At 36.1% G+C, this 60,586-nt stretch overlaps 4 protein-coding genes across 5 annotated transcripts; 3 read left to right on the plus strand and 1 right to left on the minus strand.

The window, feature by feature from the left end:
- The first annotated feature begins 21,083 nt into the window (after positions 1-21,083).
- Positions 21,084-25,197, plus strand: LOC105222202 (hypoxia up-regulated protein 1). Its single transcript, XM_049456154.1, has 3 exons — positions 21,084-21,241; positions 21,371-21,840; positions 21,945-25,197. The coding sequence occupies exons 2-3, from the start codon at positions 21,449-21,451 to the stop codon at positions 24,424-24,426; spliced, it is 2,874 nt and encodes a 957-aa protein (XP_049312111.1). The 5' UTR covers positions 21,084-21,241; positions 21,371-21,448; the 3' UTR covers positions 24,427-25,197.
- An 805-nt stretch (positions 25,198-26,002) lies between these two features.
- LOC105222201 (ubiquitin-conjugating enzyme E2 Q2) lies at positions 26,003-55,118 on the plus strand. 2 transcript variants are annotated; one of them, XM_011199426.4, is made up of 8 exons: positions 26,003-27,456; positions 47,857-47,973; positions 48,298-48,561; positions 48,628-48,702; positions 52,166-52,457; positions 52,528-52,676; positions 52,764-52,830; positions 52,898-55,118. In XM_011199426.4, the coding sequence occupies exons 1-8, from the start codon at positions 27,295-27,297 to the stop codon at positions 52,927-52,929; spliced, it is 1,158 nt and encodes a 385-aa protein (XP_011197728.1). In that variant the 5' UTR covers positions 26,003-27,294; the 3' UTR covers positions 52,930-55,118. The 2 variants fall into 2 exon arrangements, with proteins under 2 accessions (XP_011197728.1, XP_011197727.1); XM_011199425.4 differs by having other exon boundaries at positions 26,004-27,456; positions 52,752-52,830.
- A 354-nt stretch (positions 55,119-55,472) lies between these two features.
- LOC105222200 (U3 small nucleolar RNA-associated protein 15 homolog) lies at positions 55,473-57,338 on the minus strand. Its single transcript, XM_011199424.4, has 2 exons — positions 57,138-57,338; positions 55,473-57,073 (listed from the first exon to the last, which is right to left on the minus strand). The coding sequence occupies exons 1-2, from the start codon at positions 57,225-57,227 to the stop codon at positions 55,592-55,594; spliced, it is 1,572 nt and encodes a 523-aa protein (XP_011197726.1). The 5' UTR covers positions 57,228-57,338; the 3' UTR covers positions 55,473-55,591.
- Positions 57,339-57,566: 228 nt separating this feature from the next.
- On the plus strand, positions 57,567-58,140 carry LOC105222199 (protein kish-A). Its single transcript, XM_011199423.4, has 3 exons — positions 57,567-57,729; positions 57,791-57,900; positions 57,963-58,140. The coding sequence occupies exons 1-3, from the start codon at positions 57,727-57,729 to the stop codon at positions 58,066-58,068; spliced, it is 219 nt and encodes a 72-aa protein (XP_011197725.1). The 5' UTR covers positions 57,567-57,726; the 3' UTR covers positions 58,069-58,140.
- Positions 58,141-60,586: the final 2,446 nt, after the last annotated feature.

Below are 60,586 nucleotides of genomic sequence, written 5' to 3' on the forward strand. Positions count from 1 at the left end.
AAATCATCTTGGCAATGTCGTCTCTAGGAAGAAGAGAACAGTAGACCCTTACCAATGGCCCTCCGTTTCTGAGCGCTTATTATCATCCTCTTGCCATGCGCTGATGACAGCAAGGCTAACATGGACCTTTTTGCTGTCATCTCCGCTATAATATGGAGTGGAGTGATGTCAAGAATTACCTCAAGCGCAGAGGTTGGACGAATGTACATAGCATCCATGATACAATGCACGCCAACTTCTGCATATTTTGTTGTGTTCCTATGTTTGATGCTGCCTGAACCTATCAACGATTCTTGTTTTGAGAACCGCATCTACACATCTTATGATGGATGAATTTACTTGTCTCCTTTCCAGTAATCGGAAAATACTTGAGTGGGAGGAGTTGTCAAAAGATCTTTCTATGTCTAGAAAAGCGCATAGTGTCACTTCCCCGTTCATAAAAGCATCCTATGCATACATATGTATATCGTTAACCGGACTGTACAGATGAGTGCCCGTAGATCTACCTGCATTGTATGCGTGCTGGTTTGGGTGCTGTGGACTTCGTTTCAAGGCTATTTGTCTGATATGGTGGTCCACTTGTCTTAGTAGGAAAGAAGTAAAACTAATCGACCTACGTCATTTAGCCAGAGAGTAGTTCTTTCTCTCTACTTTTAGTATAAAGATCAATAGTGCATTTCTCCACTTTTTGTGATAAAAGTACTCCCAAAGCTGTCCCTGAGCGGTTTACTAGGTGAGCCGGAATGTGCTCCTCTCTCTTCTGTAGTAAGCTGGAAAAATACTGTCCGCACCTGGCGCTTTAAACTTGGTAATGTATTGATAGCCATCATACCGAGTTGTTGGTGAAAATGCCTTTACTCTAACGGGCCTGGTCTATAATCAGTTGTTGGAATTACTTCATTTACGGAGACCTTTCAGGGATGTGTTTACAGAGTTTTCACCCTGTCTTTCAGCTGGCTGTGTATGTGTTATCTGGTTGATTAATATTCAGCTTTGTCTCTACAGCTCCTTTGGCGAGGGACTTAGGATGCTGATGCTTTCCACACGTCTAGCTTTGGAGCAGTCTTCCCTAGTCTCCTCGCTGTAGTCTATTAACAATAGACGTGATCTGTAAAACACACCCGAGGAAGACAGAACATGCTCCAAGCCTTTGAGGTCAACATCTCGGCTTTCATGGCCCTAGCTAGAAAGTTTTTGGACAATACCACCTCTCTGATGCTTTTAAGGGCAGCAGAGTAACTGCCTATGCTACCAACCATCGCTTGCGCTGGCTCTTCCCTTGTTACGAGTACAGCCGTTTGTGGATGAAAGTACTCTTTGTCAGGTGCAGTTGTCGTAATTTGCCCTCCTCGTTGCTTTTCAGCGGCCGCGGGTTTTTATCCTAGACAATTTAATGGTTGCTTTACACGTTTGATTTTTTGTATAGGAGAGTTTTGTGCTGAATTTTGGAAACTGTCAGAATTAGATGTGTTATTAATTTGTTGCCGGGAAAGTGCATCAGCAATAACGTTCTGATGTCCAGGTTTGTAACTGATTTTAGCGCCGTATTCTTCGATGAAATTTTACCATCTCTTAAATTTTGTATTGGGTTTTTTTAATGAAATGGTGAAAATTAAGTTTCCGTAAGGCCCATACAATTGCGAGTAACTCTTTCTCATTTGTAAAGTAATTCTGTTCGATTTGGCTGAGTGTTCGTGAAATAAATGATATTGGCCTGCTATTGCAGGTTCATCTAATGTGATTTTCATTTTTGCGCTTTGATTCTTTAAAATGCCACCGTTGTCTCCTCTGAGAAACGTGGTAAGTGGTTTAACAATAGCTGTAAAATTTCTTATGAATATTCGATAATAACTTGCGAGACCTAGAAAAGATCTGAGCTCCTTCAGTGATGGTGAGAACATCGTTTATAGAGACATACGCAAATTTGCCAAAATATGTTCTCAAGATCATCTATACATCTTTGAAAAATTGACGAAGCATTTTTCAGTCCGAAAGTCATGCGAAGAATTTCATACTTGGCTCCATTTACGAAAAATGCGGACGTTTACTCGGTTGGATTATTTCCTTTTCTAAAAGTTTATTTATTTAGTGTACGGATATTGTTTTGTCCAGATAGGATCTTCAGATTTCATCCAAATGTGGCTTGTACAGTGATAGTAAATGGTAATATTGAGTTAGTACCATTTTGTTGCATTAATCCTTCAATTTCGGATCTATATTTTTCCTTGCTTACTTATTATAAATTTTTGCAAAATTTCCCTTTCTTTCCTGACCCTATATTTATAACTGCGCTTATACTTAAAAAGGTTAATTTCTGCTTTGACTGTTCTGAGTCCTGGTTCGCCAAGAGGCATATTAAATTCCTCTAATGCATCAGTTTCAAAAAATGTAAGGAGATTATCTACTACAGGTACTATTTTTTGGATTTTGCTATTGAGAAACCATGAAGAGGTTTTACTTTAATAAGTTTAATTGGAATAGACTCGCCAATACTGCATTTAGTGCTTTATAAGTAGTTATTTGTTGCTCCAGTGTCGATGAGGATATTAACTGCTTTGCGGGTATTCCTGCAGTGGCGTTGAAGACACGACAATTCATTCACTCGCTTGAGATAAACAAAGCCTATCTTATATTAGGTTGTCAAAAAAGTCTTGCGGTATTTTTATTGAATTTTCAATTGTTCATAAAATTGGTTACAATAATGCGATTCAAGTCAAATATGCGCCGTTTTGTTCGATGACGCGTTCCCAACGAGATGCCAACTTCATAATGCCCCTCTCATAGAAGCTCGCTTCCCTACTGGCAAAAAACTCGGAGAGCCAATTTTCACAGGACTCTCTTGTGGCCAACTTCAGACTACCAAGCGCGTTCGCCATGGACAGAAACAGGTGGTAATCACTTGGTGTGAGATCCGGACTATATGGTGGATGCAAAAGAACCTCCCATCCGAGCTCCCGGAGCTTCTGGCGCGTCACTAAAGATGTGTGTGGCCTGGCGTTGTCCTGATGGAAGACAATTCGGCCTCTGTTGATCAAAGATGGCCTCTTCTGCATGAGTGCTGCCTTCAAGCGGTCCAGTTGTTGGCAGTACAGGTCCGAATTGTGCGTTTGGCCATAGGGGAGCAGCTCATAGTGGATTATTAACTGCCAATCCCACCAAACACACAGAAGAACCTTCCTGGCCGTCAATCCAGGCTTGGCCACCGACCTTTTCGACCACGACCGTTTGCGCCTTACATTATCGTAAGTGACCCATTTTCATCGCCAGTCACCATACGCTTCAAAAACGGGTCGATTTTGTTGCGATTCAAAGCGATTCGCATCCGTCGATACGGTCAAAGATGTTTTTTTGAGTCAATTCGTGTGGCACTCATACATCGAGCTTCTTAGTGACTCCAAGCTTCTTCAAATGGTTTATAATGATTTGATGACTCATGCCCAGCTCTTGACCGATGCTACGGCTGCTACTATGCCGGTCTCTTTCGACCAATTCAGCGATTTTATCGCAATTTTCGACGACAGGCCTTCCGGAGCGTGGCGCATCTTCGACCACCTCTACACCAGAACGAAAACGTCCATAAACTGCACAAATTTTATTGGCGGCTTGAGATGCATTTTTGCCTTTATCGTAGTAGTACTGTAAAATGTGCCGTATTTTCTCTTTATTTTGCTCCATGTTTGCGACGCTATAACTCACGAACGACTTAAAAGAAACGACAATCAATCAAACACGTGTTAGCGCGTGAAATGAGCTTTCCAAAAAGGTATAGCATGACCCGATGCGACGAATAAAACTAGAACTACGCGCTTTCAGCGCCAACTAGCGATACCGCAAGACTTTTTTGACAACCCATTATTTTAAGTCCTTCGGATTGTGGCTATAGAGAGTGCCGCTGGTATATTTGCCGAGAACTAATGTTCTTACAGCTTCCCGGTTCGCGTATTTTTTCATAGCTGATGGATTTCCTGAGTTATCTATCTCCACTTTAGTAAGTGCAAAATTAACTGTGCAATGGCACTCCGCCAGAGTCCTTCTTCCTTGTTTTATTCTTTTCATTTCTTCGAGCAACACATACAGAGGTCTTTGATCCACATAAGTGTAATCGAGACGGTTAATTACGGAATATAAGTTGAATTTGGTGTTGTGGTTTATTAAAATATCGGCCGCCTCTCGATGAATTTTGGAACGTAAAATCGAGAGTGCCGTGTAGTATGTGGGTGTAGTAGCGTAATTCTAGATGTTCTCCATGTGTGCCCAAGACTGGTATGGTTTTGAATATTGCCAGGTTTATTTGTAAATCGTCTATGATGTTTGGTGTACAGTCCTGGTCTTAGTTGGTGACTGTGAAGTTAGGTTTTGCATAGGTTTCGAACGAATTCAATCTCTGTTGTGTTTCAGTGAGTGTTGTGGTCAGAGCAGCGATTTGTGATCTCAAGCTTGCGATTTCTTGCGTTATCATTTCGTAGTTCATATCCAATGATAAACGTGATAAATTAAATATTTCTTGTCGCCTTCTCCGTGAATACAGCTTGTTGTGATGGCCGATGGTATAACGTAGCTTATACATCAAGACCCATCAATTATTTTTTTTCAGATTTTTCAGGAAAAAATTTTTTCTTCGTTGTATTTTAAGCTCCTTTTTCAAAGATCTAGTGCTGGAAGTCTTTCTTCCCGTGGAATTTTTCCTATCCTTTTCTTCAGTGGATAGTGATGACTTAAAGACCGGTTTGAGCCCCCAGTTAACAAACGGTTAGTTTTTTGTGAGTAAAAGACTATAATATATAAATATAATTTTTTTGGGCAGTGCACTTAGTTTCGTGTTGCCTGTTTTATTAATACGTAGGCTGCTATATATATTTCTTGACTAGGCAACGCTAAGTGTTGCCAGGTGCATTCTGACATTTCCAGTGGAAAGTTTGACATTTTTTAGCATAACATCACTCAGAACGTTTTGTCATTTAATCGTGAATTGTTTTATTTACAGGGAATTAAAAAATTCATGTCGGCCAAAAAACGGAATTAACTCGTGAACATTTTCACAACTTTCGACGTGGATTATCACGACAAGAGTGCATCGATGAACTAAAATCTTTGTATGGCTATGAAGCACCATCCTATAGCACTGTGAAAAACTGGTACAACGAATTCAATCGTGGCCGACGCTCGCTCAAAGACGAATTCCGTGGAGGTCGTCCAAAAACAGCCGTTGTGCCAGAAAACATCGATGCCGTACGTGAACTGATAATGCAAGACCGTCATGTAACATACCTTCAGATAGAGGCATGCCTATGCATTTCTCCCACCAGCATACATCCGATATTGCATGAACACGTGGCCGTAAAAAAGGTTTTGACAATCGCTCAAAAAAAGGCTCGTGTGGATTGGTGTAAAGAAATGCTAGAAAAATACGATCGCGGTGCTTCAAAAGACGTTTATAAGATCGTCACAGGTGTCGAATCATGGATCTATGCGTATGAGCCCGAAACAAAACAGCAACCGACCGTGTGCGTCTTCCAAGACGAGCCAAATAAAACGAAAAAAAAACATTTTCGTTGATAAATATGCCTATTTTCATTATTAGACCAGAAATATGTATATGTATATAGCAGCCCTCGTATGTATGTATATCTTTACTGACTACCTTTTACAATCTTACAGCTATTCATACTTATGAGGATGCGCTAAGCGGCGAGAACTTTGAATCGATTTTCCCAAATATGTCATTTTTAAAGTCGGTGACCAGCCTACAGAAAAAACTACTGCATCGATCGTTTTGAAATTTTGTACAAATCTACATACAAATGTACATATAGCTCTCGAATGACGTCGAGTTTTTCCAAAAATTTAATTACTAACAATTTTACAATAACAAATACGTCGGTTTTTTCCTCTAAAATCGTCATTTTGGCTTGAAAATGGTACCAAAAATTGAAAAATTAAAAAAAACAACTCGAATTGAAAGATAAACTAATAAACTAAAGAAAGCATTTTGAATTTTTGGTTTCAGATGATCCAGTGATGCTGTAGGCTGGTCACCGCACAAAAACTTCTTCTCGAAGTGCCTGCAGAGATCGACGATAAATCCGTTATTCCTCACTATTTTTCGGTAAAACTTTTTTAAGTATCCTTCAAATGCTGTACTTTCATATAATAATAAGTAAAATAAACCTACAGCAATAATTTTTTCTAAAAAAATTCACGAAAAAAGGTCGGACATTAAGTTTCCACTAAAGAAATAAAGAAAAAAGACAACAACAATAATACAAGAAGAAAGACAAACGAGAAGCGTCCATACTGGACAAACTAAGGAATCTGCCATCACTCCACCAACAAAAGGGCCTCGGAACGAAGAAAGGAATATACTCCTTCTCTCACCGAGCTGACTTGGGAGAGAAGCAATAAAAACAAAGCAAACAAGTTGGAAATAAAAGTTTTAACGCACGAGAAACTAATAGAAATTCGGGACTTAGACGATGTTACTACAAAGGACGATGTAGTTCAAGCAATTCGGTCGCAGCTAAAAGAACTCAATGTAGAGAAGAGTTCTATTAGAAATATTAGAAAAGCGTACGAAGGAACACAAACAGCATTTTTAAGCCTTCCAGAACGCAGGAAAAATCAAGATTGGCTGGGTTGTGTGCAGAATACGGGAAACTGCGAACCTTAAAAAATGCTATAGATGCCTCGAATATGTCCACATAGCAGGCGAGTGCACAAACCCGAAAGATCGAAACAAATGCTCCATGAAGTGTGGAGAAAAGGGAAAAGGACATTTTGCTAAAGCATGTGTGAAGGAACCATTTTGTGTATCCTGCAAAATCAATTTAAGGTCGAAACCATCAAATCGGCAGTAAAAGATGCTCAGTTTACCTAGCAGCAAGCAGCAATAGGAAATGAAAATCCTCCAAGTTAATTTAAACCACTGCGAAGCAGCGCAAGAACTGCTAAAACAAACAGTGTATGAAGATGTTGCAATAATCTGCGAGCAATACAAAAGTCTAAAGGCAGGAACATGGGTCTCAGATAGCACAGGTAAAGTGGCAATATGGGTCTGCGGCGGTAAAGCGGTGCAAGATAGAACACTGACTGGCCGACCGTTCTATGCCAAAGCAAAAGTTTGTGGTACTCACATCTATAGTTGCTACTTGTCACTAAGTTAATCGCTAGAAGCGTACGAAAAAATTCTTGACGAACTTGTTAGAGATGCCCAAACAACAACTCCGAAACGAATTGCAGGAGATTTCAACGCCTGGGCCTTGGGGCTTATTTAAAATAATGATGGACGAGAAATTAAGCGAATAAACAAGCAAAATTATTGATTAAGGAAAAAATACAACCACCGCCGAAAGCCAGTATATTGGTGGAATGGCGAAATTGCTGTTTTAAAAAGTAACTGCAACAAAATCCGGCGGAAATACCAAAGAAGTAGAGGAACCTTGGAATTTGAGCGACTACGCGAAACGTTTAAAACAAGAAGGAAAGAACTTAGACAGCAATCAAGAAAAGCAAAGCTGTGTGCTTTAAAGAACTCTGCGATAAAGCGGCAGAAAATCCATGGGATGGAGCGTATAAAACGGTAATGAAAAAGGACAAATGTCGACCTGCCCTATACTACTTAAGGAGGTAGCAGAGACTCTGTTTCCAAAGCAACAAATGCAAACAGTGGGAGCACTACCCCCAAATAGCTTAGAGCCTTCAGTTTTTTTGCCAGTGGATGACATTAAAGTCATGAAAGCATCGGAATATTTGGTAACGCAAAACCACCTGGTTTGGATTGCATTCCAAATGGGGCTTTAAAAACTGCCATCAAATTCAAACCCAAATATTTTACGGACTTCTTCAATAAGTGCCTGAGGGATGGAGTTTTCCCGAATAAATGGAAAATACAGCATTTGGTTCTGCTACCCAAACCAAACAAGCCGCCAGGAGACCTAAGTTCATGCAGGCCCCTCTGCATGATCGATACTATAGGAAAAAACCCCCCATGGATAATAAGTGATCGGCTAGAAAAACACCTTGAAGAAGTAAAGGGCTTTTCTGACAAGCAGTTCGGCTTTCGCAGAAGACGTTCGACAATTGACGCTATCAAAAAAGTTACTGAAATTGCAGACAAAGGTGGATGTACGGCTCCAAAAAAGATTGTGCCGTTGTCACACTGGATATTAAAAATGCATTCAACTCCACTAGTTGGGCTCACATAATGAAAGCACTAGAAGCCCTTAAAACGCCAACGTATCATAAGTAGCTATCTCTCGATCCGAGTACTGCTGTATGACACGGATGAAGGGGTAAAGCGGTATGAGGTTACTGGTGGAATACCACAGGGATCGGTGCTAGGCCCACTCCTGTGGAACATCCTTTATGATGGAATCGATCGACTTCAAACACTGAAGGAAATGAAAATAATAGGGTATGCGAATGATATAGCGGTGACAATCGTGGCAAAAGTATTGCACAAAAAAGAAAGAGATGGCTAACAACAGCGAAGCTTCAACTGGCAGGACAAAAAAACTGAAGCAGTGCTCATACGAGTATATAGCAGGAAGAAAGTGGAAGTCGTCACCTTGGATATGGACGGACATAAAATAACGTTACAGTCTTTCCTAAAATACTTAGGCGTAATAATTGATGCGAGGATGAACTACAAGACAAACATAGAGAAAGCTTGCGAAAAGGCGGCGCGAGTTAACACGGCTTTAAGTCGAATAATGGCTAATACAGGCGGACCAAGTCAGAGCCGAAAACTATTATTGACAAAAGTGACTCAGTCAATAGTCATGTATGCAGCACCAGTGTGGGCTATTGCGCTAAAGCAAAAACCGTATGCGAAACCATCCTTATTTTGGTTAAGTGCACTTACAGTTGCCAGCGCCTTCCGTACAGTGTCTCACGAAGCCGCAGGAGTGATTTCAGGCATAGAGTTAAAGAGAGTGTACAGTAAAAGCAAAAATAACGGCAAGCCTCTAACAGCTAGAGAGCGCGAGGAAGAAAGACAGCAGAGTCTAAAATAATGGCAATTTATGGGATTCAACGCCCAAATTGAAAATGTGGAAACCTGGGTTAGTAAAAAGCATGGCGACGTTGATTTTTACTTGACGGAGTTATTAAGTGGTCATGGCTGTTTTAGGGAATACATCCACAAATATGGCCATGATGAGGTAGAAATATGCTCATCTTGTGGTTATGGAAAAGAGAATGCCGATCATATCTTTTTCTATTGCCCAAAATATGAGGAAGAAAGGAGAAACGGAAATTTCCGAAAGAATAAAGCCAGATAAAATAGTGCCACACATGCTGCTAAGGTTATTCAAGAGCAGCGAAGACTAACAGCTAAAACCAGTTCGAAAATCCCTGAGACGTTTTAGTCAATAGGCTTAGCTTGCTCTGCGATGTAATACTTAATCGGTACTTCCACAGGGCAATTCATCAAAGCTATGAGTCGTTTACTGATATGTTTTCTTAGTGGGTTAAAGTCCCACACTACTGTTGTAAGTAAGCATCAGTGCCTTTTGATGATTTTTTACATCTCGCCATAAAAAAAAATACAAATGTAGGTTTGTGTATGCATTATTTGTGGGGCAATGTCATACGCACATATTTATGTACATTTGAGCAGCGCGTAGAGCACGTATGTAAATTATAGAGAAGGTCCAACTACGGACAAGCGTGTGAACTGTCAATAACTAACAAAATGCGATGAGCGTGTTTCACCACAGCTAGCTCAGAAGGAGAAATTTTAACAGTAGCTTGTGAAAAGAACTGAGCATTCAATGAAAATTATGCTAAAAAAAATGTATTGCTATTACAGACGTATGTTGGCCTTTTACTTACATACACTGGTCGGCATATATATTTTGACATGGCGATGCCTCAGTTTCGGTTTGAAATTTTATTTATTTTAAAGAGAAAAATATTTATGGATTGTACATAGTTCATTTAGTTACAATATATTAAATTATAAATATAACAATTTTTCATGTTTAACATTGATTTAGATTTTTTATTTAATTAAAACTAAAAACAAAGTACTTTCATGGGTGGCATAAGTATTTTGACAAACATTTTTTTTTATCTTAATTCACTATTTTGTTTTATAAATCTATTTTAAACTGGAAATTAATAAAAAATATAACCTCCTTTGGTGTCTATGACCTTTTGGAGGCGATTCTGGACGGAATCGACCAAGGTTTGGAGGTATTTCAAAGGAATCTCTTTCCAATTCATTGCGACCTCAGTGATGGTTTCTGGTTTTGTCCTAGTCAGATCAGTGCTTCTATTTCGCTTTATTAGTGACCACACATTTTCAATAATGTTTAAGTCAGGACTTTGTGGTGGCCAATCGAGGGTTTCCACCCCAACATCTCTTAAAAACCTAGTAATTAATCTCGCCTTATGGCATGGAGCATTGTCCTGTTGGAGAATAAATTCTTTTCCTATTAATCTGTCGCCGGAAGGAAGTGCATAATTGTTTAAGGTTTCTAAATATCGGTTCTGGTTCATGGATCCGTCTATGGGAACCAAGTCTCCCACACCATTGTATGAAACTGCGCCCCATGGCTTACTCTTTGACACACAGGAGCAATTTTTTTACGATAATTCTTGTTAATTCTTACAAAAACTTTCTTTTGAGATGCGTGGAATTCAAAACTACTCTCATCCGTCCACAGAATTTTACGCCAAAATGAAGGGGACTTGGTGATGTACCTTTTCGCGAACTCCAAACGCTTTAGTCTATTTTTTGGGGTGATAAAAGGTATTGGCTTTGCAATATATGTTTTCATATCTGCTTCAATCAAACGCCTGCGTATTGTTCTCTCACTTATGGAAGTGGATGCAGTCTCATTCCATTCCAAGGACACAGCCTTTGGTGTTTTTAGAGAGTCCTTCTTAAAAGCACGGACGATAAGACGGTCGGCATCAGCTCCTGTCTTTCGATTTCTGCCTTTACGCCGAACATTGATGACATCGTTACATTTTTTATATTTATTGATTTGATAGTAAATGGTCTGACGAGACAAATTATATTCCCTAGCGATGTTTATTACGGAAAAACCCAAGTTGTATTTGATCACAATTTCTGATCTTACTTTGGTGCTCAGCTCAGATGTTTTAACCATTTTAAATATTAAAAGATCAACTTTATGCAATGTTAATGAAAACTTGTAATAATATTCTTGAACCACACTTTCAGCTTGCCTAGAAACAACTAAATCACGCAATGACAAAATATATATGCCGCTGCAAAAATCGTTGCTTGCCGGCATTCTTATCAGCAGAACGAAAAAACAAAAGACAATTGACGAAATATTTCGCATATTTACAGTTATTAATTTGCACTTCTCTTTCATCATCATTTTCGGTTCTAATAATGCACCGGTACTTAGTTCAAGAGTCTAAAGGTCAAATGAATGCTATGACAAAATATATATGCCGACCAGTGTATGTATGGAAGTACAATTCATATCAAGATATTATCGTTTATCAGTAATATAATGTGCGGGTACTGCTCTATATGTGCATAAGTGTGTATGATATTGCACACATATGCGTACACATGTAAATATGTCACCCTAGAAAACTACTTCTACAAAGACAACAATCATCTCAAATAGCATCAGCAGTGTCATAAGTCAATATTACAGCAAATAGTCGATGCCCAAATTTGTAGAAAAACACACAACAATATTTTCATTCACGAACTCAAGCGCACTTCCAACAGACAAACTCGCTTCATTCATAAAGACAGCCACCGTCACATCTTCCCGAGCCTAGTTACAAAGTTTCATCTTACATTCTAAGAAGTGCAAAGCTTAGGTGTTAGATGATGTGCTGTCTAATTCTACCTAAAGCGTGCCATAAGTTATAGTTGATGCCCGCTTCCTAATTGACGATGTGTCAATAACATGTTTGACACATTCGTTTAATAATGAAATTATATACTTATTGTTTACTTTAAACAAAAGTGCTGTTAGCTATTGGTGACGTTAACTTATCTTTCGCGACGATGGCAAACGCTAAAAATCATAAATTGAACCATTTCTGATGTTTCTTTTAGAAGGGAAAAGTGCCAACCGCAAACCCGCAAAGCATAGAATAAAGTGACAAAAGTGGCAACATAGCTCTTGTCATCAACATATATTCGTTGGCGAAGCTGTTACAGCGGCAAGGGAAGCGGTGACAATCAGCGTTCGTTTGTTTGTGTTTTCGGCACAGCTCGGGTTTTCTACCAACAACACAATGCTTTGTCGTCGCGTCAGTCCTTCGACACATTGACTCTTTGGCAAAACATGAGCTTCGGCCATTGGTTGTCCGTGAAATGTACATACATATTTACATACAAAGTTGTGTGTGGACAAATTTACTGAAAGAACTCAAATCTGCTATTTTCGTGCCTCTGATGTTAAGTGTGGTGAAATACGCTGTTAATTTTCTGTGGTGAAACACGCTCATCCAAAACCGCAAATGAAATATTGTAAATGAAATATCGAAAAAAGGACCGCACCGTGAACCTTCTCTATGATATATGTTCTCTGGTTCTAACTTCAGAAGCTTCCGTGAAAATATATCATCGATACCAGAAGCATCTAGAAGACCCTGGCTTTAAAGCCAGGAGACAACAAATACACAACGAATGAAAAAGAACAAGCGATTATTGTGCTCAAGATACACTTTCAGAGATCCGCAACAAGTATCTCAAAAAGACAAAGGGAAGGTCAAATCCCAACAACCGATACATGGACGTTAGATAAAAAGATAATCAGCTACAGATCGGTACGTTGGGCAATAAACTCCTTTAAGAAATACAATTCGGGCGGGATAGATGAGATATGGCCAGCAATCCAATACATTATTGGAATTCGATGCAGTGACTGGCTAACTCGGACAAGATAAAGGAGTTTCACCACTGCCGTTAAATTGGAGTTAAGTTGAGACAATCTTTTCTTTGCTCTGGTCAGCTCAGAACGCCTCATAGGGCGTGCGTCAACCCTCGCCTTGGCCTCGTTACTGAGACTACCTTAGGACCATTAAAGGCGACTACCTTTCCGGGAGACGGATAGCAGCTCTGAGTGGGGACCCTATTTGCATGGACACCGAAAAAACAACGAACACTGACGGAAAGGTGAAGAGGGGAAGTAAAGGGACGTCGAAACCGACACCCCGATCTGTCACGGGTGGGAGTGCTGCTCCTGAGGCGACGATACAGCTTTCTGATGTTGCTTCTAGAATGGAAAACTGAAAACCCCGCAAACTCTTCTGTCACAGAAGAGAGTGACAAAAGCGGGAACGTATCCGACTTATAATATTTGTCAATTCTAAAATATTTTGCCGTGCCGGGCGAAGCTGTTCGAGCGGCAAGGGAAGCGGTGATAATCGGCGATTGTTAGTTTCTTTCGGCACTGCTCGGATTTTCTACCAACAACACAATGTTGTGATACTTTGTGGTCGCGTCAGTGCGTCGACATATTGACTTTTTGACAAACATGACCACAAGCGCACTTTTAACAGGCTCGCTTCATTCATAAAAGCAAACACCATTACATCTCCCAGAGCATACCTTTGCTTACATGCGTCCTTTCGCGACGATGGCAAGAGCAAAAAATCATAAATTGAATAATTTCTGATGTTCTTCTAAAAGGGAAAAGTGTCAATCCCGCAAAACCATAAAGCACAGATTAAAAGGGCAAAAGTGGCAACTTAGCTCTTGTTAGGATTACCATATCTGTCTCAGTCAAAATTACTCCCGTTTCGTTTTAATACCGACTCTACTTGATAACTATTACTAAGCGGCTACAATCATCATTCATTAACATCTTTTTTCACATATTCACGGACTCTCTAATTTTTTTTAATAAAAGTAAATTTTAACAATATTCTTAACGGTCTCAACTGAGAGGCGGCTACATAGTGCGTAACTGCTGCAGTTTGACAGACAGATCTTCTCAATTCACTCGTTGTGGAACCGCGGGACATTTGATGAAGAAGATGATGAAGTCTCTAAGTAAATGAGGATACCACAGCTAAACGTTAACCATTGCGGAGCAGCTCAGGATTTGTTAAAACAGACAATCATAGAAGAGAACATTGATGTCACCGTACTAATACTCCCAGCGTCCGGAAAGCACATGGAATGCAGACAAATCTAGCAAAGCACCATGGTCTTGCAAGGGAAAACCCTTTAAGACCTGCTCCAGAGAAGCTCATAACTGCTTCACATGGACGAATATACAGGGGATATATTTTGTAAGTTGCTATCCTCGTCCCAGCGCAGCAATCACCGAATTCGAAGTTTTCGTTTTAAGACCGATTATAATAGCGTGTGATTTTAATGCTTGGTCAAGTGCATGGGGCAGCAGATGTACAAACCATTGAGGGGGAGAGCCTTTTGAAGCCTTTATAGCAGAGGAGCCTTAAGGGGGCGGTGTCAAACATATACATAAACCGCGATCATATGACAATTATAGCACAAATCTCGTATTCTCGAGAGCTCGAACTTCTTAGCAGAAATACTTCCCAAAAGCGAAGGTGGAAGCAACAGGAGTTCGACTCAGACTTGTTTGAGCTAGTCTGGAGTACATCACTACGAAAGAATCTGGTCGCAGCATGTGATGCAACAATGTGTAGAACATCACATTACAACAAGCGGCGGCCTGTATACTGGTGGAATGAGGAAATTTCCACGCTGAAAAAGCTTTGTCACTCAACTAGACGGCGTCTACAGCGTAACCGGAGAGATAAGAGCGAAAATCGCCTTAGAGAAAAATATATAAGTCACAAGAAGCTCCTAAAGTCGGCAATTACCCGGAGTGTAACAAAACGGCGATTATTTGTAACGAATTTATAGTTAATAGTTTTAATAGTTTAAGGATCACTGTGAATTATTAGTTTAAGCACATTATTGTGAAATATCGCAGTGTCCTTTCCTCCCGACGTTCGTTTTCGGTGTCCATACTGTTGGAACTCCGATTATAAATCACTCAATTTCCGAACGCCGAAGAGATAGGCTGAGACACTGCGGTAAGTTGATCTTGCTGATCATTGCATATTTGTAATAACCCTTTCTTTATAGAAATAAATTGCTGTTGTTGTTATTGCTCTTGCATTTGTTACCGTATGCACGTGTACGAAATGTATGTGCGCATATATGGGCATTCAATGACACAATTAAATTCGCCAGCCAACGGAATTGAGACACGGAGCAAAAAGTCATGTTTTGAGAAGCTCTGTGGGGAAACAAACATTGACCTTTGGGGATCAAAATCTGTATGTCGAGATTTAAAAATATGCAGCAGCTAAAGCGTGTTCCCGAGACACGACCGGATTTTCTATGCTAAGTGACGAAACGAAGCTGCAGTTTCACCCCCGTTAGTCACGGAAGAAGAGCTATTGGCCAAAGCAAAAAAACTCAAAAACACTAAAGCGCCTGGATGGGATGGCATACCAAACAGAGCCCTGAAGGAAGCTATAATCTCAAAACTTAACTATTCGCTAAAATGTACAACGCGTGCATAAAGGAGGAGGTGTTCCATGTCGCGTGAAAAGTACAGCGGTTGGTGCTACTCCCAAAACCAAAGAAACCACCTGAAGGACCTTAATCGTACCGACCGCTGTGTATGCTCGATATAATGGGTAAAGTGTACGAAAATATAATAAGAAACCGCTTGGAGTTAGCAATCCGGAAAGCCGGCGGATTATCAGAGAGGCAATACGATTTTACAAAAAAGAGATTCACTATTGACGCACTACGAGAAGTACCGACTTATACCGGATATCCACTCGTGGATAGACAGACGACAAGGGGACTTGGCCTTTCAACTGACCCAAATACTTAGTGGACATGGGTGCTTTAGAAGCTAGCTTTTCAGATCCCACAATGACATTAGCATATAGAAAACTCTGAACATGTATTATTTTATTGCCCTCGATTTTCTAATACAAGGGAAAAACTAAAAACCATACTTGGTAGTAGTTTTACGGTCGATAATTTAACGACACTCATGTGTCAGTCGACGGATAATTGGAAAGCTGTCAGCGAAGGCATAGACACCGCTTACGCGGTTGTAGCCGAGTTAACAACAGCGCGCCACTAGTATCTGCTTTTTGTTATGTGGCTCCAATTGGAGATTCCAAGCGAAGCAAGGTCCTTCTAATTCCAACGGAGTGGAGGTCCTCCTCTTCCTCTGCCTTTCTCTGCGGGTACTGCGTCGAAAACTTTCAGAGCAGGAGTGTTTTCGTCCATAAGTCCGACATGACCTAGCCAGCGCAGCCGCTCTCTCTTAATTCGCTGAGTTATGTCAATGTCGTCATATATCTCAAACAACTCATCGTTCCATCGAATGCGATATTCGCCGTCGCCAACTCGCAAAGGACCGTAAACCTTTCGCAGAACTTTCCTCTCGAAAACTTGCAACGTCAACTCATCAGTTGTTGTCATCGTCCATGTATCTGCACCACATAGCAAGACGGCAATAATGAATGACTTGTAGAGTTTGGTTTTTGTTCGTCGAGAGAAGACTTTACTTCTCAATTGGCTGCTCAGTCCAAAGTAGCACCTGATGGCAAGAGTTATCCTGCGTTGAATTACCTGGCTGACATTGTTGGTGGTGTTAATGCTGCTTTCAAGATAGATGAAATTATCCACAACTTCGAAATTATGACTGTCAACAGTGACGCGCGAGTTTAGTTCCGAGTGCGACGACTATTTGTTTGATGACAGGAGATATTTCGTCTTGCCCTCTTTCACTGTCAGACCCATCTGTTTTGCATCTTTGTTCAGTCTGGAGAAAGCAGAACTAACGGCGGCGGGTGTTAAGGCCGATGATATCAATATATCAATTTTCGTGCTGACGAAAGCAGTTTTTATATCGACGAAGAGGTGGTGTGTGCCGATTCTCCTTTCTCGGGTATTTTTCCAAGATTTGGCGCATGGTGAATATCTGGTCGGTTGACGATATGCCAGGTCTAAAGCCACACTGATAAGGTGCAAACAGTTTGTTGCCGGTGGGTTTAATCTTTTACACAATACGCTCTATAGAATCGCATATGTGATATTGAGGAGGCTTAACCCACGGTATTTGGCGCATATTGTGGGGTCCTTCTTTTTTGTGGATTGGGCAGAGCACACTTAAATTCCAATCGTTAGGCATGCTTTCGTCCGACCATATTTTACAAAGAAGCTGATGCATGTTTCTCATCAGTTCTTCGCCGACGTGTTTGAAAAGCTCGGCCGGCAATCCATCGTCCCCCGCCGCTTTGTTGTTCTTCAGGCGGGTAATTGCTATTCGAACTTCTTCATGGTCGGGCAATGAAACGTCTGCTCCATCGTCTTCGTCTTCTTTTGGCGTTGTACGTTCACTGCCATTCAGGAGGCTGGAAAAGTGTTCCCTCCATAATTTAAGTATTCTCTGAGCATCGGTGACTAGATCACCTTTGGGGGTTCTACAGGAGTATGCTCCGGTCTTGAAACCTTCTGTAAGCCGCCGCATTTGTTCGTAGAATTTTCGAGCATTACCCCTTTCGGCCAGCTTGTCAAGCTCTTTGTACACACGAATTTCGGCTCCGTCTCTCTTTTTTTGTTTGCAAATGCGTCTCGCTTCTCTCTTCAACTGTCGGTATCTATCACATGCCTCACGTGTTGTAGTCCATCGTACCGTTGCGAGGTAGGCAGCCTATTTAAAAAAAGAACGCAAATAGCTTGTGGAATTGTGGTAATTTTTGAACTTTGAAGTCGAAGATCTCATAAACTAAGCGTATATTTTTTAATCAGGAGGACTTCCTCTTTCCAACGGTACCTTCTGTTTGCGGCGCCATAGAAATCGGAATTTTGCCCTCAGCCTGTATACAAGGTTTGACAATTAAGTAATGAGACTGATTTTATTTCCGCGCTTGTGGTAAACCTGCGACCTTTAAATTCCCTTTCTCTTCTTCCGGCATCTCTCCCCTCTCCATTGATATATGTACCATCGCTCTAGCTTGTTTAGTTCGCCTGCTGTGTCAAGTTGAGTAGACGAGTGTTTGTAGTGCTCGTCACCAAAATGGAAAAACGAAATCAAGAGCAACGCGTCGAGATAAAATTTTGCGCCAGATTGGGCGAAACAGCTTCGGAAACGTATGCTAAAATTGTACGGTGATAGTGATCTTAGAACCGGAAACCAAACGCCAAAGCTCACAGTGGTTGTCTCAGCGCGCCCTCCGATGAAAACGATGATTATTGCCTTTTTTGATAGCCGTCCACGAAAAATTCGTTCCACCGGGGAAAACTATGAATCAAGTCTATTATTGCCAAGTACTCGAAAGATTGCGAAAACGAGTCAACAGGGTGCGCCCAGACATCGCTCGTAACTGGTTCCTTCATCACGACAACGCGCCGTGCCACACCACCCTCAGCGGCCTCGGGATCGCCGTGTTGCAACAGCCGCCTTATTCGCCCGATATGTCAGCCTGTGACATTTGCACAATAACAAAAGTGCTCCGTGTTGAGAGATAATAATAAGTGTTGCCATAATTACACATTTATCAAACGAATAAAAATGAATAAAAAATAGGTTTATACCCCAAATACATATATCATTACCCCTTTTCTTGACATATCATCATTTTTGATCGGCAAGGGCTATTTTTTTGAAGCTCGGCCGAATGCCGCCATCGCAAGAAGGAGTTTTACTCAAAAAAGACCTGTTGGATCGGCCAGAGCTATTTTTTTTAAGCGCGGCCTAAGACTGCCAATGCAGAAAGAAGTCGGACGCAAATGGACTAATGTTTAAGTTAATATTAGTTTTAAATTGATAAAAATATTACTTAAGGTATTAAAATACATTGTATCGAACCGTCAACCAGCCGAGGTGTGATAAGGCGAACAAATGAGCTTAAAGCCAACGACGCTATCATTAAATAACAATGGCACAGTTGGGGTCTTCCGATGCCGGAAAGGTGGTTGTCGGAACCGAAATGCGTTGGCAAGGTCAAGCGATACCTGGTTCGACAACGTAAAAATACCACTTCCTCAAGTGTTTTATTTAATGTATGCGTATGCATCCCATTGGTCGCATGTGTAAGTGAGGAAGAAAAGTTTTATCAGTGAACCAGTTTTATCTTGCGCTACTATATGTGACTGGTATAATTACTGCCGCGAAGCCGTACTACTTTGCCGTAGAGCTGGTAAAGCTGTTCAAATAGATGAGAGCAAATTTTGAAAGTGGAAATTCAGCAAAGGTAATAACAAAAACATTATTATGGGATGGTTGAGGATGGTAGTGACGACTTTAGGCTGGAGGTAAGTCCCGGCAGAGTGAGGTGCTCATACCTTTGATAGAGAAGCGCGTGGCAAAAAGTAGTGTTATAAGTACCGCTTGTTGGAAGGCGTACAACTGTCTGTCCAATCACGGGTATGAGCACCGACGGGTTAATCACAGCGACTCGGATAATCCGCTCATCGCAGAAAACGGAACCCACACTCAAAGCAACGAGTTCTAGAGGCGCGTAATGAAACGTTTTTTTTTTACAAAAACAATTACAATAATTGTGAAGATTTTTCTAATTTAATATATGAGTATGATTAGAGAAAGAATATAGCGAATAATCATTATGATCCCTTTGTGAAATTATTAGATGCAATAAAACATACTTAGTTATAAGCCCTAAACCTTTTTTTTTATTACAATGGAAAATTTCTTTCAGATGGTATTTGTTTCCAGCGTTTGAGTTTTTTTTTTATTTATTTTGTATTGTTTTCAATCGTTTGGATATGGCAACACTTATTATTTGACAACTTGTAGTGAGGTGTAAAGGTCTAACTATAATATGCATAAGCTGCCGTATGTTACTGTCAAAAAATGAACGAAAAGCCTGTCAAATGCATAACGAATGGAGAGTAGACTTTTGAATGACTATAATGTGCTTAAATGCATAAGAAGAAAGTGTCAAAAACAACTTGTGTTTTGGTTTTGTTTAGTTTGCATTTTGCAAAAATGAACAGAATATTAAAATATTTAAAAACAATTAAAATGCTTACTTCTGTTTTAGAAGGAATACGCATATTGACAGAAATTAGTGAAATTAAAAAATAGAGTTCGGTCATGTTCAGTGAGGGAAATAAACAGGAAGAGAAAGTAGGATAGTTTTTTTGTACGATTCCTAGAAATGAAGAGGACTGATCATATAGATTTTTTTATATACACCCGATTGAAAGAAAAGGCATATTGTTTGTCGTAAAAACATTTCCTTTTTCAATATTTTCCATTAAATTTTGTATAAAACATTCGTCGTTCTCCATCTTCAAATTCAAAACGATGTATCTGTTGACAAAAAGAGAAAACAGCTGATTCCGTACGGAACATGCGATCAGTTTCGCATTTTGCTTAAGCAAATGACGTTTGACAAAACTTAACGAAACTTGATGTTAAGCACATTATAGTTGCAACATACAATTTGTGTGTATTCGGACAGTTGCTTACGCTGGCTTAAGCTAGCTTATTCACATTATAGTTAGGCCTTAAAGTGCTGAACACATAGAGAGCGACACGACATGGCAGCACGACAGTGAACTGTAAATGGCGTCATGAATCCTTCTCCACGAACATTTGTAAGAAGGCAGCGAAATAACAATGGCCAACATGTACACAAGACAACACAGATGTCCATTTTGCATGTACACAATTTCGTTGTGGTCATACTAATACCCTTCACTTCAATGAAATTTTAATATGAAAGAAAACAATACTAGAAATCAAGAATTTTTAAAATAAAATTTTCAAAATTTTCAACTTTATATGCAAATATCCCGAAAACTATAAGTTGGCGGCTGCTAATCTGGAGCTTCAGCCCTATCCAATCTTACCACTTTTAACCCTGAGAACGTGGGATGGTATACTAAAGTTGTCCCGAATATTATAAATTTTCAAAGTTATTTCTCAAATATTTTTTTTATAATAAAAGAAAATTGTTGAATACTACCCGACCTAATAAACCCAAACTGAAATGAACAATTTTATTGTGAAAACCCATATTGCCAAATAAACTCTCTTATCTGATTAAAGAAGAACGATAGCAACTCTGCGTTTATAGAAAGCGGTAAACTCAGCTGAAAATAAAACTGCTTTGGAACACGTCAGATATTTTAGCCGCTGTCATTTTGCTCGTAGATATCAGTTGGTATAAAAGTTGTGAAAGTTCTAGGATTTATTGATGTAAATTTCCTTATTCGAGATTTTCAGTATTGAATATTTTAATAAAAAAAAAATAAAAGGTAGCTTTAATAAAATAAATTAAATATTTTCTCGTTTTTTAATATTTTAATCTAACCTTACATGTTTTTTATTTCCTGCCTCCTGCCGAAAAAATACTTATTGTAAATTAACGTGAATCAACGAGATAGTTAGCCAGCTGGTGGAGAACTTAAGAATATACAGAATTTTTCCTACTAAGTATACGTAAGCACCGGCAAGAAGTCAACATGTTAGCCGACACAAGTATCAAAAATGATACTGCAAACCGACATCGGAGTACCACGTCATTAACATATATTAAACACTTATTTTTAACCGCCTGCCTGCTGGTATTGGCTAGCAGCCACATATCTGGCATCAATGCTGCGGCTGTAATGTCTGTTGATCTAGGAACAGAATGGATGAAAGTTGGTGTAGTTTCTGCCGGCGTACCAATGGAAATAGCGCTTAATAAAGAATCGAAACGTAAAACACCCGCTTTATTAGCATTTCGTGATGGTATGCGCACATTTGGTGAAGATGGTATGACTGTCGGCATACGTGAACCGGCTGCAGCTTATGGCTATTTACTCGATTTGTTAGGCAAGACAATAGACAATCCAATTGTTGATTTGTACAGGTGGGTAAATTACGTAGTAAAGTAATTAAAAATTATGGATATTATATTAAAAGTTTACAATGAATTATATTTTTAATATTTCTATTAATATTATAAATTTATAGGAAACGTTTCCCTTATTATGAAATTATTGGGGATCCCGAGCGCAACACAGTAATTTTTAGAAAAAGTGATACGGAGCAATTTTCTGTTGAAGAGCTAATTGCGCAAATACTTGTTAAAGCTAAGGAGTTCGCACAGGAATCCACTTCTCAGGTTATAACCGAATGCGTTCTTACGGTTCCCGGGTATTTTGGACAGGCAGAACGTGAAGCTTTCCTGACTGCTGCTGAATTGGCTAATCTAAAAGTTTTGCAACTAATTAATGACTATACTGCAGTAGCCCTTAACTATGGAGTATTTCACCGGGCAGAAATTAATGAGACTGCGCAATACTTCATTTTCTATGACATGGGGGCATACAAAACATCGGCAGCCGTGGTCAGTTATCAGTTAATGAAGGACAAAGTAACAAAAGAAACGAATCCGGTTATACAGGTGTTAGGTGTGGGTTACGATCGCACTTTGGGTGGACTAGAGCTTCAACTTCGTCTTCGTGACTATTTAGCTGCTGAATTCAATGCCATGAAGAAAACAGAGACTGATGTAACAACTAGCCCACGTGCACTTGCCAAACTATTCAAAGAGGCGGGTCGTGTTAAGAATGTTCTTTCAGCGAATAATGATCATTTTGCTCAAATAGAGAATTTACTAGAAGATCTAGATTTTAAACTGCAAGTAACTCGTGAAAAATTAGAGGAACTCGGTGCAGATTTATGGCCAAGAGTTGTGAAACCACTTGAACAAGCTCTCTCCGCGTCAGGACTTTCTTTGGATACTATTTCTCAAGTAATAATTTTTGGTGGTGGTACACGTGTACCTAAAGTTCAAGAAATCCTAAAGCAAGCCATTAAACAAGATTTGGGTAAGAGCTTGAATGCTGACGAGGCCGCAACTATGGGAGCAGTATACAAAGCAGCAGATTTGGCTACTGGATTCAAAGTAAAAAAATTCATTGTAAAGGACGCTGTTATATTCCCCATTCAAGTTACTTTCGAACGCGATCCTGGTGATGGCAGTGCAGTGCGCCAAGTAAAGCGTGTACTCTTTAGCCAAATGAACTCTTATCCGCAGAAAAAAGTTATTACTTTCAACAAGCACACCGAAGACTTTGACTTTAATGTTCATTATGGCGACTTAAGTCATTTATCTGCCCAAGAAATTTCCTATATTGGTTCATTGAACATATCTCGCGTGGAATTGCAAAAAGTGAAGGAACTGATTGAGAAACACCAAAATGATGTAATTGAATCTAAGGGTATTAAGGCTTACTTTACCTTAGATGATTCAGGCATATTTCATTGTGCTGGTGTGGAATATGTTTATGAAAAACAAAAGGAAGACGAAGGAACATTAGCTAAGCTTGGCAGCACCATAAGCAAACTTTTCTCAAAAGATGATGCAAAAGACACCGAAAATAGTGAGGGCGAAGATGCTGAAAAGCTAGATCCTAAAAACACTAAAGGTGAAACAGCCGAGAAGAAGGATGAAAAAGATTCTCAAAGCGCCAATAAAACTGAGGAAACTAAATCAGATGACGAAAAAGACAAAAGTGTTAAAAATGCTACTATTAAATTAGTTACGATTAAAGAGCCTGTGGAACATAAAATAACACAACTCGTCACCATCCCCCTAACAGGTGATTCATATGAAAAATCTGTTGAAAAATTGTCGTCGATAAATGCTGCTGAATCCATCCGCAACCGCTTAGAGTCGGCTTTGAATGCTCTTGAATCACATGTAATTGAAATACAACAAAAATTAGACGAAGAAGAGTATGCTTCTTGTGCTTCGTCAGAAGAAAAAGAAAAAATTCTTGAATTGTGCTCAACAATATCCGATTGGCTTTATGAGGATCATGAAAATCCCACTCCGGAAATGTATGAAGAACGTTTAAAAGAGTTGAAAAAACTTACAAATGTCTTCTTTTCACGTCATTGGGAACACTCAGAACGTCCAGAAGCATTGAAGGCACTGGATAGTATGATTGATGGCGCAAAGAAATTTCTTGACAGTGCTAAAAATTTAACCAAAGAATCAAATCCTGAGAAAGATGTATTCACACAAGTCGAAATCGAAACACTCAGCAAAGTGATAGGCGAAACCAGTGACTGGAAGAAGACTGAAAACAAGGCTCAACAACAACTACAACGCCATGATGAAGTTCGCTTGACAGTTAAAGACATTACCGATAAAATGTCACTACTTGACCGCGAGGTAAAATATATGGTTAACAAACTAAAAATCTGGAAGCCGAAAGTAAAGCCAACTAAAAAAACTAAAAAGGACAACAAAACTGAAACCAACGAGAAAAATGGTGAAGGAGAGAGTACGTCTGGTGCCAATAATGAAGAACAAACAAAAGAGGAAGAACCTGAATCTGAAAACATAGCAAATGAGAAAGTAGATCAGACCGAAGATAAGGAAGATAAGACAACAGAAAAACCGCCAAATGCGGAAGAACACACTCCGCGCTCCGATTTGTAAGAGTTTAAGAGCTGAACAGTATGTGATAGTTCATATATATAGAGACCAATTGCAGGTCTAATAGTGCTAAGTGAATGACTGCATCAAACTCAACAACTTTTTAGTATACAGCACTTTACAATTTATTATAAAGAAAACAATGTAAGCATTTTCCATTCCACCCCAAATCCGTTTAAAATGTCAAAATGGACGTATCTCTACAACTAAGCTAGATTGTTTACTTATTTCTAAAATGTATATTAAATGTCTTAAACTCACCTGTCACTACAGATAACATTAAAAGATAGTTATCTGTGCTATTTTATATGCAAAAAGGGTCTGTGCACTATAAAACATAAAAAGCACATTTAGTTTAATTTTTATATTTTCCAATAGACATTGTACGTGCTATGCTTCTACTAAGTTATTATAAAATTAATGTTCAGAAAGAGAAAAATATATGTCTGGATAATTATGAATACTTTTAGACCATTCTGTAATTTGAATTACAATAATTTATTTTGAATTATATGTTTATAGCAACAAATTTAAAAATGTGTGTACATACAAAAATATAAATCTGCAATTTTAATTGAATTGATAGGTCTTAAAATATATACTTAAATATTAAAAGTTCAATTTCATACTTGGGTTTGAAAAGCTTCCAGGTCAATAGTGACGGATTGTATTTCCCAATTATAGAAAACACTTTCAATATATACTTATTACCGAATTTATTATGTATTTAATATTTTCAAAAGCAAAATAGATCTTAATTTTTCTAATTAAAAATTTTCAGCTTTTGAAATAATTTGGGCGGAATTTAAAAGTTTTTCGCAGTGGTAACCCTATCAGAAAGTTTAAAAATTATATTGTATATTAATTCAAAAATTAAATAAAGTTTCGTGATAATTAACAGTTTAATTAAGACATGTTAATATAATTTTTAAGTCACCATTCAATTACATATAATGTTATAAACTATTTATAATGGAATTGTCACAATTAATAAAACTGCAGGTGTTATTCACTGCTTTACTTACTTTTATGGAACATTGTTGAAAAAGTCATAAAATATCACCAATGAAAAAGTAATTCATCAATGTTGCCGTATTAATATTGAAACATGACTTTCCTAGGAGGTCAATCCATTGAAAAAGTAGCACCGAAAGCTACTCGTACACACCATGGTATTCATTAGACCTTTGGTATGAACGATCGCTCGAACATAAGAGTTTCGTTTAGAATTGTCAATTCGACCTTAAGCATCGCATAAAAACTTTAACAGAAATCTGTGGTAGAACTGTTGGGCAACTACATGGTGGGTCATAGTCATAGCCCTGAAAAATTTATTTAATTATAAGGAACAGTACATCATATAACATATTGATCTAGTAAAAAAATATTTCATGTTTAAAATTATTATAAAAATATAATGTATTTCAAACAATTTTTTTAGAAATAAGCTTTAAAAGGCAAAAAAACAAATGTAGTTTTTCTTTTAAAGGGAAATATGAATTCTTCAATATGGTAAGGCCGAAGTTGCGTCGCAATTGTCGTCTCCGTATTCTCCTTTTGGTAATTTTTTGTCTTCCTTCTTTCACTTTGCTTCTTGTATTTGTTGGCGAAAGTGATTTTTCGGTTTGGTTAATTTTCACAGCTTTGTGAATCTTATGTGCTCTTATAAATAGAAACTTTGTTTGCGTGTGTGAATAATTGACTATGAAAAGCTTTTTCAGAAAAATATGTTAATTTAATTATAATAGAACTTTGAATTTCAATTAGTGAAGAAATATAGAAATAAAAGATATATAAAAAGTGTATGAACAATGGAAATAGGATCCCGTACGATGTGAGGGATAGATGTTGGGAGTCTGGTTAAGAGACATCGTAAGCGGTATTGCAGTGTGAAGAGATTGGTAGACCAATGTGGCCAATTCCAAGTTAATGCTCAGTAATTTCCTTCGATTCGCTTCGATTTCTTCATTGCAATTTTCCCTTGTCACAATGTACATTTCATGTCGTCGTTTATCGTTTCTTATACTTTCGTACTCTGGTGGTCGATTTTGAGTTCTTGTTTTATTAAATTCGCTTCATACAATTTTATGGCCAGAAAAAGTCAAATGTGCTTGTATTATCAAAATTACTAAATGGAACTATAAGCGAATATAAAAAAATTATTGTAGAAAAAGAGGAAAATTTATAATTTATTAAAAGTGTGAAATATTTGTAAATTTTAGTGTTTTCATGTGATTAGAATAGAAAAGTATTGAAAAAATACATTTAAAAGTGAAATCCGCCCCAATTTTACCTGAAACAACGATTTCGAACGACTCTTACTGCGCAGTCGACAGAGATACAAGCGCTAAGGTTGACGCTGACGTTGCTTGTGACGACAGTTACGGTTTTGGTGAAAAAGTGCAGTGTACCTGAATGCCCTTTACACCCGTATTTTCTGTGGATCCCGCTGCTGCGTTCCTTCTTGCTTGAATTTGGCAACAGATTTGTGCTTTCGTTTCGTCGGCGCAAATCGAATCGTCAAAGGTACACTGCGTAATACTCGAGAAGCGAACAGACACGAGCTTCCCAGCATCAGTAGTCAGTGCGTTTACAATTTAGAAGAAAATATAAAGCAAACATTAAATTAAAAAATACCAATTAAAAGCGATGAAAGTAAAGCAGACTAACTGTCTATAGTTTCAGCATCAGCTGAAATAACATCATCCAGATTCAAGACAACACCAATAAACAGTAGACGAAGAGTTTTAGCGGAAAGGAGTGTCTCTGACACCCCCCTTAGTGGTGTATTTCAAAGTCTATAGTTGGTATATCCAACTGAATTGCACAACACGAGGTAAACGTGCACAAGCTGACGCTGACAGTTTCGAGATGGCTTGTTTGAACACATTAAAATTGGAAATAAAAACACTGGAAAAAATATTTAACAAAAACCACGAGCGCTTTCAGATACTGAATTCCAGTGTCGACGAATTGACATGTCGCTTCATAGGCAAAAATGGGAAGCGATATGATATTCATGCAAATATTACGGTAAGTAATGTTCATCAATATAAGAATATATTTGGATAACATAAGTGAATTCAAACGGGTAAATTTTAGAATAGGATCGCCGGATATCGGGGTTAAAATGGGTATGTAATTATAGAGGAGGTCCTCTAGATTAAGAAAATATATATTATGTATAGTTGTTGCTAATTTATAGTTTTTGAGATATTTGCATTTAAAGTTTAAAAATTCAACTATTTAAAATGCGTGTTTTCCCATTTATAATGAATTTTATGGTTATGTTTTTAACTTTTATATCCACTAACACTTCACTAACCATTTATTTTATATTAAATAGTGCAAAAATAACTTTTATTCAACATTTAGCTTTTGTTCATTTATTTTTGTTCCCACAATAACAAAAGGGTTGCATTCTAACTAATAATCAGTGCTACCTTACGTTCATATTTTACAAAAGAACCAAAAGAAATAAAGAAAACAAATAATACCCCAATATCTCGAAAACTAAAAGTTTCCCGTGGCTATAACCATATACGAGGGCTGTCCGATAAATAACCGACCTCAACGTGAAGCTAGCGGCCCATCTGAAAAAAAGTTTCTACTTCAAATTGTGCATATTATAATAGCTACTCGCCAAAATTTCAGAAATTTATCTTGCGCAATTATCTTTTGACAGTCGTTTTTGTGAGTCTATTTCGATGATTTCCCCAAAATGGAAAAAATTGAATATCTAGCTGTAATTAAATTTTTATTTTTGAAAGGCAATATCCTTCACAAATCAAAGATGAGTTGGACTCTGTGTATGGTGACTCTGCACCATCGTTTACCACTGTAAAATTTTGGGCAGCTGAATTTAAACGTGGTCGCAGGAGCTTGGAAGATGATGAACGTCCTGGGCGTCCAAAAACTGTAACCACTAACGATAACATCGCTAAAGTTCATCAATTGGTACTAGACGACCGCCGGATTAAAGTTAGGGAAATAACTGAGATTATGAAGATGTCAAAAGAAACTGTTTGTCACATATTAAACCAAGATTTGGGCATGAGAAAGCTGTCCGCGCGTTGGGTGTCGCGTTTGGTTACGCTAGACCACAAACGTGCGCGTATGAATATTTCCAGCGCTCTGTTGGCTCAGTTTAGAGGCAATAAGACCGAGTTTTGGCGCCGATTGATAACTGTAGACGAAACTTGGATTCATCAATATACGCCCGAAACAAAAATCCAATCTAAACAGTGGATTGAAAAGGGGGAACCGGCCCCAAAAAAACCTAAAGCTGTGTATTCGGCTGGGAAAGTGATGGCGAGTGTTTTTTGGGGCAGCCGATTTTATCGACTATCTTGAAAAAGGAAAAACTATAACAGGAGCATACTACGCATCATTATTGGACAAGCTAAAGGAAGAAATTTCGAAAAATCGGCCATATTTGCAAAAAAAGAAAGTCTTGTTCCACCAAGACAACGCACCATCTCACACCTCAACAGTCGCCATGGCGAAAATCCACGAATTGCGGTTCGAACTGCAATCTCTTTCGTGAACTCGTATTTTGCAGACAAAGACGCCAAGTACTATTTGGAAGGGTTGCAGAGATGGGAGCATCGCTGGGAGAAGTGTGTGGAGTTACAAAGAGACTATGTAGAAAAATAAAACTAAAAGTTTCCCGCGGCTATAACTATATTTTTGGTCTAGAGAATCTCCTCTATCCGACCATAATGATTTTATTCCCGAAATCCCGTGACGGTATAGATACTAAAACTTTCCCCCTACAATTGATTAGACTGGGAAACAACCTGCCTAGTAGTTCATTTGACCATACAGGTAATTGTGGCGTTGTGAAAATTGAACAGCCCAGGACCTATTGCAAATGTGTGTTGAAGTGTGAATGAACTAAAGAAAATTCTTGGGCCGGAACTGCTTTATGAAAGTGAAGTGAGCGATCATGAAAGTATACTTTTACAGATAAACAACTTTCGCTAGTAGTGAAAACTATTTTTAATTATCGAAACTATTCAAAAACTTTCGAAAATTCAAACTCTGTTATTCCAAAGATTTAACTTGAGATCATCCTCTTGCTGTAATGGTTTGGTGTGGAGTCTCTTCAAAGACTCTACATCTTTTCACTTTTGCTTTAGGAGGGGGAGTTAAAGAGTTAAACAATACTTTCTTCGAGCATTGAATTTTCCAGCAAGATTCTGCTCCATCACAGTGTCTTCAAAAAAATTCCTGGTCTTACAGCTGTAGATTAGCCGTCTGGAAGGTCATATTTTTATTCACGGGATTACAGTTATGGCCAGAGGCCTCTCGAATACCTAACAGAAATTTGCAGAGTCTCAAAAAAGGTTTGGATCGAGCAACGGCGTCAATACCAGTAGAAAGTAGACAGGTGCGGAAGCAAAATTAGAATTTCGAATAAATATGTACATCGCACATTTAACGCATAATTAAATAAAATTAACTTTTTTAAAAAATGTATCTTATTTTCACTTTTATAACGGCCGAAATAAGATTTTGCAACATCTAAAAATATATCCCCCTTTGATCCTTGCGAATTGCAATAACAAGTTATAGCATCAACATCTTGGAATGTTGGAGCTTAAAATTGAATTATTTTATTTACATATATTATTAATTCAGTTTGAGCTCATATTATATTGGACTAAAGAGAATTTTCGTATTTCAAGAAATAAAAATGGAAATTAGTTGCGTTTTACTTTAAAATTAATATCACAACTCTTTTCATCGAAATTTGCAGACGAAATAGTTAAAAGTACGTGGTCTAATTTTATAATCAAACCAAAAAATCCAAATTTTTAACACAATGTTTATTTATTTAATTTTCAACCTAATTTTTAAATTTTCTAATAAGCAAATATAATTTTTTTATAATCTCACCTTTTATATAAAATTATATTGTTTAAATAGTCGGATTGTTACCGTATTACAAAATGTTAAATATTGAAAACATAAATACTGGGATTACACTGTCGGCGAGTCTTGCTCATACCTGCAAAGAGGTTTAGGAATGGGAGACCCACTGAAGAAGAAAGGAGTGAGCTTTCTTACGGATAAGCTTACGGAAGTTTGATGAAGAAGCTATTAAAGTAGCAGTAGAGGCACCTTGTTCTTACCTACCGTGCATTCCATATTAGTTCTAGTCTAACCAGACAGATCGAGAAATTGTAATTCCTACGATTGCCGGTTCTAAGTACCGGAATTGACTCGGATTTTATCCGACCAAGGGCAGTCCTTTCGGCGATCTAACCAAAAAAAAGAAATTGTAAGGTTAAAGAGGTTAAAAGGATGGGGTTTTCGGCTTTGCTATCATTAGCATGGAAATATCTCGCAGAAACAGTAACTCTATCTCCATGCGATTTTTCTCGACTGTCCCGTCATTGCGAAAGCGAAGTTAAATACCTCAGGTCTAAAACCACAAACATCTAGGTGTACCAAATTAAAATCTTAGCAGGTTAGTAATGGGTTCAAGGTGTTTTGTCGCAACTAAACTTTAGGGAGTTCTTCTATGTGACAAAAGAATATGAAAAATTGGTCTAATAACACAGAACGAGCGCTGTACTAAATTAGAATGACATTACATTACCTTCACAGGAGATCAATCAATACCTTATTGGACTTAATTCCACTGAATGGCTTTCTATAAGTTAAACCAATACCAATTACAGAATAAAAAGTCGAGCTACCTTTACAAAGCGCAATAAAGCTTAGATATTTGTGATAATTATAACTAGATGTGTTAAAAAATTGCTTACATTATCTGTTCACCACATATGAGTAGATAACCGGTGGGGTAACATAGCCTCAGTTTTTGTTTCATTGTTGCTAAGTTTATTTACAACGAGCATTCTCTTGATTTTGAAAAATGAAAATGTCACAGGGGGCCAAATTTTGAGAATACAATGGATGCAGAAACAAATTGAGGTCCAATTTAAGAAGTTTTGATAGTGTGTTCATTGATTGGTGACACGGTTGTCTTGGTGAAACAGCACTTTATTCTTCTTCAAATATAGCTGTTTTTTCGCAATTGTTCTTCAAGAGCTACAATAATGCTGCATTTTCCCTTTAGAAGAAAGTCGATGAATTTATTTCAAGTCCTAAAACTGATGCCATAACTTTGCCAACCGACTGTTGTGTCGGTTCATCATGCGCAGTCCACTCACTGACTGTTGATTTGGCCCCGGTGTGAAATGATGGAGCCATGTTAAATTCAGTGTTACATATCGACGCAAAAATTCCATTTATTAAAGCTTTAAACACTCCTCAGAATTATTCATTTACAATATATTTCCAATACGTTCTTTTAATATCTTTAGAGTCGAAGCTCCCTCGAACAATTTCACTTTACGCACATCTGAAGTTATTTTGGGGACTCTTTTGATGTTTTTGTCGGTAAAAGCCTCCCGGATTTTATCCGGCCAAGGGCTGTTTTTTCGGCGATCTAACCCCGTTTGGATCGATGAGTATTAACTTAAGTTTGTCCACTGCCTTCATCGTCTTCGGTGGTCATTTCGCTTCGTTCAAATTTAGCAAAACACTTTTCAACGATTTATTTCCCTGGTGCAGAGTTCAAAAAATGTTGATAAACGCAAACCTTGCTTTAACATTATTTTTTTCGAAAAAAGCAGTGCACACTAAATTTCTTTTAACCCATTTTTTGGAAAATAATATACATAAGTAGCTTCATCTAAAATGCTACATCTCATAAACTGATAGCTTGATAGCTGTCAATTTGTCTGTCTTCAAAGGTGACTAAAATTCATATGGATTTAATATTAGCAGTACCATCTACAGTCATGGACAGAGAAATAACACGCTTTCAAAATAAGTTTTCAGATTTATTAAGTACTTAAGTAAATCGTAACAATTTTTCACGTTAGTGTATGGCTTGACTTCTGCAACTTATAACGGTAAGCGTATGCCGTTATCATGCTTTCTTTTTTGTTGTTACCTCTTTCACTCGGAAGTAACGAGATTTGATAAATGGCACACTTTTAGTTAGTTGTACAAATATTCATTATTAACTAGCAATGGTGCAAAAAATACGCTGTTTTAACTATATTATGTTAAAAAATTAACATATTTTAAAAATGGGCAGTAATGTGGATTGTACTCTGAAAAAATATTTGAACACAAAAAAAGGCAAAAATTGAACTAATATTGCTGAAACTATGAGTTGTTTGAGACAAATGATATACAACGCAATCATTTTTATTAACCCTTTTGATCCGAACGGGACGTACATACATATGTATGTGTCCCGGTGTATTTTCAAAGATACCTAGCGTAGAAAATAAGTGGTTAAATTAGTCCCGTTTCCTAGCTTATACTATTCTTAACGATATTTTTTGCATTCATGGTATTTTATATAGTAAACACGTGTTCATTTGCCCAAATAGAGCAAATGGTTGGACGCGTATTTCATAATTCTATTGATTCTAAATCGGCTGAAACTTGACTAGTTGTGCTAGTGTTCTTGACATATTATGAAGTTGGTGGGTACTAATATTTTATTGTATTTTTGGGAAGTATAAGTTTGTGTTCCATCAGTATTTTTTTGGGCTTAAAATGTTCCAGTCAGGATTCTAAACACACATTTATTGGCAACATTTTAAATCAATTAATATTTTTATAACTTTTGTACAGACGAACAATGTCAAAACCAATAGATTCCAATGCAATTGCTAATACCTTGGAGTCCTCTGATGAGGGTAAAGACTTTTCGAGCGTTAGTAGTGATGAATATTTATAAGATCATGAGGAGTCTAATACTGATGCTGAGCATGTTGATCATCAAGGCGAGAATGTGGGAGATAACTTACAAAAAGTAAATTCGGCATACAGTTTTCAGAATTCCTCAACTATTTGGTCTACACCCACCCACTGTGACTTTTGTTCCAAGAAAAACTGTGAGCAGCCTTCCAATTCCAAATATAGGACAACGTTTTAAAACGATGCGTATTACGCAATGTACCAACGAACGAATAGAAATTTTTCGCAAATCTAAACCGGTGCATAAAAATACAACGCTTATTGAAAAGCCAGAGGGACCATCTAAACTATTATATATTGAAGACGTGTTGGAGTGCCTGAAATCTCAATTTTTAAGTTCAAGGATGGAAAGTGCATACCAGAGTTTTTTATAGACTACTTATGATGTCTGTTGGAAGTTATTGGCTAATTAGTTCTCAATTGGGACGAAGACAAAACCCACCCATTGATTTTATGATAGTTTTGGCTGAAAACATAATGGAAGAGGGAAAGAAGAAGGCATGTTCGTCGCAGTGATATATCTGGTTGAAAAAGAAAAATAGTCGCTGGGCACCTACCGGTACAAATTCGCAATCGGAGGCGTTGTGCTAGTTGCGCAGAACAAAAAAAGGAGAGGCGTACAAAAACAATATGCGAAGAATGTCAGAATCCTCTCTGCAAGGATTGTTTTGCATCTCATAATAAATAAATACTAATTTTCAAATATTTTCATTCATTTCAAATTTATTTTATAGTCTAACATGGGATATGTATTTCACTTGTGTTTACCGAAAATGTTCATTGTATTACAAATAAAAAATTAGCTTTTATATAAAAACCAGTTGAAATAATATGTAAGCCTTGGGAGCAATTAGTACTGATCGGGATAAATATGTCCCATTCAAAAATACTGGCGGGACATATTTGTCTCAACCCCTCCCTCCGCTCTGATTCATTGAACTCGTTATTTTTTTTAGTGCGGAAAATACGTTTTACTATGCCTGTTTTCTAGATTGATTATGCGGAATATGTTTTATTTACTTCAACGACTTTTCGGATCGAAACGGTTAAAAGTGATCCAAATTTGATCAAAAATAAATATATCCGCAAAGCTACTAGAAGTGAAACAACGGAATTTATTTATAGAGTCAAAATGAGTAAAAAAAGCACACCTGTCCAAAAAAAACATAAGAGCACGGCTGGACTTTCCTAAAGAACATTTAGAAAAGAGCGTCAAATTTTGGAATAGGGTCCTGTCGAGCAATGCAATTAAGGTGAACCGTATCGGATCGGATGCAAAACCATTTGTCCATCGTCCCAGGTGCCAAGCGTAAAACTCCAGATACACTACAGAGCATATCGGGGCGTTTTTCCTGCTACGGTGTTTGACCATTGGTAAGGATGGATGACAGAATGGACCAATTTGCATACCTAAACATTCTCAAAAATACCATGGAACCATTCGATTTGGAATCGATTCCAGTAAATTGGATTTTTATGCATGACAATGATCAAAAGCACGCAGCTTAAAGTGAAGGCTGGCTCACTGCAGAAAGTATTGATGTCCTTAGCTAGCCAGTCTAAAGTCCCGACGCAAACTCTATTGAAAATTTATGGAACGACGTTAAGATACAGATTGCCAAGAAAATTTTCAAAAATGCGGAATAACTGGACTGGATTGATTCCAGACATGGTACGAAATTCCACAAAGGAGGTGTAAAATATTAGTGGAGAGCTTGCCCCGAGGATGCCAGGCAATTTTGAAAAATTGTGGGCACACAAAAAAGTATTGACGTTGTAAGTGCTTAAACGCCATAATACTTAAAAGATTACTAATAAATTTATTTAATTTCCGCAGAACCGGCCTACCGTGCTATTTCTGTGTCCAGACCTAAACACGCAATGGAAAATTAATAATTTTTTTAAAGAACTATTGAATTAAACTTTTGAATTTTTTGTAAATAACTCACTTATTTCTCACTTTATGTGATGCTATTGATTGTTGAAATCAAAAAATATACATATTTTTATTACATGTATTATGTATACATCAGCTACGAACTTTTCAGCCCACCTGTTACACGAAATGAGATCTGGACATACATACATATCTAGTCAACATTAAAAGTAATGTAATGTAATATATTAATATACTTAGGCTAAGTGAGCATGGCATGGAAAATACGTACTTTAAGTAAGTAAGAAGTAAAGCACGCATGGACACTAAGAATAAAATATTTCCAAGGAACCCTCTGTGTTCATGCGTTGTATTCATCCTTATGTATTTATATAGGTAAATCTATAAATTTGTATATACACTGTGTCCAGTTTGATCCAAATTAAAAAAAGATGATAGTTTATATTTCAACACAATTCATGTATGTATATAAAAAGTATTGTTATAATTTCCGTATAATACCAAATGGAAAATTATTTTCTCAATGTCAATTAATTATAGCAATCATTTTCAAACCTATGTGCCTTAAAGTACAATCCCGACAATACAATTTTTGACTTAATTTGTAAACATTACATATAAATACATTTTTAAGTCATAGCTACAGCAACTCGTCGCCGGATCTCACAGTATGGATATATGCATAGTTTCATATATAGTATATGTATGTATGTATGCATGCATGTACATATTTATTATATGATGGAGTGATAATAAAACATCCAACTAAATATTATTTTACCCGTTAATTTCTTGGATTTGCTCTCTAGACTTAATTGTTCTCTCTTTCTGCTACACAGCTCTGTTGCTAACGCTCCTTGACATTGCACTCTATTCTTTAGTCGTAGTATATACATATGTATGTACATATATACACAGCACTTAAGTCTGACCCGAAACCTCAATCTCTCACTGCCTCATCACTGGTTACAGACTTTTGTAGGCTGCTTTTTATTGTTTTTAATTTTTACGATTTCTATTCCAATGCAGGCCTTTACACATCGATTTACACATAAGCAAAAAAAGGTGACATTGTTTACATTTTGGGTTATCTTTTACATGTCCCTGATACTAACTGCAAATCGTTACCACCATTTTTAAATATATGTATGTATATTTATATCCAAACGTACATAATCTTCGAACTTACTCTATTTTACCCCTTCCTTGTAGGCCTTTATGGATTGTTTCAATGTATGTGTGCAGCCTTGCTGCTACGTTCTTTTTGTGGGTGTTATTTACATGTTGTTTCTCTTAGCATGGTGTTTTTCGCTCGTCTTTTACAGTTAATATTCTCGCCAGATGTGTTGGTTTAATTTTTTTCTGCTTTTTACAGCCTTTTATTGTTGTAGTGGCTTTTGTTTTTTGTGTTGCGGCGTTTAATAAATTATGATTCGTTGCACTTTCTGCCTCGGTCCGGTTCAATGCTCCAATAAAAGGTTAAATTACTTTGCACGTTTTTTACTTTTGTTTTTCCCTTGGTCTGGTCTGGTTTTGTGTGTGTCCTCATTCCTGCTCCAAAATGCAAAGCACCATGTTTCATCTGAATTTTAGTATATACTTACTTAGACTCGTTTATAAATTTTAACTATAGTTTTTGAACATATTTGCATAATTTAATACTCTTATACATTCTCGTATACGAAATATGTGTGTGGTGCTTTTTAATTTTTTTATAACTGGAATTTTGTAATTTAAGTACAGCGTTTAAGTTAAAGGGTCAAATATTTTGGAATTCTTTACGCTTAATTAGTATGTTAGCTGAAATCTTAAACAACTGTTTTACTTACGAAGGAAGCACTTAAACGATTTCATAGAGTACAATCAAGAGGAATTTATTAATGCATAGTGCTGAAGCAGTGTACACTATTTCCCCGAGTAGTGTACTGTTTGTTAAGCAGAAGCTAGATTATTATCGTCAATTTCGCCTGGCCAAGATTAGATTGGTTTTCATTTGGGTTTCCTTCCGTTATTCCAACGAAGCCAGTAAGATCTCTGACTGTCGTCAAAATCATTGCTCGCGACAACAATTGTCACCGAAGACCTTTTCCAATATTCTGAATTTGGCACCAGAAATTTGATTCCGCACACAAAATTTAATGTAACTTCTTTGTTGAATAATTAAACATTTGGCACATAGTTACTGACAGTCATACCAACCTAGAAGATAAATATTTCGATGAATGGGTTTTCGAAAGATTACAATATTTACTTCAAACCATGAGTGAATACTGTCCAGCTGCTTTGTGTATTAAGTCGGATTTACTTGAACCCTTGGATTGAGAAATTCACATCAATCAGTTGGGGAAATCGTCAGCAATGATATTGATGATTTTATTCGTCATTAAATTGTCCAATTTTAATTATTTTAGATAATACGAAATGATTCACTACAAAAGTCCAATTAAATATAATAACCGTGTTTAACAATTACCACGTAAGTGACATGTGAATTATTTTTATGCGGAAATAATATAAGCGACATATAATGAAATAACTAAGTATGATTCTCCTAAACGAACATAGTAGGTAAACTAAGTATGTGTAAAATATTGTATGTGTTTTTGAAAATGGAACAAAAATGGCTACTGTTTCTTATGAGGAGAGAAGATGGCAAACGTGCATGTAATGATATATGCCTCATTCAGTCTCCTTCTGCTTAGCTTTTTGCACGGTCCAAAACTATGTCGAACGAGTGATTTAGCTCGTTGGCCGGTATGGCCACCAGTATGCCGGTGCAAGCCTTTTGAATGGCCTCTACGTCTGCATAACTCTTTCCTTTAATGGGCAAACGAATTTTTCCGGAAAGGAAGAAGTCGCTCTTCCGACCAATTCAGCGATTTTATCGCAATTTTCGACGACAGGCCTTCCGGAACCTGGCGCATTTTCGACCACCTCTACACCAGAACGAAAACGTTGAAACCATCGCTGTGCGGTGGAAATGGAAACTGTATCGGGTCCATAAACTGCACAAATTTTATTGGCGGCTTGAGATGCATTTATTCGGGTATACATACTTTTGTCGTTGCTAAGAATTTCTCTTTTTCAGATTACCGCGTATTTTGCAGTCACTAGCACTAAAATGCAGAAAATTAATTTAATTTTTTGTATGTAGTATACTCATAAGCAAAAACAAAAACCATGCAAAAAAATAAACTTCACTTTTCAAAAGATATGATAATTTTCTTTTCAACTTTCATGGGGTATACATAGTTTTGTCGGATACTGTATGTATCTTGCTTAATAGACTTCTAGAAGCTGAAAAGTATTTCGTTTCGAACACTTTTTAAAATGAAATTATGGCTTTATTCATCGACATATTCTCGTTCTACATTAAGGCATTTGTATCGGCCAATCTTCTTGAGTCTGCAATAGATGAAATAATCAAATATTTTGAATACCGGTTAGATAGTGTGAGCTTTGAGACAGGGCTCAAATATTGCAAATGAGGTGATTGGGAAACTAGTGCATAGCGTAGAGAAAAAAATGTTTAAAAAGCTAAAAATTGCGTCACTAGAGTATGTATGCAATAATAATACATTCCAAAAAAAGTTTTATTTTTGAGCTTTGATGGATCGTTAATACTTTATTGGATAGCCTTTAGATTTTTTATTGCATTCAATCTGGATGGCATGTACTTTACCACTTTTTGGGTCACTGAAGTTAGAATCTTGCGCCATTCTTCGATTAAAGCAGCTTTCAAAGATTCTTTGCTGGTTACTTGGTGTCTTTTGATTTTTTTCTCTAAATTATCCCACATATATTCGATAGGGTTCACATCAGGACATTGGGCTAATGTTTTTAATTGTTTGAGTGTTTAGTAAAGTAACCGTTCCTTAACAATGTGAGCGGTGTGTTTTGGATCATTGTCGTGTTGGAAGATAAATGATCCTTCAAGTCCCAATTTGGCCGCACTTTCGTTTAAATTCGATATTAATATATAAGATAATCATATTTGTCCATTGTATGCTCAATGAATACAAGATATACAGCCATATTCCCTGGATCAAGCTAATACTTACTTTCATCTGAGAAAATAACAGAAATCCAAAATATGTTCTCTATGTTTACTATGTTCTGTATCTTGTGTGTGATAATATGCCGCTCCTTGGAATCAAATATTTTTGGTCGTCCAGAACTTTCCTTATTTTTTGTATTCCCCTCTTTTTGTATTTTTATACTATTTTTTGAATAGTGGAATTACTTTTATTTATTTTTTTCCCAATTTGCCTTTGACTTTTGTTTTCTTTATATAGTTTTATAATAACATCTTTCAAATCTTGTGATAGTTCCTTGCCGGTCTTATCTTGTACGTGCAGGGTTGTTATGGAAATAAAAATAACTTCATAGGTCCCGGAATCACTAGACATTAATCCTATTCAAAATATCTGGAACTTTTTGGAAAATCGTATTCGAAAACATCGAATTTCATCAAAATAAGGCCAAAAAGTTGGGTCATGGACTTATTGGGTCAAAATGTCCGGAAATAATACTAGAAATTGAGTGGGAGCATACATCGATGTCTAGGGACAATAATAGCAACAAAATGTAGGCCAAAACCCGCTAACACTATTGTAATTACTTTTGATTTATATAAATAATCATTTGTGTACGTAAACTTTTTTGATATAAATTATGCCCATTTTAAGCTTTAGCATGAATTTTCTTTATTTATGTAAAAAAAAAAATATTTTGATATGCTAAATTTAATGTTAAATATATAGTGTGTACATCTTTTGAAAGGGAAAGAAAAAAACCACAAAATTTATTCATTTTATAACAAATAAACGAGCCGTAATTTAATAGAACTAGGTGTATGTAAACTTTATTGGTCCACTGTATGTCAATGATATCAGTCTGTCATATTCATGAAGACAATATTATGAGTAATTATTTTTGTAAAAAACACAAAATATAAATTTTTTATTTTGCAAATAATTTGACTTTTTTAAGCCAATGTATAGTGCATAATTTATTTCTGTGATACACTGTATGTAAGTTAAAACGTTAACAATTGTGCCGAAACCTTTATGAATAAAAAAGTTCCGTATGAGAGTTTGATTTTGATCGGTCAGTTTGAACGGTAGTAATATAATATAGTTGTCAGATATGAACAATTTGTTCGGAGATTGTATCATTGCCTTGAATAATAATACATGGCAAATTTTGTGAATATATCTTGTCAAATAAAAAAATTTCCATATTAGAGCCTGATATTGATGGATAAGTTTGTATGGCACCTACACTATGCGAAAAAAACCCACCCAGCCGAAAATCTTCTAATATTCCTATTTTGAGCTGTCACTATTTTTTGTTATGTGACTACATCAGTTTACCGTTATTTCTAAAACCGTTAGTCTCCGAACGTGTTTGTTTCAGTATTTGTGGTATTTTCGTTTGAATAAGTTGTGAAAATAAGTAAAATTGAACATGGTGTTGTCAATAGAAAATAAAGCAAAAATAGTAGCTTTATATAAAAATAAATTATCCAAACGTCAAATAGCTCGTAGATGGGCATAAGTGATTTGGAGTGTGCGCAATATAATTAAAAATTATACGAATTTTAATTCATTAGCTCGAAAAAAGGGCAGTGAACGTCCGAAAAAAGTAAAACCTTTCCACGAACAACAAAATAAACGGATGTGCTGGAACAATCAATGCAACATTTTACGAAACCACTGGGGTTCAATGCAGAATGTGCTGAATAATCTTGGATTACGAGAGCGACGTCCAGGCAAAAAGCCATTTCTCATCGCACGAATGAAAAAACAGCGACCAGAGTAGGCATAGTCACACAAAACATTGATTACATCAGATTGGGGAAATATTATTTTTTCCGACGAATCCAAATTTAATTTATTTGGACCCGACGGAAATGCCACAGTGCGTCGTAGGGAAGGGGAGCTTTTTTTGGGTAGCTGTGTTTTGCCCTCCGTAAAGCATTCGCCCTATTTAATGGTGTGGGGGGCTATAACCAAGTTTGGTGTTGAGTAGCTTATTATTCTAAAAGAATCTTTGAATACCGAAAAATACATTGGAATTTTGAGAGAAGGCATTTTGCCAACTAATGAACAGCTGTCCGAACACACCCAAAAAGTTTATTTTCAGGGTGATTCAGCCCCTTGCCATAGACCCAGAACGGTAACTAAAGCATAAAAATATTGAAATACATTTTTCAATAATTCAATACAAACACTTACAGGTTACAAAACAAAAAGAGTTTTATAGAATTGAGTCTCTCACGTAGCCAGGAAACAGTCCAGATCTCAATCCAATTGAAAACTGCTGGCGTTATATGGGCAAAAGGATAAAAGAAAAGCGGCCAAAAAGTCTAAAAGAAAAGGAAAAAATTACTGAAGCTGTGTGGAATGAAGAAATTAACAAAAATTATCTTCAATGTTTGTATGAATTAGGAGGAGGGAGGGGGTTCTACAAAAAAATAGGAACATTTTTGTCCAAAAAATGTTATTTTGATTTGTCATGCATTCTATTGCTAAATAAAGATCATTTAAAACATAAAATACGAGTATGTATGTTGTTAAAAATTTACATTATTGTCCATAACAAATTTTTAGTTTGGGGTTTGTTATGTGTGTGTATTTACATTTTTCACTAAAACAAGTATTAAACTATATATTTTGTTCTATATGTTATGTTTTTTATATTGTATAAAAATGTTTGAAGCATGAACTAAATAAAAGTGGTTGACTCTCAAAGAAAAATGTTTAACGTAGGACAATATGTATCTAAGTTTTGAGCCATTTAAAGCCACTCTGTAGAGTGTGTGGGTTTTTTTCGCCGAGTGTACATATGTACAGTGGCGGACAAAAGTCTACATACACCCCCTATTTTTATTGATATGAGAGTACAAAAAGTTTTTAGAAAAATTTATACAGTTTTATTCTAATAACAATTAACTAAAAAATCCATTATTTAACATAAAACAACAACAATTTATGAAAGAAAAACTCAAAAATTGCTTTGACAAAAGTCTACAGTTCGAATCTCATACTTTTTACATTGTTTTGATAACAGTAAGGTACCGTTAGCCTTTTTCTTTTACTTTGATATGTTTATTGTTTGACATTTATTAAGTTAGTTGTGGTTTAAACACTTCAATAGCTTTTATGGTTCCGCGAAAAGAAATATCAATTGATGTAAGAAATTTGGTGATAAAACAAAGAAAAGAAAAGAAATCATATGGTGAAATTTCAAAAATTTTAAACTTGAGTCGAGCAACAGTACAGACAATTGTAAAAAAATGATGGTTCGAATGAAAATAAATCGCGCAGTGAACGCCCAAAAAAACTCTCTCGTAGAGACGTCAGCCTGATTATCAAAGAAGTATACAAAAATCCAAAAGTAAATGCTCCAAATTTAGCCGAACGCATAGCAAGTACGTCACAAAAGAATATCCATCCAAAGACAATAAAAAACTCTTAAACGATAACGGATTCCACAGTAGAACACCACGGAAGAAACCTTTTATTTCTGAAAAAACCGGAAACTTCGTTTAAAGTTCACCAAAAAACACAAAGAAAAGGAAATGAATTTTTGGAAAAAAGTTTTATTCACAGATGATTCTAAATTCACCTTTTTTTGTAGTGATGAGAGGGCTAAAGTTTGGAGAAAAACTAACGCTACTCTTAAACCGAAGAACGTGGTATAAATTCTGAAGCTCGGTGGCGGCAGCGTAATGATTTGGGTGATGCGGCCTCTGGAGTTGGAAAGATGGACTTTATTGAAGGTGAAATGGACGGTTATAAGTATAAGTCTCCGTTGGAACATATGTAATTTGAAACCTTTTGTGGATAATTAAGGGCTCGGTTCCGGTTGGATATTTCAACAAAATAACGATCTGATGCATGCGGCGCAAATTGTTAAGGACTGGCTGCTTTATTATACCCAATGCAATTAAATACACCACCTCGAAAGTCTAAATATGAATATTATTGAACATGTCTGGGAGATTTTGGAGCGTAGAATTAGAAAGCACCAAATTTCTAGCTCTGCTATACTCAAAGAGCGCATATTGAAACCTTTGAACAGCATTACATCTACAGCGTTGACAAATTTAACAGAATCAATGCCACTGCGTCTTCAAGCAGTTATAGATGCCAATGGGGGCCCAACTAAATACTAAAACGTCTTAATAACTAGCATTTTGTAAAGTTTTCGCATTGAACTAAGATATTTTTATCCTGTATGTTTGTCAACACAATTTTTGAGTTTTTATTCCATAAATTTGTAGTTTTATATTAAAAGATTTTTTAAGTTTATTCTTATTAGAAAAAAGATTAGAATAAAACTGTATCAAAATATTTTTCTAAAAAGTTTTTGTACTCTGACATCAAAGAAAACGGGATGTATGTAGGCTTTTGTCTGCCACTGTATATGCTAAATCGACTCATCTCGTCACGCTGATCATTTTTACATATTTATTTTATTTTTTTGACCTCACGACCTGACCTGACGAATGAATTGTACAATTATAATTTTTTCTCAACCGCATGAGACACCTTGCTTACCAGCATTTATTGTCTAAGTCACAAGTTAAAATACAAAATTATAATTTGGGACAGGCAATCAAGTTTTGAAATTTTATGCAAAAATAAAATAATTAATTCCCCATTTATGCAAATATTTCACAAATCACTGCCGCTATATCAGGCGTAGAAATTGATAAAAATCGGCTGATAGCCACGCCCTTTGTCCAAATTACTGATATTATTGAAATTGGGTCAGTATTTTCATGGTTAACTTTATACCATATACTTATGTATAGTATGTATACTGCGCTTCATCAGGATAGCACATTTCGGAACTAACGAAGCTACAATTCTAAAATTATTAGCGATTATTAAAGAATAATTTTTATACCAAAAAAACAACAATTAGTGCACCCAACTCTTTTTTACACGGTAGATACGTTCCTCAGAAATCCGTAAAAAAAAACAGTGTAATAAAAGAGGCGTTTCCTATAGTAAAATGGGGGATACATACGTTCCATGTCATTTGAAAACCGTGTAAGATGAAATAAAGTACTATATTTACTTCGAAATACCGTGTAAAAAATGTTGAAAACTATAAAATTTCAGATATGCATACAAATTGTATGTTCATATGGCATTTTATTGAGCATTAAAATTTAAAATGCATAATTCATACAGGTGAAAAATTGGTAGATTAAACAAAAAAAAAAGAAATCTGTTAATCCAGAATTAAGAACAGGAAATAAGGAAAAAATATTTACATAGTTACATAATTATTCGTCGCTACTTGGTAACAAGCGCAATTGTTTGCGACGAACTAGAGTAAAGTCGGTATCATCGGTATCGTTGGAGATATCCATTTCAGCTATATAAATATCATGCAAACAAAATGTGTAGGCAAGAGTTATCGAATAAGTGGATTTGCCAGTTACTACTATGTATGTTCATTTCAACAAAGGTGCTAAGTGTGGTAAAAACAAACATAATTACAAGACAGTGATTTCGAAACCGTACTGGATTAAAAGTTTTGAAAAAATATTTTTTTTTTCAACCGTGTAACTTCAAATCCGTGTAAAAAGAAATCGTGTAAAAAAAGCGGTGGGTGTACTTTATCTTTTTACCATATTTTTAATAGTATCTTTTAGAAATCAACAATAAAATGTATAAAGTTAGGTTACATTTCATAGCACATTTTATAATTTGTATTAACAAATTTAAACTTCTGTATATTATTTTAATAATGACTCAATCCCACCTTGTTGAGAATGATTTCAAAGATCCGATTGGGTAGCGATTCGTACAATTTTCTATATAATTTATAATTTCTCTTTAGTGAAATACTGCAGGTCAGACTGGCATTGGACAGCATTTCTATTCCGTTGATGTTAGGTGAGTAAGGTGCCCACTTCATGAAATCGGCTTCTGTTCTTCAATCCTAGGCATAAATATCCGGACAGTGTGAAATTTATAGTTCGCACGTCCCTTATTAGAAGATGGCTCCAAATATGCCCACACCGCAAATACGACTATGTAGTCGGTCCAACTTGTGTTCCTCCTCACGAAGATCTTAGAAATAATAATCGATCCTTCCAAAATTTGTTTGTTGTTCTGAAATTACAACATAGCTTCAATCAGGCTTTAAGGCCATATGCAAAATGTAATCGAGTTTATTTTCGGTAGTTTTTTGTTGAAAAAAATGGTTTCAAAAATGCAGCATTCGTTAGCACTCTTACTCACAATAAATAAGTTCACTTTAACTATCAGAAAATTTTATATTTAGGCTGTATTTTCACAAAATTTTAATACAATGCGTTATTTTTTAATAATATATAATATATTACAACTGGTTTTCAATAGGTACGGTACAAAAGTAGACCGAGAGGAGAAACCAACAGAGTCATATTTTTCCGCTCTTTTGGCATTTCTCTTAAGTAAGGCTTGTTTGTCATTTCATCATGGAAAGGATACTATCCAATAACGAGTCAAAATTGTTAAAATTTAATACGAAATTCGGGGACAGTGGCCTTCCCTTTAACCCTCTACCGCATGGCCATCTTCTTTATGAAAAAAAAAATAAAACTCCATTAATATACGTTTATTTTGAATCCTTTTACATATATTTGTAGAAAAAAATATTTTACAATTCATATTTTAAAAGAAAATAAAAGCCGCCATATATGGCTCTCTATGCATACAAAGTTGCTTGGAGTGTATTACTTTTACTCAGTGTGGAAGCGTGTGAAACAGTTTCGTTTGTCATTGTAGCACAAGAATACATTACATTTCTCACAAAAAGAATACGAACGGAATGAGCAGTCATTTTGACAAAGTTGTCTATTTTTCATCCATTTCGGAAAATGTCCAATACAGTCGGTACGTATAGAATTCAAAGGAAAGTCTTGACGCTTACTCTTTTTGGCGCCTTCTCTGCTTGTTGTCGGAGATGAAGAGTTTGATACCGATGCAATTGGACGCCCTCGATTTCGGGATTTTCCTACCTTGCAAAGATCTTCACTCACTGCAAGTTTGAAATTAAATAACGGCATAAATTCCCCTGACTTACGGCGCCACAAGATCCAAGAATTTACAAGGCACATATCAATCATGTGGAAAAAAATCTTTTTGTACCAAACCTTAGTGCGTAACTGAATTCTATAAAGACCAAGTAGTGAATCAAGCAAGTCTACGCCGCCCTTATAATTATTGTAAACGTCGACAGACTGTGGTGAATGAATTTCAATATAGTTGTTCTCCTTTTTACTAAAACGTGTCTTTGTGGATATAGGTTGGCTTCCAACGAAAGTTGAAAGAATATTTACTACCTTATTGTCAAACCAAGAAACTTGGCCAAGTTTGACCCCGTCGATTTTAGTTACCTTCTCCACCATGCTGCCTCTCCCCAACTTTTTAAATTCCTTTTCCGTCGGCATCTTTCAGTTAGGGACTCGATCCATTTCTGAAAAAATTTTACTAAAATGCATGAAAGGCCACATATGGCTTCGTCAGTTTTTGCAAATATAGTATGTACTGCATGAAAGGCCATATATGGCTTTGTCCGATTTTGCACAAAAGCGTGCCTATAGTACTTACCTTCCAGTCGGTTTGTATTTTTATTGTGTGAACACTATGTTTTTCCTTCGAATAATAATTTTTTCTCAGAGAAAAGTCCTAATTTTTATGATAAAAATTTTGTCCAAAAAACCGCGAAATACACTTAGCGTTACTCATGTGAGACACCTTCACAAAATAAACGAAAACAATAAGCAAACCCTATCAAAATCAAACGGTATCTGAAGTATCAACAAAGAATTGTCCAAAGAAAACTACCGTTACAAATTTGTTCCGCTACATCACTTTGCTAGTGCAAAGCCAAATGCAACAAATCCCAAAACCATATATGGCGTTGTATGCGGTAGAGGGTTAAGAGCGGGGTTTTAAATAAGAGCGCTGAAAAAGTTTTTTTTTTTTAATAAAACTAAAACTGTTTGAGATATCAATGAAATTCTTTATTCCGGTGAAAATACATTCAGACGTACTAAATGAGTCACCACCATCCTGAACAAATTACAGTTTGGTGAGCTCCGGTGGTGCGATTTGACGCCGTTAGACTATTTCCTCTGGGGCTACATCAATTGTATGATCTATGCCAACAAGCCAGCGACGTTTGATGAACTTTGTACGAATATCGAACGCGAAATTGCAGCAATATCGGCTGATTTATGCTTGAAACCCGTCAAAAATTGGGTTCAAGGTCTGGTCTTCTGGCAAGCGTACCCGTGGTGGCCATGCAAAAGAAATCGAGTTCCATACATAATGGAATCGAATGTACTTTCACAGTAATACAGAATTTCATTGAGATCCCAAACCGTTTTTGATTTATTAAAAAAAAAACTTCTGTAGCGCTCTTATTAAAAAACCCTATAATTATTGTAAATCATAATGCACAATAGATCTATCAATATTTTATAAAATACAAATTGAATACAGTTCAAAACAGTATAGTACGAAAAATTGACCTTCTTTTCACACACATTTCATATTCGGAGTTAGTCCTTAAATTTGTGATGTGAATATTGATAATAACATCACATAACTTCACACACACAAGCTATTTTTATTATGCTATTCATAGTCGCTATGACTTTTATTTTTCGCTTACTTAATTAATATATAATTTTTAATGATTTATATCCTCTTTTTGCTTATTTTCAGGAAACGTATCCATCCTCGCCGCCCGTTTGGTTCGCAGAGAGTGAAGAGACAAGCGTAACAAATGCCGTACAAATACTTAGCAATACGAATGGACGTGATAATCATGTTATAAATCAGGTGAGTGAACTTTGTAGCGAATTTACACCGACCACCACTATCGCCTAGTTAAACATCATGGTCACAGCTGCACCACCGGCAAAGCAAATGATTTTACATATACAAACATATAAATATGCTTGTATGTAGTGTGTAGAATATAGAGTAGCGACCATTAGTAATGGTCTAACAGCAAAATCAACACTATTGCGTTGGTGTTTAATCTACTTTTTTATTTAATCCGTGTGTTTTTTTGTTTTATCAGTTTGTTGTACTCTTCGCTTGACGCTTTTGTAATGAATTTATGCACCTGTTGTTTACCCTTGTTTCTTGGTTCGTCCGTAGGTTGGCATATTACTACGTGAACTGTGCCGCCTGCACAATGTCCCACTGCCACCCGATATCGATAACCTCACAATACCGTTTCAATTGCCACCCCCAAGTGCGTCACCATTGCATCAGCAGCCGGCAGCGCAGCATCAGATCGAGGACATCGATTCGGATCAAGATGATGTAGAAGATCTTATATGCGAGAGCGAGCAGGAGAGTGAGGGCGACGAGGATCTACCATTGGAAATGGACGACGGACGCAGCGCGAATAAAGTTGAGGTAATTTTACACAAATACATTAAAATATTTACATGAATGCACTTGACTGAATTTTTTGTTTCGCAGAAGGATGAAATGGAAGTGGAACATCTGGCCACATTAGAAAGACTACGACAAAGTCAAAGACAAGACTATTTAAAGGTGAGTTGAATATATATGTACGAGTATAAGTATATACACATGTATTTCTATACATATATGTACATACATACATATACAAGGTTTGATCCAAAGTAAACAGGACTTTTTGAATCTAGCGCCCCCTGGTGGCGCCATCTATATATCGATGGATGCGTTAGAATCTGCTATCTTTATCGATTATCCAGTGAGAACTTCATGACATTTCATCGTTTGGAAGTGAAGTTATTGCGTTTTAAGTGTCAGTATGTCTGTGTTATCGGTGCGAAAATGAGCTTCGAACAAAGAGCCAACATTAAATTTTGTTTTAAAATTGATAAAACTTTTACTGAAATGTTTCACTTGGTGAAACAAGTTTATGGCGATGATTGCCTATCCCGTAGCAGAGTGGTTTCAACGTTTTCAAAGTGGTAGTGAAGACATAAATGACAATCAACATCTGAGCCAATCAAAATCCGTGACCAGCTGAAATTCCATCAAAACTGTGCGTGAATTCATCAAAAACCAGCCGAAATTATCATTGAAATTCATGGAAATGGAATTGAACATCGCATTTTGACCGAACATTTGGGTTTACGAAAGGTGTGTACACAATTTGTTCCGCACAAATTGACTGACAACCAAAAATTGCTTAGAATCCAACATTCGATCGACGCGTTTGACCGATTATTTACCAAAAATCACATTTCAACCATTAACCACTCCCCCACCGGCATACTGGCGGCCATACCGGCCAACGAGCTAAAACACTCGTTCGACATGGTTTTGGACCGTGCAAAAAGCTGTATTGAAGCAGAAGGAGACTATTTTGATTAAAACAAAATGGTTTTGTCGAAAAAACCATTTGACCTGTTTTTTTTTAAGTGCTGTTTACTTTGGAACATACACTCAGTCCTTTTTTTACGCGATCTCTTTTTACGCTATTTCACTTTAACGCGATTATTTTTGCAGCGCAAATTCCTTTTTTTACGCGAATTTCTCATTTTAACGCGATTGCTTTTTTTCGTTTTTTGCTTGTTTACATATTTTTACGCGTAATAATTTTTGAATATGTCGGCGCACCCTAATAGTGTGTGGATATTGGATATTGACACCGAGGTAGACGAATTTTTCAAAAAGAATTGAGTCTCTGTATGTTAAGATATAAAGAACTACATCGGAACTTATTGGGTCCAAAAAGAAGCATTCAAACAAAATAAACTGAATTTATGGTGCAAACTCAGTCAGAGATGCTAAGTCAATCAGAACATCAATCCATAGTTCTTACTATTGATTCTGATACAAATTCTAGTGATATCAGTGCCGGCCATCAAAGTAAGCGGCAAAGAATAATTTCCACTACGGATAATGACAGTGATTAAACAGCATTCAACGGTGTTTTTCAATAAATGTACCTATTTTCTATTTTCTTCTCTTTTATATATGGTTTTTGTTTTGTGTTTTTTATTTTGTTATGAATGAATAAATTATAAGTATGAAATTTGAAACTTATTGTATTGTTTTTGAATATTTTTTTGCGCGTATAATTTTTTATATTCGGAACCAATTCGTCAGTTAATATTGGAAAAATAACAATTTTTACGCGATACCTTGTATGTATTCGTATCTTTAGCAAATCAGCAAATACGAGGATGTCTGCTAACGAATAAGATATAATTGATTATGCTAAAAGTGACTATAAAAGAGATTTATAGAATAGCTGAGCAGCTGAGCCATATCCCAACGTCTGAATATAATTCGGCCTCCTTCCGCTACTGAAATCGTTTTCTTTTTATACATTAAAACAAGTTTATAATACTTTTATAATTTAAAATGTAATGTGAAACACAGGTAAGTGAAAGGAATTTTCTTTGGGGTTGGTCACCGTTCACTTTTAGGAAAAGTTACATATCTACTTTTCTTTTTAGTCGATTTGAAATTAGTTTGGTTTGTACCACTGCATAAATACTATGTTTACTTCCGATATAACGCCGAAATGAGGATCTTAAGAATTATTTTATTTTACGCTTGTGGTATTCTTCTAAGTAACATTACTTGCAGTATAAGTTAAGACGATACGAAAATGCAAGCAATCGGTCCATTTGACTTCTAATATCTAAATAATCGCACATACGTATACATACGATTAATTATTACAAATTGCGATTGTACATAGCTTAATGCTCAGCAACACTTGTTTTAGTTTGTTTGTTTCTCTCATCAAAACGTAAATCTGAAGAGTATTTCTCCCTGTCATTACCAATGCATTATAATTTTCTAGAAAGCTGATTCAGTTTGCCAATAAGAAAATTTAGCTATTATATAATATCAGACTTTGTCTAACCCTATTCTTTTTTGTTTTCGTATCAAAAATACTAACAGTTATGTTGTTTTCTAGTGAGTAATATACTACAATTGAATTTAATTTTATGGTCTAATTAGTTACCTTTACAATTTATCCATAATGCGTTGAAACAGGATCGTTTTGATTTCATAGACCCAGCTGTTTTAAGAACGGACTTTCTTTTTATGACTTTTATTAGCTTCACCTGTTATATATATATTTAAGACAGACTCATTTGAACTCGATTTTGACCCAAAATAAAAATCCCCGTCGGCCTATTAACGTTTCAAAAGTATCGTTACCAAATTCACAGAAATCAACCAGTAGAAACTTCTACTCCACAGTTATTTTTTTTAAATGGACTTAATGATTACGATGAAAATTATCAGAATCAACCATATCAATTACCACATACAGTCGTGTCATTGTTTTTTTTTTTTTTTTTTCAAAACACGAAAATGGTAAAAAAAATTTTAATGAATCAATAAAATGGAATATGAAATACCCAACAGTAGAGCAAAGCAACTTTATTGGAAACTAGAGGTTTCGCCTGCAAGAATTTCTTTATTGGCCGTTAAAGCCATTAAAGTTAATGATTGTTCCGGTGAAACTTGGATGCATTTTATCTTGGTAGTAGAAAATTTCTTAGGTAAAGGGGAGTTACCACTAAATTCTTGTGCAAAATATACAGCATAACTGGCTGTAAGAGCAAATATGAGTATCAGGTTACCCTATCTCGGATCATTTGGGGAAATTATACTGAGGAACAGGGATAGCGATTCCAACAAGATTTAAAATTTATAAAAAAATAATTACTGCTGGTCCTTAAAAAGATAAGAAGAAGAAAAGAGTAGGAAAACTCATAAAAGCTGTTTAATTTAATTATCCAACACAAAACAGACATTAGTGTTCATATATGTTATTTTGTTTCATGTTTTTCAATTTTTAATAAATATTTAAACTAATATATCTAAAACTATGTTTTTTTTTTTAGTTTTTTTTACTATATTTATTAATGAGAATAAAGCTACAATAGTTTTTGGTTTTATTCACGTAGATGCTTCCTTGAACACATCTCAATTTAATTTATCTGCTGCTTATTTCGAAGTACATTATAAGGATTTTTTTATCATTATATTGCAGGGTTCTGTTTCTGGATCCGTTCAAGCAACCGATCGTCTCATGAAAGAGCTACGTGACATCTACCGTTCCGATTCTTTTAAAAGTAATATGTACTCCATAGAGTTAGTAAACGATTCGATATACGAGTGGAATATACGCCTGAAATCTGTTGATCCTGACAGCCCGCTACACAACGACTTGGTCATGCTCAAAGAGAAGGAAGGAAAAGACAGCATATTGCTGAATATTATTTTCAAAGAAACCTATCCATTTGAGCCGCCATTTGTACGAGTAGTGCATCCTATAATATCGGGTGTGTTGTGTATATGAATTTCTAATAAACCATTGAACATTTGTTATTTTCATGTCACGCTTTTTTTTAGGTGGCTATGTACTCGTAGGCGGTGCCATATGTATGGAACTGCTGACAAAACAGGGCTGGAGCTCCGCTTACACTGTGGAAGCTGTCATCATGCAAATTGCCGCAACCCTCGTGAAGGGTAAAGCCAGAATACAATTTGGCGCTACAAAGGTAAGTTTCATATTATTATTATAAAGATTTCGCTATTTTGTTTTTTGTTGCGGAATTCCTAAATTCCAACTTTAGGCATTATCGCAGGGTCAGTACAGCTTGGCGCGTGCACAGCAGAGCTTTAAATCCCTGGTGCAAATACACGAGAAAAATGGTGAGCAATTGGGATATTTTTTCACCAACAAACGCGAATATTTAAATTTGACGTCTCTTTTTTGCAGGGTGGTTCACACCGCCAAAAGAAGATGGCTAAAAACGCATTAACGGCATCGTCTCTTTCTCTACCCTAAATAGCGAGTAATTCATGCATATTGATATACATTTTTATCATTTCCTTGGTTAAAAAAACAAAAAAACGCAAAATAATTATATCTTATAAATATACTTAAATTATAGTTGATATAAAACGCAAACAAATCTATCCATGTATACATAAAAGGCACTAAACATATAAGAGGACTAGAAAAAGTTAGTAAAAACTTAAAATATAAGCAAATAATTATAACAATGATCACATTTGGCAGGAAAGCGCAAATATTACTAGCATAGTTCTAAAACCACTTTGTAAATCAACACAACTGGAACAGTAACATATTTACTTGGTAAATGACCACATACGAAGTGTATGAGAATCCAATACTAGACATTTGTATATGAACTGAAGGTTTTTGAACACAGGATATATTCGTTTACCATTTGTCAAAAGACCGTATGCTATTAAGATATTTTACGTATGTACTTATGTATGTAAATGCATGTCTAAACTAAATGTGTGTCTAATTTGGGTGTAAAAATAAGCGTCTACATTAATGAAGAACAACTATGCCAGGCCTTGTTGCAGTTGCGAAAAGAAAAATTTGCATAAATTAAATATTTAGTTGTATTTATACAGATGTGTCAGGATATGTTTAGTTCCAATTACACTCGGATAGAAGAGAGAATTTATGTTCCGCAAAATTTAACGCACTACCGTAGGTTAGGGATGTATATTATAATACCAAACGTTTGTGGAAATATTTATTTAAATAGTTTTAAAAATATAAAATAATAAAGTAATTACAAAATGCTACATCATTTATATAGAAAATATTGCTTGTGAATTAATTTCTTCAAACGAAGTGACTACAATTTAATTTACCAGTTGTACTTTTTCAAAACAACTGAGCTAAAAAATTACAAAAAAGAAAACTCTAAACTGCTTTTAAACGATCACATACAATTGAAGAGAACATTTAAAGTTTATGTTTTGATAAATGAAAAATTTTACATTTGTTGTTATGAAATCGAAAATTGTCGAAATAGTTTTGTTTTTTTTTTGGTATTTTTTTCTGATAGAACCTCACAGTCGGCTCCATGGAATTCTAAATGCTTCAAGTTCACATTGAGACAAGAACAATCCTCTCCGTAGTATTCACTTAAGCTATTTGTGGATTATTACATTAAAAACTAGATACACATCATTGTATTATATTTTTCTTATGACCAGTATAGCAAATACTAAATTGGTAATAAGAAACAAAATTTAAAGTTTATTAAATTATTATTTTTTTTTTATTATTCGTATGTTTTGTTTTCATTGCAATCAGTGGTCTCAAGTGTGTTATGTGCGATTTATGGTTTTCTCTTTTGTGTTTCTTTTCCTACTAAATACAAATATCTCATTCAGAAGTCTAGTAAATAATCATAAATAACGTGTCCATATTAATGAAGTTTTTAAGTTTGCTAAGTACTACAATTAAATACGTACAACAAATGCAATACAAAAACAAGACAGTTCAATCGTAATTGAGATATTTAATAATGATTAAATTAAAGTGATCCAAATTGCACCAATAAGAAATGTAAAAACCGTATAATCATAAAAAAACATTATTATTTAAGTTTGTATTGTATATTCATCAAAATCACATTCATGCCATGTGAACATACATGCTGACAAATGATTATGCGCTGGTAGTTATACTAAGAAGTTCTGTAGGTACACCCACAATACATGTTGTTAAAAAGGCTAGTTGTAAGATCGCTATCATTTAAGTATTTATAAATTACTTGAAATGATAAACGAACTTTCTATTCAGTTCAGGTTTAATGTCAACAAAATAATGGGCGTACAGCTACATAGGTAGCTACGTATAATATGTACCATATGCATATGCTAAGAATTTGTAGCGTGTAGTGTATGTTAAGATACACATACATATAGTATATATTGTATTTTAAAATGTCGAAGTAAATATAATAATTACCTATACATATAATACATTGAATACCCACATATAAATAATATAGCTGCATTATTATTAATATTATTACAAATATATTTTACAGTATATGATATGTGAATCATTTCATTGATAAAAATATAAATGCGACAACATTACTTAAGTTAAAGTACATGAACGTGAATAAATTACGGAACGGATTATCCAACTTTCAAACGCATCTATGTATATTTCATTCCATACCTCTTTCAACACAATGCAAATTCTTCCAACATATTAAAGAGTTTCGCCGGTATTGTAGGGGGAAGGAACAGTTCTATATATATTATTATAAAAATTGCGGCGCGGCTGCTTACAATGTCAAATTTATATTGTTTTGAGAGTCCCTCTCTATGGTATTTATAGCATTCAATTCAATTGAGGTATACAATTTTGGTTTCATTGATTTTCAATAGAGATACAATTTTGGAGCAAAGTATTTTTTCTTCGAGAACGACATTGGTGTAATATCCTTAATGTTGCTGCCAAGTTTCCTTAACAAAGTTCCCCATATTTTTAGAAATAAAACTAATCATTGTTTTAAAATACTTATCTCTATTTATTTTCATTACAGCATGAACTATGGAAGTTTGAGTGTCTGTCGGTATTTAATTTACACCCAATATATTTACACTATTTGATGACATTCTAATGCTATACTGTCAGAATTGACGACTCTTTTGCTTGAGCAGACTGTTTTAGTTGATCATTATCGGCTTTCACAAAACGTATCATCTCATCAATGCTATCAGAACCTTCTGTAGCAGTTTGGAGTAATTCTAAACACCCCTGTAGTTCTAGTAAATCGTAGGTTAGGTTAACTTCTCGACGTAACACCCCTGCTAATCTTATAAAATCTTTGCCTAATGCACCAGTGAATTCATGAAACTTCGATGCATAAACATCCAACAATATCATTGCAACATCAATCATGACGCGCATAAATCGATGTTCTCCAATGTACTGACATATGAATGATATGATCCGTGAGAGAAATTCATGGCTTCGTCCGGCTAATGCACGATGTAAACCTTTGCGATGTATGAGCTCTTGCATAACACTGATTGTCTCTTCAGGATTACGTCGTGCAAAATTTGGATTCATTACGTAGTCCAAACATTTTACATACTCGTACTTTCGCAAAAAATTGTCATATCTTTGTAATTTTTGAAAGTGGCCAGTACGGATTTCATGATCTACTTTAACTGAAGTTAAGGGTGGAGGTTTGTTAGTTGACCTCTTAGTTATTTCGTCCTTATTACGATCTACTTCCATATTTTGGATTGAAATTAGACCATCAACCATGCCAGCAACAACCGTTTGATCCCCCGGTGCTACACCAAGACTCAGTACAGCATTTGGGAAATCAAGCGTATGTACAGTCTGATAAGTGGCAACATCATAGATCTTAACATGGCGATCCAAACTGCCTGATAACAAACGTTTGCCATTGGAACCAAGACGCAGACTTGTTATTGTTTTATGGTGCTGTGAAATTTTCGTGAGAAGTCGACATCCTGCAAAAGCATCCCACACACACATTTCCGTACCGCCGGCGCTGATAAAAATACCACCCGTAGGTAGAAATAGCAATGATTCAACAGGACTGCCATGATCGATACTGTATGAAATTTGTTGCGTACGAGTGTCGTACATCTTTATTTTACCATCATAACCACCTGATATTAATGTATCTGGTGACATGGGATTTATTGCTCCGGCTCTTATGTAGTCTTCATGTTCAGCAAACGTCGATGTAGCTTTCTCAGACGCAATATCCCATAACTTTACAGTACGATCGTCTGAAAAACTTGCAATATGCAGCAAATCTTGTGTAAACTGCGCGCGATGTACTGGGCCTCTGTGTCCCTTAAACAACCGCAAAACATTTTTGCTAGAGGGGTCAAAAAGTTTTACCAAACCTTGCTCATCACCTGCCACAAGTAAACGACCATCTTGTCGAAAAGTTCCTCCGTAAGCAGTCTCTTGAAATCGTGATAAATTCTTTACAACCAATTTCGTAATGGGATTGTAAATTTGTACGCGTACAGAACAAGTCACAGCAAAATAATGCGGCTCAATAGGACTGAAGTCTACATAGTCGATCGCACCAAACTCTTTCACAAGTGTAGGCACCTAAGAAAGCAATAACAATACTCTTGTTTAATATTTGACAGTTTAATGTAAACTGCAATCTTACACTCAATTGTTTCCAGTATGTAGTATCAGGCGTGACAACTTTACCAGTTTTGAGGTACTTTTTAGTGTTTAATCGTTTAAACTGAGACATATTTGCACTTATTAGACCACTATTAATTCAATTTGTTAATAAATCCACCGAACAAATAAACTGATACAATGTTTTGACTTTTTGCTGCACGTGTAGTCTGTTCACATTTCGCGTTGCCACTTAACAAATATATAAATAAATAATACTGGAATAAAAGTGCTTTCAAAAAATTATTATTTATATGCTCAAATTAAGTTAATTTTGTATATATTTTTTTCATAAGCTAATGCTTGACAAAATGATTAATAACATTTAAAATATATTTTTTTTTACTAACATTGTTTAGACCACAGTACAAGGGCTTAGACATTATTGTGAATACATTATGTCTCTCTGTTGTGTTTTAATTTGACACTTTGGTAACTAAACCAGAGAACATAACATAACATAGTTAGTACACGTTCTCTGACTAAACAAATGAAGTTATTATTGATGCACGTCATCTTTGGGAGAATAATATATTAGTATTACAACGTTTATTAAGAAATAAGAAATCAAAATGGTAAGTAAAGAGGAAAATATTTTATTACGTTATTCCGAGTTAATTAAATCTGTTTCCATAGAGTGCATTATTCAACTTTCAAAGTTTGCTATCAGTGATTTTACTTCTCATTTGCACTTGTGCATATTTGCGATCTCTATTTCCTAGCATTATGGACCGCAATAAGACAGGGTAAGTTAAACTCATGCCAAGTTTAAGGAGTAATAAATGTAATAAAAAATATTTTATTGCAGTTTGCTTGGTGTTTTTTGGAAGTTGGCAAGAATAGGAGAACGAAAGTCGCCTTATGTTGCAGTGGCCTGCGTGGTTATGGCAATCTCCATATTGTTTTGGACGTGATACTAGCAATATAAATCTTTTCGTTTAACTGTTGAGTCGAGATTTGTTAGCAATAAATATAATTTTTTGTAATTTTGTTGTGTAACATGATTTATATTAAATTTGGATTAAATGTTTGTGTGACAAGGATTAAGATATGCAAATAACTAATACGGGTTAGGACTATGGTCGGCTGCGATTTAGAATAGCATCCCCCAATTTCGGGGTAAAAATCATCACTTTATGTTAAAATTTAATACAACCCATAAATACAAAAAATAATATTTCAAATATTAGCATTTTTTCAAAATTCATGTTTGTAGGAATATTTGAATATTTCATTTCTTAAAAAAAAACCTCACATCTACATACATACATATGTATATAAAAGAAGGTTGTGTTAGTTACACCATTTATAACTCAAGAACGGCTGAACCGATTTGGCTGAAAATTGGTGGGGAGGTAGCTTAGAACCAGGGTAAGGACATCTCTTTATGTCAAAATATAATACAACTCATAAATACAAAAAACATTGAAATATAAATCATAAGCATTTGTTCAAAATTCATGTTTGTAGGAATCATTGGAATATATGTGTACAATTTTAAGCAGATTCTTCCTCAAAAATAATACAATTGCTAAGTATTTGGAATAGTAGAAAAGAACTGCAACCAAATACGCAGTGAAATAGATTATAACTGGCTCAGTAATCAGTGGTTGAGTGTGTATTATACGACGTGATGTCATAACCTTTCCAGCCGACTTCCGGCCGGTTCATCATGTGCAGTCCACTAGAATGACTGTCGATTGGACTCCAGTGGGAAATAATGGAGCTATGTTTCTATTGTCACACACCGACGCAAAAATTCGGTTTTATTACGATTAAAGAGCACTCAAACACTTCTCAGAATCAGTTATTTGTTGTTTTTGTTGGATTATGAACTTGCGAGGCAACCAATTTGCACGGAGCTTTCGCCTTATTAGAGCATCATTGTCCTCAGTGATCATTTCGCCTGTTTCCAGTTAGCAAATATCTTTTCAATGGTGGATTTCCCTGAGCGCAAATTCAACGGCATTTTCCCCCAAAAAGCAATGCTTTATTAACACACGAAATGCTTTATGATTCATTTTTTTGTAAACTAACACAAGTTGCTTCACAAAAACGTTATGTATGTAAATCTCATTAACTAATAGAAATCATATATGTAGATGGTAGTATTAGTATTATCTATGTATCAGCCACAGTGAAACGTGGGCGGGTCCACTAGTAGTTATACATATATACTTACATATATACATATATGTATATATTACATATAGTTATATATATATGTATGTATAATATCTTGATCTGGTGTCATGTTGTCTGTTTGAGTTCCTATGACCGTAGGAATCCTTCAGCATATCATGGGGAAAAGTCAAAGAAACATTATTGTCAACACGCAAGGCAATCGGCCGGCCGCCCTATAACTATGCCGCACCAATATGGTCGCCTGGATATGGTGAGACGCAAGCGAAAATGCTTCAGACATGTTAGAACACCGCACTGCAGACTATAACGGAACACATTTTAATGTCTTAAAGACCATACCGAACTTTTCTCCAATCAGTTTCTGCTGGACTATTCTCGCAGCAACTATCCCTGCAGTCGCCTGCTTGATGCTGAGCCGCTTTTTAGGGAAATCGGGAGGTCTTTCCATGACTACGTTGACGACATTAGACAGTACGCCGACCAGACTTCGGACGCAACTCACTTCAGTCACGCACAAACAACCATTCACAGTGGAGCTATTAACACCTTCACCGATTCCCTTTCAGTGAATGGCGTATATGGAGTCAAACCACCAGCCATTGCAGACGAGGAGCTCGAGTTGGCGTGAGAATCTGCAGGGACCTCTGTGTAGCAAAAGTTCAAACTTATACATCATTTCCATCAAAATTGACACTCTGCGAAGAAAAAGACTTTGAGTTGCAAGCACAAAATTATATAAGTCCCCCGTCAAAAACCGTGGGATAAGTCTCCTCAACATCGCATATAAGGTTCTATCGAGCGTCAACAAACTGATTGAACCTTATCCGTGTAGCTTTAGGCCTGGAAAATCAACAACTGACCACATATTCACTATACGCCAAATCAGCGAAAAGAACTGCCTTAAGCCGCGATGTATGAATTTGGTACCCCGGCAAAACTAATACGGCTGTATGAACTAACGTTCAGCAATACCAAAAGCTCCGTCAAAATCGGAAAGGACCTCTCCGAGCCGTTCGATACCAAAAGAGGTTTCAGGCAAAGCGACTCCTTTTCGTGCGACATCTTCATTCTACTCTTGGAGAATCAAATACAGAAGGTGGTTCTTCTATAAGAATGTACAACTGCTGGCGTACACCGATGATATTGATATCATTGGCTTCAACAACCGCGCCGTTAGTTCTGCTTTCTCCAGAATGAATAAGGAAGCGAAGCAAATGGGTCTGGTAGTGAATGAGGGCAAGACGAAATATCTCCTGTCATCAAACAAACAATCGTCACACTCGCTAC

The sequence above is a fragment of the Bactrocera dorsalis genome, chromosome 4 (assembly GCF_023373825.1).
Source record: "Bactrocera dorsalis isolate Fly_Bdor chromosome 4, ASM2337382v1, whole genome shotgun sequence".
Lineage (NCBI taxonomy): Eukaryota > Metazoa > Arthropoda > Insecta > Diptera > Tephritidae > Bactrocera > Bactrocera dorsalis.

Bases quoted from the DNA above. Each gene is read 5' to 3' on its own strand.
- LOC105222202 (XM_049456154.1), top strand. From the start codon at position 21,449: ATGTTAGCCGACACAAGTATCAAAAATGATACTGCAAACCGACATCGG. The intron at 21,841-21,944 runs GTGGGTAAATTA...ATAAATTTATAG, and splicing joins CCAATTGTTGATTTGTACAG to GAAACGTTTCCCTTATTATG.
- LOC105222199 (XM_011199423.4), top strand. The intron at 57,901-57,962 runs GTAAGTTAAACT...ATTTTATTGCAG, and splicing joins ATGGACCGCAATAAGACAGG to TTTGCTTGGTGTTTTTTGGA.
- LOC105222200 (XM_011199424.4), bottom strand. From the start codon at position 57,227: ATGTCTCAGTTTAAACGATTAAACACTAAAAAGTACCTCAAAACTGGT. The intron at 57,074-57,137 runs GTAAGATTGCAG...TTGCTTTCTTAG, and splicing joins CATACTGGAAACAATTGAGT to GTGCCTACACTTGTGAAAGA.
- LOC105222201 (XM_011199425.4), top strand. From the start codon at position 27,295: ATGGCTTGTTTGAACACATTAAAATTGGAAATAAAAACACTGGAAAAA. The intron at 48,562-48,627 runs GTAATTTTACAC...TTTGTTTCGCAG, and splicing joins GCAGCGCGAATAAAGTTGAG to AAGGATGAAATGGAAGTGGA. The intron at 52,458-52,527 runs GTGTGTTGTGTA...GCTTTTTTTTAG, and splicing joins AGTGCATCCTATAATATCGG to GTGGCTATGTACTCGTAGGC.